General features: G+C 44.0%; 1 protein-coding gene across 1 annotated transcript; it reads left to right on the forward strand.

Moving 5' to 3' along the window:
- Positions 1-5,699: 5,699 nt before the first annotated feature.
- Positions 5,700-56,964, forward strand: MAP3K3 (mitogen-activated protein kinase kinase kinase 3). The gene is made up of 17 exons (XM_037886775.2): positions 5,700-6,029; positions 15,196-15,323; positions 15,733-15,822; positions 21,313-21,353; positions 28,215-28,314; positions 30,061-30,174; positions 35,304-35,424; positions 39,453-39,586; positions 40,407-40,480; positions 41,832-41,899; positions 42,186-42,278; positions 43,337-43,528; positions 45,484-45,632; positions 47,512-47,643; positions 50,098-50,227; positions 53,080-53,257; positions 55,593-56,964. The coding sequence occupies exons 1-17, from the start codon at positions 6,026-6,028 to the stop codon at positions 55,819-55,821; spliced, it is 1,977 nt and encodes a 658-aa protein (XP_037742703.1). The 5' UTR covers positions 5,700-6,025; the 3' UTR covers positions 55,822-56,964.
- Positions 56,965-57,217: the final 253 nt, after the last annotated feature.

Consider the following 57,217-nt stretch of genomic DNA (forward strand, 5'->3'; position numbering starts at 1 on the left):
TGGATTCTCTCTTCATTCACGATTTTGGCCTTCATTAAATGGCACTTTCAATGCACAATAATAATTCACCAGTACCTGTCTATAGTGATCAAAATAAAGGGTGGCAGTTGGCTTATTTTTAGTTCAAATGATGACTTGATCCCTGAGGTTTTGATCAGTTGTAAATTTAGGACAAAATCATCCTTCAGTCTAATTGTGGAAAGCTCTGTTCATTAACTACTCAGTTCCTCCAGTTTTATTGGCTTCTGAGAGGCATCCTGCCTTCTCAGATTGAACCAGATTTTCTATAATACTGATGGAGAGGTCAGTTGATGCCTGAATTGGAAGTGCCACTTTACTTCATAAGAGCTCAGTAAAATAGTTATGTACGGACATTAAATAAAAGAACAGGAGGACTTGTGGCACCTTAGAGACTAACCAATTTATTTGAGCATAAGCTTTTGTGAGCTACAGCCCACTTCATCGGATGCATTCACCTTGCCTGATCACTCTCGTTACAGTGTGTATGGTAACACCCATTGTTTCATGTTCTCTATGTATATAAATCTCCCCACTGTATTTTTCCACTGCATGCATCCAATGAAGTGAGCTATAGCTCACGAAAGCTTATGCTCAAATAAATGTGTTAGTCTCTAAGGTGCCACAAGTCCTCCTTTTCTTTTTGCGGATACAGACTAACACAGCTGCTACTCTGAAACCTGACATTAAATAATTAGCTCTCATATGCAAATAAATGCATTGGTTGCAATTCTATAAACTATCAGTCTATTGTCCATGAAAATAATCTGGTTTCTGGATCTCTATCTGCCTCTCGTTCTTAGAATTTTGGCCCTGAAGAAAGGAGTTACCTCTGAAGACGCTTAGCATACTCGTAGCAAAACATAGACTTCTTGTTCCAGTAATCAAGGTTTAGAGGAAAATAGTGACATTGGCCTTTTGCTTCTATTTGTCATAATATCATTCTGAAATGTGATTTGCCCTAGAAAGGTTTTTTACATCCCCATGGAGCTGCTTCCAGGATCTTCACTGTTCTCCAAAGAACCCTTTCCCAGTTGCCATCCACTTAGTTATTGCTGTCTCCACTGATTTCTCCTTGCTGCTGTCTCTGGTGGAGTGCCCTATTGGTCGGTATGCCAGGGTGTAGCAAGTAAGCCATTTTCTGCTTAGGACAAATACACTTGTCTGACATTTTTAACTCATCCTCACTTGCCTTGTATAGCTTCATGCTCTGGGGTATGTGAAATCCAGCAAAGTCTGGATAAATGGCTGTTCTCAGAGGACTGGCTTGTGCATCCAGACACCTGGTGAGAGGAGTATTTGTCACCTCGATCGCCTTTCCCGTTCCCTGTGAGCCCCAACGTTAGGTTTCAGTGGGCACTCATTATGGGCCTATTTCCACACTTGGCATCAGCACACAACTCCCACTGCTACCTTTGCTTTCCATGGGCAGAATTCACTTCTTGGCACATACGTACTCCAGTGAGAGGTGCTGTAGAAATCTACCCAGATGGAATGTTTCATCCTTTTTCTAATTCAAATTGATCTATTGATTGGAAACTTTGCATGTGGTTTGCCTGCCTTCCTCTTATTTAGGCCAGTAGTTGTTTGAACATGATGGAGAAGGTGTGTTGTCTGGCACACTGAATCCCAACTGTGGAGAGCTGGCTGGTTGTGTTAGGCCTTGGCTACACTTGCACTTTATACTTCAATAAAGCCACCCAGAGCGGTCTACCTTACTCCCCCTCCACACTGGCAAGGCACGTAGAGCTCTCTGACTCCCTGGCTGGAGCGCTCCTGGTACTCCACCTCCACGAGAGGGATAACGGCTGTTGCGCATTGGCTGAGACACCCCAGGGTCAGTGTGAATGAGGAGTTAAGCTACTGGACTCTGATTGACCTCGGAAACATCCCATAATCCCCTTAAGCCAAGTGGTCGCTCTTCCCTTTGTAACTCGCTGCAGGAGTGCCTGAATGCTCTCAGCACTCCAAAAACCCATTCTCTCTCTCCCCCCCACATACACACAACACACTCTGCCCCACCCCCCTCATTTGAAAAGCACATTGCAGCCACTTGAATGCTGGGATAGCTGCCCATCATGCACCGCTGCAAATGTGGCCACGCCAGTGTGGACAGACTGTGGCGCTTTCCCTTGTGCAATCTACGAAGGCTGGTTTAACCCAAAGCGCTCTACAGCTGCAAGTGCAGCCATAGCCTTAGTCATTGTGGCTAACTCTTAATTCTAGTGATATTCTAGGAGCCTCACAAAGTCTGTGTTCAGGTGCTCAGGCTCCCTATCCAATGAATGAGGAGAGAGCAGCACATGAGAATGGAATTCTTGAAAGCCAGCATCCTGGGTGGGGAGCTGCTTAAGTTAGCCAATGGAAGATGCTGAAGAGAGGAGTGTGTCCGAAGTCCCATCCCAGAGTTTGGTGCTCTCTCTGCATGGGATTCTCGGCTGTGAACCCCCTGGTGGAGTCAGGTGTCTAAGGCAGTTCTTGCAAGGGAAGAAAAGAGGACACCCCTCAGACTTGTAGCCCACTGGCTCTGGTACTCACCTGGGATGTGGAAGTTACTCACCCCAGTTGAAGTTCCCCCTTTGCCTGAGGAGAAGGGATTTGAAAGTGGATCTGCCACGTGTCAGATGAGTGCCCTAACTTCTGGGCTATGGGATAGTCTGATATGGGGTGCCCTGAATATCTCCTGTTTAAACTGTGGATAAATAATTAGTCATTGGACCAGAGAGTGTGAGAAGGACTCTATAGCCTCTGAGGTAGGGCACTCGGGAGGTAGAAGATACAGGATCTGGCCCCCCTGTGCGGATGACTGTTTGTTTAGCGAAGTTAGAATAGTTTTAATAGGAGATTGCGAGAGCCCCGTATCGGAGTATCCCATAGCCCAGTGGTTAAAGCAGAGGGGGACTTGAACCCCGGGGCCTTCTACATCCCAGGTAAGTACCTAACCACTGGGCTAAAAGTTGAGACAGAGTATCATCCTTCTTTTTCCCAGTGTCTTCTGTGTGGAGCTTGGCAGCTTCTGTTTAACGTACTACTTAGTTACTATTGGAATGGAAAACATTTCATCATATGATGTGAAATATATCATTCGGCTTTTTCCCAAATACAAAACAAATATTTATTGAACATTTCTGCCTTTCTGCATTACTATTGACAACCACCTCCTTATCATCCTTAACTCTCCTGGCCAGAGATTTCTCCTTGTAGAAAATTGATAAGGGAAGCAAAAAGACAATACCTACTAATAAATATAAATTAGAAACTATCAGCTTCCCATTTTTTTCCATTTGCTATATATTGGGTTTTTATTGCTGCTTTCACTTCCCATCTGTCCGGCTGTTTTTAACCAAAGTAGCTGACTTTTGTAACTGTGGGAATGTGGGTTTTGGGCATCTAGTAAAATATCCTTAAACAGTTCCCAATTATCATTCATATTTCTTTTGTTTCAATTTTTCCTCCCAGGTGATTTAGCTAACTCTTATTTTCAGCTTTGTGAAATTGGCCCTTTTAAGGTCCCAAGTATATATTACTGGTTGGGGCCTCAGTTCTCTTCACGTCTAACGCACGTAATCAAGTCATGGTCACTTGTGTTTAAGCAACCACCAATTTTCAGTTCAAAGATCAGTTTGTATCTGTCAAGATGAGGCCTGAGCCAGAGTTCCATGTTGGATGCAATGCTCTTTGTGTTGGGAAATTGTCAACTATCGTTTTTAGAAATTCCAAGGAGGTTTTCCTACTGTCAGCATGAGACCTCCACCATATGGCACCCAGAGTGAAGTCCTCGGTGATCAGTTATATTCTACACATAGATAAGTGTTCATCCTGTTCTGTAGCGTGATTTGGTCATCTATAGCAGATACCAACTAGTACCCCATCTTGTACTATATATATTAGGGTTGATCAATAAGCATTCTAGATCATTTGCTTCTGAACTGTCAGTGTCTCTGAAACAGGTAATGCCATTTTTGACAGTGCCATCCCTTTTGCCTACTTGAGCCTTCCTAAATAGGAGGGTACAGCTCCTAATTCTTTAAATAAACTGGCTAAGAGTCCCCTCTACTGGCCTGATAGAGAACTGCTAATCATATTTGCAGATGGTCTGTCTTTCAGCTATTGAGCAGCTCTGGTATTTGTGATATTGGCCAACATCATTGCTGATAGGTGCCATCAGAGCAGAGCTTGGCCCCAGGTGGAACCAGCAGAGAAGGGGGCAGGTGTCCTAATGGCTCCTTGGGGAAGGAGGCAGCCCCCAGTGTATCTCTAAGGGTTGGTTGGTGTGGGGGTGATTCTCTTTTGCTTCAGAGGAGTGTCTGGTGCCTTTTGGTAGGAATGAGGCCAGGCTACACCCATCCTGCCACACTGGACACTGCCCTGCAATTGGATTCTTAGCTATCGATCATTGCCCTATGTGGTCCTATTGCCAGTATTCAGTCAGTTTTATATCCATTTTATCTAGGTCTCCTTCACTTTGGGTTTAGGCCTAGGGGTGGCACAGACTGCAGAACTATGGATAATCAGCTCTAGAGGTGAAGGGAATCCGCAGCTACCTGGCTTGTGTAAAGGAAAATCATGCCTCTGCTAGAATTTTTTGAGCATCTCAAAAAAGTAGCGGATAAAAGAGAACAGGTTCACATATTTTTGGATTTTCAAAAGAATTTCAGAGTCTTTCACATAAAGTTGTTAAGGAAACACAGTCAGGAGGTGGGTGGTAAAGGAGTGCCATTACCACCTTAAAGGAGTGCCTAAGACTGAAACCACATTAGGAATAAATGGTCTATTTTTATCATGGCAAAAAATTAGCTATAAGGGTGCCAACTCGAAGTCCCAACTCTTGGAGTCATGTGAGAATCGTAGTCTTCGTTTATCGTATTTTTTTTTTTAAATGAAGTGTTTCTGGCCTTCCTGGTGGTTCAGAAAATGTGAATTCTAAGAGCTCAACAACAAACATAGCAAAAAAGCTGAGTTTGTCTCCAGATTTTTTAAGCTAACCTGACTTTTTTAAGGCAGGGGCCTGACACTCCTGTAACTGTGAGGTGCCCTAGGTCTAGCATTTAATGATCTAGCAAATGCAGATGACCCACAATTTATAGAGGTTAGCTAAAGAATCTAACCCAAGTAGGTGCATGGGCTGCAGAAGGGCCGCTGAAGCACAAGGATGACTGCAGCCAAGTAGTGGATACTGGAGGGAACTATCTGAACTCCTCTTTGCCCCATTACTTCAATTACATTTAAATAAACAGCCCTGCCCATCATCGTTCCCTGGGCAAACCTGGGCACACCCACAATGCAGGGCAAGGTACAGGCTCCCACTCACCCAGCCCCAGCTGTAACCTCAGCAGCTGGCTCTGCAACCTGAGCAAATAGACTCTGGGGGGCGGGTCCCAGCACCTAGACAGACATCCATCAAGGTGATTGGCAGGCTTAGGGGTGGGGCTGAGCTGATACCGCCCCGTGTCGAGAGAGGGGCGGGGCCATACGTCTGATTGACGGGGGGCGGTGCAGCCGTTCTTCCCCTGTGATTGGCATGGAAGGGGGTCGACCTCCGTGATTGGGAGGGAGGGGCGGGCGGGCTCGCCGCCTCTGATTGGCAGGCGGCAACGTCGGGTGGGTGGCTCGGCCCGTGTGATTGGCAGACAAGCGACGGGCCGGCCCCTGTTATTGGCAGGCGGCGGCGCCGGCGGCGGGTGCGTGCGTGCGCGCGCGGCGGCCGCTGAGCGGTTTGTTTTGCTGACGGTCCGTGCGCCCCGCGGAGGCGGTGAAGGGGAGAGCCCGGGCCCCCCCCGCCCCATCCCGGTCCCGCCGCGGGGAGGAGCCGGAGAGGGGCCGCTGCAAGGAGACGTTGGCGGCAGTGGCCCGGGCCTGGGAATGCGGCGGCGGCGGCTCTGAGCCCTCCCCCCCGGATCCCGGCCGCCATGGAGCCGCGGCCGTGACAGCCTGGGGCCGGAGACAGCGCGCCGGAGAGCCGCCAAGCCCCTCGCCCCGCCTGGGCGCGGGCCCGGCCGCCGCCGAGATGGGTAGGGGTCCGGCTGGGGGGGGCGAGTCTGAGGCGGGACTGTCGCTCCGGTGGGGGGGAGGGGCTGGTTGCGGCCGTTGGCGGGGGGGGGAGTGTGACGGGGGGAACTGCGCGCGCCCGGGCCCCACTGTGAGGGGGACATGGGAGCATCTGGGGCCGCCCGGTCTGTGGGGTTCGGCTGCCTTTTGGTCTCCCCAGTAGGAGCCCCGCTCAGAGCCCCCCCCCCCCCCAGGTCCACGTGCCTGCCCCCGAGGTTGCAGGCTGGACTCCCCCCACTCTCCTGCCACTGGGGTGCCACCCGCACCCCGGGGTGCGGCAACGGCTGGGGCTCGCCCGGGCCAGGGGCGCCGGCCGTGCTTTACCCTGCGGTGTGCCTAGGGGGGTCCTAGCAGGGGTTGCCCCCACGCGCCTCGGGGAGACGCGCCTCTTTCCTCGCATGAGCCCCTGACACTAAGGCCTCTGGTGGGCTGCTGGGCACAGCCTGGGCTAAAGCCCTGTCCGCCCTGGTGTGCAGAGCCCCCCTAGGGAGGTGTTGACTCCAGATCAGTTCAGGGCATAAGTGCTGTGCTGAATCCAACAATGAGGGCAGAGGCAAAAACTCTGCCAGGGTTAGTTATGTAGTAACTTTCTCCACCCCCACTAGGTAGTTGTCTTACGCCCTTAAATGTGAGGTTGTGTCCCTTTATAATCTTTTTTTTCTTGTCTGCTGTAACAGTGGATGTTATCGTTAGAGACTTCTAGGAATAATCTTTCTTTGTCTTGTGGCAGCGAGTTCCATTGGTTAATTAGGAGTTGTGTGAAAAAGTATTCCCTGTGCTCATTTTAATATTTTGTGACTTTCAGTTTCATTCTTGTATTATGAGAAGGTAAATACCAGCACCCCTGGTATTATGTTGTATTATACCTTTGTCACATGCCCTTTTTACCTCACCCTGAAACTAAATCCTGCTTGAAAACCATTCTTGAACATGGCTGGAACTAACATAGTTTCTTGCTCCAGTGTCAGGGGGGCTCATATTTTGAAGAACTTACGGTGATTCTGTTATTGCCTGATGGTATGTGACAATTAGTGATATTTGAGGAATGTAAACATTTTGTAAATTTTTTTAAAACCAATATTGATTTTTGATTGGTAATGTAAAATACTTTTACTATAAGTTTGATCAGGAGCTTGGAGGGTATTTCAGTAAAATTCTAAAAATATAGGGCGACATTTACAAACTCTGATGTTTAAAGTTAGACACTTTTGGAAGGTAAATGAGCATCCACAGCTCCTCTGACTTTGACTGAAATTGTGAAGTTTAGCACCTCTAAGATTCAGGTCACGTATTTTGAAATACGGATGTAGCTGCTTCACTGTAGCAACCCAAATGTGAAAATTTTGGCCATAGCACTATTTGTGACTTGGAATTCTATCAAAATCTTCAGTCTCAAGTATGAAGCTTCCATTCAATCCTCATTTGTTTTACTAAATTCAGACAATAGCATTTTTAGACAAGTTATGGAGCTGAAGAGCTGTTAAGTTGCCACCACAGGCTGTCCTAATTCAATCTGAACTATTGGAGTTAATGTTTTCGGAAGACATGAACTGTAGAGGGAAGTGCCTTGCAAGGTTTTCTGAGTTCACCTGGTTTCTTGTTTAGTCCAAAATTCAGTCTATTGTAAACCAAGAGAAAAGTTTAATTTATGTAAAATAGAGCTTACACTTGGCCATATTTGTATGCTGGCAAAGTAAGTACTGTTATTAACCTAACTGCAGAGTTATGTAGTTGCACTGTTTTGGGAGTTGAAACTTCGATTTTTTTTCTGAAGTTATCTGGTTTGCTAAAACTCTGCTTTGTTGTTTAGTCTCCTGCATATAATGTTAAACATAACATAGTCTCTTATGTTAAAATATAAATCCATGCAGCATCGCTAACAGTGCTTAAAACAAATATATATAATTTGGTTTAATTGTAAATTCAGATGTTGATGCATTAAGCTTCATGGCTAGATCATGCTTAGAAACACAGGCAGAATAGTCTGGTGGTTGCTCTGTAGCAACAGACCTGAAGGTCTTTAAACACACAATACTTGAGAAAATGAAAGTCTGCCTTCCACTAAAATGCTTACTAATCACAATCATATAGCTAATATTTGTGTGTGCGCTCATGAATTGCAAAATGAAAAGGGGTGATTTCACTGGCTGTTAAACTAATGAATGCCATCCTGCTTTGTACAATACCTCTTAAATTAAATAATCATTGTATAGCCATGATTATTTAGAGGTCTTTGACGATAGAAAATTAGATTGGATAATTTATTTAGATAATGGAGGGAATTTTCAACCTGATAGACCTCTGGAGACAATGAGCCAGTTTTGGATAGATGTTTGGATAGTCTAGGTTATACCGTATTATTCTTTACATTGTTTCATTTAGCTTTCTACTTTTCTTCATAAATTACCCTAAAAAACTTAGTTAATATACTGAGTAGTTAAAGGGATATTAGTGTTGCAATTTGAGGTAACTCCATTAACAGTGCTGAAATGCATTAAAGTTGATCTTTTGCACTTTATAGGAAGTTACCACTAAATTTAATTTCTGTACAGGGCTTTTCAGCAGTGTGGGAGAAGCTGATACTGCTTTTGTTAAAGAGAAACATGTGCATATATTTGAGAAACAGTGGGGAGAGCTGTGTTGAGATTGAAGGGCTTGTGCTAGACCTAGACTGAAATACTCATTGCAGGCCCAGCTGCAGTTGAGTCTTTCCCTCAATCTGCTTTTTTCCTGCCTGTGTCATTTCCTTCCCTTGGCTCACACACTTACCCGTAAGCAGAGCTTTTAGGCTTTGCTGCATTGACAGCCACTGTTGCATTATGGGGGAGGGGGAAGGAATAAGTCTGCCATTTACAGCCAGTTTTCAATTTTTAACCGTTTTGTTAGAATTTAAAATAGGGAGTCCCAGTTTTTTCTATGCCTTGCAGTCACATAGAGGAGCTCTGGCTTTTGACATTTGTAAGGCAAGTGAGTTGCAAATTTTGAAGACACTGGCAATTGTGAAGACATAAGCCTCTGATAGTGAGATTAACGAATTACCATAGAACTTCTCTAATGCTGTGTTGTACTATTAGTAGCATTACAATAGCGCCCAGAGGTCTGAATCAGGGGATTGAGGCCTTTATGCTACTTGCTGTACAGACATGTTGTAAAAACAGACCCTGAACATGGAGTGAAATTTTGTATCATTAATACTTTACTTCTACAAAATACCCTAGGGTACACTGACCCATGTGCACTGAAGGACTGCAAATTACACTTGTTCAATGAAAAAAAGCTTTAGGCTGTATTTTGGTATTTCTAATTTGTAAAATTCATTGATTGACGTGAGTTTCCCAGTCATTGGATCAAACTAACCAGGTGCCTCTGTGTTAAAAAGTGTGCTTCTTTCTTACAAATAAACAACAGACACTACTCTGTCACCATCCCTCCTGTTCTCATACCATGCAAACTTGTTTATAGGGGTTTACAGGCTTCCTGTTTTTAACCAACGTGCAGATGCTTCTATGCTTTGTTTGTTGAACTTTGTGATTTTGTTTTAAACTATTTCCATCCCTGCCATAGCAAATTCGCTGACTTGGTTTATTACGCAGGTCTGAGTGAATTTTAACTGAAATAAATGCTTTACACAAGGAATAACTTTCCTTGTAAGTAGTAATTCCCCTTTATCAATGTTATAACATCCTGGAGTGTAGTTTTTAAAACATGAAAAGCATTTCCTGGACAACATCTTTCCCGTACAAAGCAGAACTGTGTTTCCCAGACCTGCTGGAGACCTAGCAAAACAGGGTGTCTCAGTGCTCTTCCAAAGTTGCTTAGATTTCATTTGTATTAACTTCTGCATTGTGCCATAAAACTGATAGTGCTGCAAATATTACTTTTTTTTTAAAGCTGAGGCTGTAAAATCTTGATCATAAAGTACCTGTTGACCTATATAAAAGAAACAGTCTTTCAGATTTGTATTTCCATTGCCATACAGACCTTAACTGAAGCCACACTTTGATATAAAATGAGTTAAAATCCAAATATTTAATATTCAGTTTGCTGTAAAAATGGAGATTGATGTGAAAAATGAAGATCAGACGCCACCAATATGAACTTAAAAAAACAAAAACAGTCTATCATGTATTATAGCACTAGGGAGCATTCAGCCAACCAAATTGCCTACTTGGCTGAACGTTTTCAGCAGTCTCACTTATTTGACTTTGGGGTCATTATGTGTCTGTGAAGGATATCAAAATAAACAGTCTACTGTTAAAACTGCAGTACAGCATTGTATCTGAACTTGAAAGGGGCTGAGTGCTCTGGACTGGTTTCAAATTTGCAGGATTGGACTTGAATTTGTCAGAATATTGACTAGATCACATTTAACACTTTTGTTATAAAGGCAATGGACAAATTCAAGACACGAAATTTCCTTTCCCAGCCCAGTTCTCTAGTATTCTTTAAAAAGACCACCAGGTTGGAGACCACTTGAAACATAAATCATTTATGTGGCTGTGTTTATGGGTGATACCATGATATCCACAGTCAGTGTTGGTATAACAGTATTACTATGCAGGCACGCACTGCAAACTCTGATACTAGATCTTAGCACTTGTATCCCTGTGGGCCCTAGCCACCTCTGTGCGGTTGGCTGTACTTTCAGGTAGTATCCCAGTCCCATAGGTTTTCTTGTGGTTTTACAATCACATTTTTCTAGTTTTAAACTTTCTCCTCTTTGTTGGTGTGTGAAACACCTGTGCTAACAGGGGTAAAGTGATTGATTGTATAAGGGAAGCAGTAAAATTAACTGTACACAAAGTGCTGTCAAATGCAAAACGTAAACCCTTATTTTTCAATATGGAAGAAAGGAGATCCACTTAGGCAGCAGGAAACAGTTATGGTTTAATTTCATTACATTTGATACTTGATTCTCAACTTTAAGGGTGCATTAATTTTAAATTATTGCATAGACTGTAAGGTTTTAGTCTTAGACTATATTGAGGTACACCATGGGCTAGTCTACATGGTGGCGGCTGGAGTAATGCACTCTGGGGGGGCTGGGGGGAGAACATAAGAGTAGCCATAGTGGGTCAGACCAGTGGTCCATCTAGCCCAGTATCCTGTCATCCTACAGTGGCTGGTGCCAGATGCTTCAGAGGGAGTAAATAGAACAGCAGCTTGAGTGATCCAACACCTGTTGTCCAGTCTGAGTTTCTGGCAGTTGGAGGTTTAGGGATACCCAGAGCATGGGATTTTGTCCCTGACTATCTTGGTTAATAACCATTGATAGTCTTATCCTCCATGAACTTATCTAATTCTCTTTGAACCCAGTTATACTTTTGGCCTTCACAACATCCCCTGGCAATGAGTTCTACATGTTGACTGCGTTGTGTCAAGTACTTCCTTTAGTTTGCTTTAAACCTGCTGCTGCCTATTATTTTCATTGGTTGACTTCTAGATCTCATATTATATGAAGGGGTAAACTCTTCCCTGTTCACTTTCTCTATACCATTCATGATTTTATAGACCTCTATTATAACTCTCCCTTAGTCGTCTCTTCTAAGATGAACAGTCCCAGTCTCTTTAATCTGTCCTCCATACCCCCTAATCATTTTTGTTGCCCCCTCTATACTTTTTCCAATTCTAATATATCTTGTTTGGGATGGGGCCATTCAAGGTGTGGGTGTACCATGAATTTATATAGTGGCATTATGATATTTTCTGTCTTAGCTATCTCTTTCCTAGGGGTTCCTAACATTGGCTTAACTGTTCTTGCTGAAGTCTGTAGAAGCTTTACCAGTAACATGAATTGGAGCAGAGTTAGGTCAATGCTGAGTGTTGTTGGAAATCCCAGGGCAGGAACTGTGTGACCCTGATTGGGGCTTTTGTATGCTGCTTTGTTACAAATACATAAATTTCCCTCTTTTGCTTTGGACTCATAATGGTTTACATTAAATTTTGGAAAAGTCTGATATATTCACTCCACATACACCTCCTTTGGGCATAATAATCTAACTTGTTCATTTTGTTATTAGTAAGTCAATTAGTGACCCCTCTTTTTATAAGTAGTAACCTAAATTCAGGAATAAATATTTGTGATCAAGTGTGTAACATGAAATGAGGAATAAATGTGCGCCCTTGCTTCATCAAATAAGTTGTTGGTTTTTTTACAAATGTATATACATGAGAAACATACTGTAATGTTCAGAAATGTCTCATGTTCCCATTGATTCTAAGACTTTGTTAGGCTTGTACTTATGTAAATCAATATCCTAGAGCAACAACATGCATCCAGAGTGGGATTTAAAAAAAAAAACAAAACCTGACTTTCTTTAACTGGGTTTTTTATTTTTAACTCTGGTTTTGTTAAAATATTAGCCCCAGAGAGCTGTAAATTTTAATTTAACCACATTATAAACTGATAGCTGTAAGTACTTTGGGAAGGAGGGGAAATTGCATATCAAGGTCTGCATATCTAGGTAACTAATCTCAGGTTTATGACAGATCTTAAAATAGTACAGCCTAAAATTAGATAGAAAAGCTTGATAACCTTGTCTGTTATGTTAAAAGAAAAGGAGTACTTGTGGCACCTTAAAGACTAACCAGTTTATTTAGTATTTCTTATAACACTGCCAAACGTGAAACCTACATGAGTAGGTTTCTCTTCGTCCAGCTCTCTCTCCTGCTATCCCCTCCCCAATTTTCTGCAAGACTCCATAGAGGACAACACATTCTTTTCAGTTTGTTCAAAGTAGAGTTTATATTTGGCTCAGATTTTATAATGAGGTTACACTCCTATTAGAGGAGATTTAACTGGATACAGTGTCTAAAGAAACAAACACTATAGAGTTTTGATAAGGTATACATACAACAGTCCAAGAATATAGTATGTACACATGTGCCAATGACAGGATTGTGTAACTGATAACATCCGATGCTTTGTTGCTCAGAATACATAGTGCTTCAGAAATGAAGTCAATAAGCCAGTAACTAGTTTGAGCAAAAGTTCACATGCCATCTACAACTCTTTCTCTACAATATTTAGTTGATATTGAAAGCAAGGGACTAATTTCAGTGAATGATTTGGCATAGACTAAGCAGGTGTCTAGCTAACTCCTGCAGTACCGCCTTGTATTCCAGTTTTATGCTTTCCACACAGCTCTGCCATTTCACCTCAGTCCTAAATTCAGACAGGCTCTGGAAGACTACATTTTATTGGTTACATGAGAACTTTTAACCCAAAAGGTCAATTTTTTTTCCTGACAGTTGTAATTAAGTGAAAATGGAATATAGCGGATATAGTTTAGCAGCCTCACTGTTTGCTTGACTGTACCTGAGTGGAGGGTGTTATGGTGTTATGGTTTATAAACGCATCATAACTTTTTTTTTATGCTCATCTATGCTACAAATATGACCGAGTTAGGTGATTGGTTGCAAACACCACAGTTAAAATTTGTGGTATCAGCAATGACTATATCCATGTAATTGGATTAAAGCCTGGGACAATCCCAGGTTTTTGCCTTGTTTAAGGGAAATAGTAAGGTCTTGTGCACACCATAAATTTAAACCAAGTTGTAACTAGGATAAGGACACCCAGGACCTTTGATTCAGTTGTATTTGTGGTTAAGCTGAGAATTGCATTAATCAACACTTCCACAGTTATAGCAAAGCATGAGGCCACTTGAGTACTGTCATATAGTTAGCAGGCAGCATGGATGATGAAAAATTTGCTGAGGTGAGATCTGAGACTGAAGTCAGCAGGCAGAGCCAATATATTGTTTTGTTAGTGGAAAAAAGGCAATGCAAGTCTTGCCACTCACTTCCACTTGAAAGCAGGGCCCCTGGTAGTTGTGACCGGCAACACTGAAGAGCCCAGTTTATTCATAAGATGCCTAATAAAATGCCAGAGTTATTTATGTTGTTGCTACATTTCTTGCTCTACCTGCTCAGCTTTGGAAATAGATGCCACTGATTTCTGATGAAGAAAAGGAGTACTTGCGGCACCTTAGAGACTAACAAATTTATTTGAGCATGAGCTTTCGTGAGCTATAGCTCACTTCATCGGATGCATTTCTCATGGTTAGCTCTTCAGGGCAGAGACCATACCTGCCTCGTTTGTGTGGTACCTAGCACAATGAACCCCAATCCTGATTAGAGCCTCCTCATACTACTCTAGTATAAATATAATTAGTTGCTGGCATCCCAGTCATGGGTTCCTACCATGTTCCTGAAGATGTTGACCTGCAGCTGCTATCTCTGCTCTGCAAGCAGTCAGTGCTCTTCTCACTGCTGCCCTGTTCTGACTTCCGTCCTGAAGGTGTTTTAGCTTCCTTAGGAGACAACCTTTGTTCGCAAAAGGAAAAGCAGGACTTGTGGCACCTTAAAGACTAACAAATTTATTAGAGCATAAGCTTTCGTGAGCTACAGCTCACTTCCTCGGATGCATCCGATGAAGTGAGCTGTAGCTTATGAAAGCTTATGCTCTAATAAATTTGTTAGTCTCTAAGGTGCCAAAAGTACTGCTTTTCCTTTTGCGAATACAGACTAACACGGCTGCTACTCTGACACCTTTGTTCTGTGAACCTTGTTTTGGGGATATAGGGAGATGTGCCCTTGACAATCAGCCTAAATGTTTGAGGCCTACTAATAATTCAGAATAATTGGTTGGCTGGTTCCTTTCCTGCTGTTGTGCAGGGCTAGCTCCATCATCAAGCAGTGAAGGTTCTCTGGGGTAGCAGAATGTAAGGTTGGAAGGGGACAGATGCTTGCTAGTTTTCCTGGGCAACAAAACACCTACAGCTGATTCCTCTAAGTGACCTAAATCACTCTTTAGCAAATTTTGCTGGGTGAATGGGACATTGTCCTGGGAAGCAGGAACTCCCATATTCTAATTCTAACTCTGACCAGACTTGCTTCATGACATTAGACAACTCTCTACCCTTCCATTTACCTGCCTCTGAAATTAGGCTAATGCATGTCTACTTCATACAGGTGTCATGGGGGTTAGTGGTTGTGAATGAAGATGTACTCTGTGCGCTTGGGAAAAAAAAAATCTGGTCTCTCAGCCAGAGGAACACTAGTTTGAATTCCTGAAAGTTCCCCAACTGATACTCACCAAAATAACTTCCCTCTTGTCAATTGCAGATGAGGAGGAGGAGGAGGCATTGAACTCCATCATGAAGGACTTGGTTGCACTCCAAATGGGCCGGCGTCACAGGCTGCCTGGCTTTGATACCATGAAGAATAAAGACACTGCTCATTCCAACAAACAGGTAAAGGATTGTTTAATGGAGATTGACAATTATGACCTGACACAAGGGATTAGACTAGAGTGGAAGTGGGTCCATTTTCTTCAACTGCAATAGGGCACCAGTATTTTATGCAAGTCCTGGCATTGCAGAGGGATGTGCCTACTTCGTGGGCTTTATACTCTCCTAATTTGGATTAGGTCATTGGTTTAGGTTCACTTTGGGTTATTTTATTCCTTCTATTGGACTAAAGCAGGCAATGTTTTGATGATTGGTCAGAGTAGCTCCATGATCTGCCTCCCCTAAGTGTATGTGGAAAGACATTATCTGGGTAGATTGGCTGAAAATTCTACCGAGTGGCTTTCTTGTTTTAGCTTGCACCGTCCACCTTTTATTTCTTTTTTTATAAACCAACAATAATTTTTCTTTTAAGAAAAAACATAATGCCAGCAGTCCAGCCCTCCTGAGCAACCCTACAATAACAAACCAGTGTGCCTGTGCAGTAGAAGAAAAAAAAATTCCGGTAAGAAAACTGGCTTCCATTTCAGTATTAGCAATTATAAATTAAGAGCATGTTCATGCTCAGTGACCTTTACAGAGCTCATTTAAGCAGGTATGGGAGGGTGGTGAAGTTTTTTTTTTCTATTGCCTTTGTCTTGTAGCTGTAGAGTGTACCTTCCCCAGGAGAGTGCTGGAAGTCCCATTAGTTGAATCATTTAAAAACTAATCTAGACAAAGCTCTGGAGATTTTGTAGGGAAGAATCCTGCACTGCCGGCTTAGCAGAAAGAGAGGAGGACAAGATAACCAAATAGGTCTTATCTGTCTCCGATAAGGTTGAATTCACTAGTCTTGAAGAACAAATTAACCTAGAAATTCCACCTGTATGGTGTGCTATTTGGGTGAACCTCATTTCAGTGCAAACTCCACAATACCCCCAGGCTTTTAATGTGCAAATATTTGCCAGCACTTTCAGAGAATTAATTCAAGACACCTGGGCTTAATGACAAATGGTCAAATGACTTTAGTGGAGTGGACCTGGTTTAAGCTTTGAGGCTGTTACTTATATCTAGTTAAATTCCTTCCTGCCCCTGACCTCTCAGTATTGGATGTATTGCCTCACTAATGTGGAGAAGGTCAAAAGAGTTCAACACTCATTATAGCTAAGTGTGGTTGACCCTGATGAAATGTATAATCAGATGTGGTTTACTACAATTAGAGATGAACAATGCTAGTGAGCCTCCCCAATTAGCGTTGAACTCTGTTGTCCTGCTGGTGTGGGATCAGAGTTCAGCACCTATTTACCAAAATGTAGTCAACACCCATTATTTCTTAGGCGGACACAGTCAGACTGGCTGTCATACTTGGGTCTCTGATATTTGGCAAATTCATTGGTCTGTTTTTCACGTAATTGTATTTCCCAAGCAAAGGATGCTCAGTGGGTAAGGGTTAGTTCGTGGTCATTTCTGCTATGGAGGCCAAGGATCAAATCCTGGCTTATTCAGGAAGTGGGAATGAACATGGTGTGGTTTCTTGACCTACACCTGATTTGTCCATCATACAAAACCTTCACCCCATTGTGCACAATTAGTGCTCTGCTCAGAAGAGATTTAGGATTGGGGATGTAAGTCGCAAGACTGTTTGTGAAGTGTCTTAATGAACTGTGCCTCTCTCAAGCTAGTGCTTAGTCCAGTGGCATTCAGCTTTTTGTCTGAGCCTCCCTTGTGATAGATGGAGTGACCCTTCCCAGAATCCCATTGTGCTTTGCCATATCACAGTGGTGACCATGTCCGTCTCTTCCTTTTTCCACTCCTTTGTCTCCATTCTGTCTCCCTGTGCATATTATCCTATTTTTGTTTTGTCTTTTCATTTCCCCCCCCCTCCCCATTCGCTCAGTCATCACAATGTTACATGCAGCATAGGATAGGGGGAGTCTATAGGAAGCTCTTTGTTGTGAGAGCATAGATGGTGTGAGCCAGTGAGTTGCTTCCTGAGCCTGTAGTCCTGTTCCCCTGTGGAATAGTCACTAGAACAGGGAGGATGGATTTCAAGAAACTAGCCAGTGCTTTGCCCATAGCAGTGTATTTTTTGCAGAGAGTCGGACTAGATTTGGGATCATGTTGCTTCACTCAACCTTGTGACTCTCCTCTGCTTGTGACACACACCTCCCTCCCACAATTTAATCTAGTATCTCTGTGGAGGCCCACAGGGTGAAGAAATATTGGCTTTGTTCATTGCCTGTATGAGCAGTAGATACAAGTTTCTTAACTAAGCTACTGTCCAAGCTATGTGTATTTCACAGTGAATGTTGTCTTGAGTGATAAGTCTATGGGTTTTCTGCCTGCGTATCCAGAAATCTACTGCTCTTTTAGGGTCATATTGCCAAGGATAGTAGGTAATTACCAGGAATCCAGCTCCCTTTTCCAGTATTTCCTGTACTGTCACTGATTGTCCATGGATCTGTAGTTCCTAAGTTTAGCTTCTAACAGACTTTCAGCGCCATATAGTTCTACTGAAACATAGATAAATTCTGAGATCTTGATCCCAACCTTAATGAGGAGTCAAGTGTGTCTGGAGAAGTCTTAAGTCACCCACAGCGCTCAGGAAGGTATTGAAGGGATAATACTGACATGCTGAGAAAGGATTAGTTCAGCCTGTGTGTCTGAGGAACACTTAAAAGGGAAGCCAGTAAAGCAATCCAATTCTTAAATGCCCTTTAGAGGTGTTCTTTATTTTCATGCACTTTTGTGCAGCATTACTGTTGACTGTCTATACAGCTACCATCCTTTCACCCCAGGGAGGCTACATTTCAGTAACCAGCATAAAATTTTCCCCGCCCTGGTTTATTAGTGGGGATCAAACCCTAGGACATTTAGTTCTCTTAAACGCCTATCCTTTAGAGCAGGGGTTCTCAAACGGTGGGTTTCTGCCCTCCTTTTCCTTGATTAGACAGCTGAACTGGAGTAAATACACAAAGTTCCCCTTTTGATGACCCTGTGCATAAAATTCATCCTTCCCAGCCATGGGTTGGTCTACTTACCATTGGATGGCACCGCCTCCCGGCAGCCCTGGGGATTAGATCAGTCAGGCCTACACTCCTTCCAGTGGTTACACCCAGTCAGTTTCTCCTCTGTAGCCACTTTCAGGAGCCACAGATGTCCTCTTCATGACTCCGCCCTTTGGCCAGGTCACTATTGTGATTTCCCCTTCCCGGGGTGGGGGGGGAGTGCGTCAAGGTTCCTGCTCTCCAACAGTCTCAAGCAGTCTTCTGCTTCACTGCCTCACAGTGCCACTCCCGCAATGGCTGGCAGGTGAACCTGGGCCCACCCTCTGCTCTGGGTTCCAGGTAAGAGGTCTTCTACACAGCAGCCAAGGTCTGTTCCCTGCACCTTGCTGCTTTTCCCTGAGCTGCTTCCATCTCTCCTATATCCCTCCCTACTCTTCTGGGTTTGCCAGTCTCTTCACTCCCTTCTCCATAGAGTAACTTTAGGCAACTTCTCTCCGCAACCTTCAAACACTCCTCCCTGTTCCCAAGGAGTGACTACAGCCTTTCCTAGTCACCCTCTCTACTTCCAGTTTCCTCTGTCTTGTAAAAGCCCCACCTGTCCCTTCCAGGTGAGCTTCTCTCTAATTAGTTGCCTCCAGCATAAAGCTCCCTGGTTTGCAGTCTATTTAGCTGATTGGGCCTACCTGGCCTAATTCAGCTCCTGTAGGGCCAGTGTGGGGAGCACACCCCTTGCACTCCTCCCATGCCTGAGCAGACTTTAGGAAAGTTATATATAAATTACTTTGGCTGCAGATCATTGTTCCTCTGGTCAGGAAGCCCATTTGTCATGAACTGTTATGCACCTACAGGACTTCTGCAAGAATACTGTGTACTGGCAGTGAATGTATGGGTCCCTTTGAACTGCCTTCTTGACCACTGGGTCTGCCAGATATTTCCTCTACCTTAAAGAGCATTTCCTACCCACTTTTTTTTTTCGGTTCCTAGATATGATTGCCTATTGTCTTTAAGGCTTTCACAGCTGGCTTCATCCACTCTAATCACTTAGGGTTGTGCAGGAGAAATTATAATACCTTATGAGAGCAGATTTCTTTTCCTTTTTAGTTTTTATCTTTGTGATCTAAATTGGAACTTGAACTTTGTTCTCTAGTGGTTAAATGTGCTGTACTTTCACTCCCTGTGCTGTCTAGCATCCTCTGAGTTTACAGCTTAGTGCACAGGTACCACGTTGGTGGGCACTTTAATAAAACCTTGGATAACATGAATGGGAAACCTTCTACACTGTTGCATCCGATGAAGTGATCTATAGCTCACGAAAGCTTATGCTCAAATAAATTGGTTAGTCTCTAAGGTGTCACAAATACTCCTTTCCTTCTACACTTTAAATGATTACATACTTGTATTATGAAAGTATTGGTTGTGACTTCATCATAGAGGCTATGTTTATCTTAAAGCAGGGATTTCATGTCTATTTACAAATAAAATGGCAAATCCTCCCCCATCTTATAGTATTCACTGGTTTCAGAGTAACAGCCGTGTTAGTCTGTATTCGCAAACAGAGAAGGAGTACTTGTGGCACCTTAGAGACTAACCAATTTATTTGAGCATGAGCTTTCGTGAGCTACAGCTCACTACTGTGACCTCTTACATCTGTCGCTGCTCTTTAAAAGTTCCACGGCCACATGCTAGCTCCATGCATCATCCGTGGGTAACTAGACAAAATGAGCACACTCTTCCCTTCTGGTGCATGGGGCCATCTCTCTGTTCCTTCACTCCCCACAGTCCCCACCCTTTCACATCCTTTGTCACCATCTCATGCTCTCTTTGCATGTGGCTGCTTCCCCACACTTACCTTAGCTCCTGTTGGTGCTCAAGTCCCCTGTCATCCCCCCTCTGTGCTCTCCGCACATACCTGCTCATGTTACACCTATGAAGTCCTCCTCTTATCTGCCCAGTCTTCCTGTGAGTGTTGATAGAAGAGGAAAAAATAGAATATGTATATCCTGATAACTATGCCAGTCACATATCAGTTTTGTGTCCTAGAAGTTTACTTGGCAAATTTGCCTATATATTTAAAAAAGAAAACCAAGCTACTATGTCAATTGAAAATTAAGAGTCAGATATGTTCCTGACTACTTTGTGTTGCTGTGGTGATACAAAACACCGTCAAATCCATCTTAACTGGCTTTTATGCATCAGATACACATCTCGTTTTACATAAGCCATCAGATAGTAAGTTTGAGATGTTACAAGATTAATGCTGCTTATAAATTCCTAGTCTGCAGGTGGTAATACTGGGAGAAAGACACTAGTTGAAGAGTAACAGCCATGTTAGTCTGTATTCACAAAAAGAAAAGGAGGACTTGTGGCACCTTAGAGACTAACCAATTTATTTGAGCATGAGCTTTCGTGAGCTACAGCTCACTTCATCGGATGCATACTGTAGAAATTGCAGAAGACATTATATACACAGACATAGACATATTTCATGGTGTCTGTGTATATAACGTCTTCTGCAATTTCCACAGTATGCATCCAATGAAGTGAGCTGTAGCTCACGAAAGCTCATGCTCAAATAAATTGGTTAGTCTCTAAGGTGCCACAAGTCCTCCTTTTCTTTTTACTAGTTGAAGAATGCTTCTGCTTGGGTGGAATAAGTTGGGAGGAAAGGGCCAACAAAAATAGTGCTTCAATGACCACACCTATTGTGGGGCAGAATAGACGGACAATCTGGTGGTTTCTGATGAATGCTGCCAGAAGCAAGGCTTCGTAATTTGACATCAAATAGGTGAGAACTTACGGTATAAGAAACGGCCTGGAAAATTAGGGCTTTTTCTGGGACTAAAGTGGGGAGAGGGTTGAAAATCATAACGTATTAAACACGAGTGAGAACAGAGAACAAATTCATATTTTGTCACACAGATCCTCATTGTACACATTGTTATAACTTTATGAAATAAGCCAAAGCATTTGATAATGGACTAATCTTCTGTTTCATCTCTCTTGGGCAGATTGATGTAAGGATAAAGTTTGAACATAATGGGGAAAGACGGTAAGTTTTTACCTTCAGTGTTCTCATATATAGTGTGTCTGATAAAGTACGCTAGTCAGACTAAATGGATGTGGATTTCACAGGAATTCCACATGATGCATGCCATTATGACTCTGATCTTACATGGGTTTCTGTCTAAAATGGCTTACTCTGACCTAAAGAGAATGCTTTACCCAGGGTGGGGCAAAGGGTGGTTCCTGCTGGGATTCTTGAGTTCTCCCTTTCTCTCCTCAATGCTCCCCCAACCCCGTATTTTTTTTTCCACTTTCACCTCCTTGAGGTCCTCTTTTTGCAGCCACAGTCCTAGTACCTTCTGGTTCTGTCAGTAGCGTTTATCTTGCTCAGAGGGGCTCCTTTGGAAGAAGGTATGGATATCCTCTCTGCCCCTCAACACACACTTGTAACTCGGGAAGCTTAACTTAGAAATCACTAGGTTGATTAGTGGTTGCCTGGGCAAACCAGAGTCAGGATACAGTGTTGCAAGTTCCCGTGTTTTGGAAGAGCAGCTGTAATACGCTTGCAGTGCCTCTGTTTCGGCATCATTGGCTGGGAAAAGGGACCCATGGATGCACAATATTGGCAAATCCTACAGTAGATGACATGGGTGAAAACCAAGTTCCAGTTGCCCCAGTGGAACTTGTCTGTGTATATTCTAGATTCACCCTCTCCTAGTTTGTTTTGGTCATAATTGGAAAACATGTTTAGAGGTTAATTCAATCTGTGAACCTGTATTAAAAACTTGTTAATTCAATCTTAAGGCGAATGCCTCACTGGGGTACTGCTGGGCATCCCTGTGTTAGGGACTGACAAGCCGGGTTGTACAGTGACTCAGCTTGAAAAATGGAGAGGAACTCTCCTCTCCTAGGCTCTGATTCAATAAGGTACTTAAGTACATGCACAGTCCCACTGAATCCAATAGGATTACTTATGCCCTTAGTTACACATGTTTTGAAGTACCTTACTGAATTGGGCCCGTGTGATGTGTTGTGATTTATATAACCACTGTTAAAGAAAATGGAGATTGCATGCATCACCCCTGTCTGTAACCCGCAACACTCTTATTTTGCTGAAGTGGCTTGCCTTTGGAAATAATAAAGAAGCAAAGGAATTCCACATAAGGGACTTTCTTCAGTCATGGTCTTGCAGCCTTTATTCGTGTAAGTAGGTTGGTTTCAACCTTTGAGTCAGTAAGGATGACTTAAGTAAAGGTTGCAGGACTGAGTTCTTTGTATGTAGCAGTATTTTGGAGGAGAACTCTCAAACCTCCTTAATCAGGATTCTGATTAAGAAAGTTAGGTTTCATGGGGATGTCATTACTCACATATTTGGACCCTTTTGCTTTCTCTAGAAAAATCATTCTTTTGATGTCAAGTTAAAAGTTATTGCATTATAGTAAAAACTAAAAACTTAATTTGATGTATCCTTTAAATATATATTTGAACCTCTTTTTAACAATTGGCTAGCTGTTTAGAGTAGGTTCAGGTTTCATACCTGCCTGGAGTTTCCCTGCCGAATTTTATGGCTGTGCAGTTATTTTTCTATTTTTAACTTTTTTTTTTTTCTCTTCCCTGTTGCTGCATGAAAGACTCTTACAAAAAGAAACTGACTATTCAGGGCAAGCAGTGAAATTGTCTATACACAAAGTACTGTCCATTGCACAAAAGAAACTTAAAATAGATTTTTTTCTCTATTCTTTTAGTTCTAGTCAATTTACATATTATAGTAACAAGAAAAAAATAAGTCATTCTAGCCTGAAGTGACTTCCAGTTGGCAGTCTCTATTTTTTCATTTGTTTGTGTTACTACTTGTTTTACTTAGCTCAGGATAGTGAAACTAGCTTGGTCAGTTTCACTTTTTCCAGTGCTTCACTTTCTGATGTCCATTATCACTGCACAGCGGTTTGTGAGTGGTAGACACCACAGGGGAAAGACTCTTTACTGACAAGTTTTCATTAACTTTTATTCTAATGCTGGATTTTGCAAGACTTACAAAACCCCAGAATTAATACTTTAAGGCATTTCCATGTGTACAGTATAACTTCCAGCAATTAAAACTTCGTGAAGTCCTGTAGTTCCTACTTTCTTGGGGCACAAGAATGTTTTGTTGGGATAAGTTACCTTGTACACAGACAACTTAAGCATTTTAAAATGTGTCTGATTCCATAGAGAGAGAGAGGAGTGTTATTGCAGTTTAAGAACAGTGTGCTAACATTTTTAAGATGTTGATAAATCTTGAAATTGTTTCAGTTTTGTTGTCCTAGGAGTACAGGAGAGAATACTGTTGCCCCTTTTCAATCCAAGCAGCTAGTCAAAGTTCAGGGCCCTGGGGATGTTCCTGCTGGAAGTAGAAACTAATAGTCTGGTTTCAGAGTAGTAGCCGTGTGAGTCTGTATCCGCAAAAAGAAAAGGAGTACTTGTGGCACCTTAGAGACTCACAAATTTATCTGAGCATGAGCTTTTGTGAGCTGTAGCTGTAGCTCACGAAAGCTTATGCTCAAATAAATTTGTTAGTCTCTAAGGTGCTACAAGTCCTCCTTTTCTTTTTGCTGATAGTCTAGTGTTTTCTTTGGAGCAATCTTGTTTATTTACAAGAAGTGTGCAAAGTCCTGTGTCTCTGAACACAGGAGGAATCAAATAGTAAGAAACAGCTTCTTTTGTTCACAGGACCAAGAGCACTCTTTTAGCTTGCACCTGTGACCCAAAAACCTCTTCTCAGGTTTCATCCAGGGTCAGCCACCATGCTCCTTCCGGCTGTCTGTCTTCCTATCTGACCTCAGTTTCTGTGTTCCTCCCACACCCCTACCCAAAACAGTACACAGCCAAAAGCCTCTGGGTATTGTCTTACATTTGGCTTATGCTTACAATTATGTTAATTGAAGGGTAAATTAAACCTACCAATCTCAGTGGAGGTTTAATATAACTCAGAATAAGATTTCACCCAATTGATAACACTACATCTAATTCCTTGACAATACACACAGTGGAGAAGATGGCAGGGAAGAGTCAACAATTTCATAAACTTTTTTTTTAAGCCATTGGATCATACCACTCTCAAAATTCACTGTATGCCTGAATTCCTGCAGACAACACACTAATCTTTTTGGTACACCAAGAGAAAATCCAAAAGTAGTCATAGTCATGATCTACTGCATTCCTAATAGAGAGCTGACATGAGTTGACTTCAAGTGTCACGCAGGAATGCTGTGGAGTACAACAGAGCTACTGTCCGACATGCCACAGTATTTTGCGATATACATTGTTGTGACAAGGGAACTTCGGAAGTGGAACCTCATCAACAGTGCTATTGTCTTTCACATCTCCTTCCCAAGCGCTTGTATTTAAGGTGGCACAGAGCTCAGGGAAGCAGAAAGTGGTTTTTTTAAGTAACATTGAAATGAAAAGCTTGATTGTGTGTTAGTCTAATTATGCAGTTACGCTTGCCCTAATTCCCCATTCCCAAAGTGGCATGCAGTTACAGACAGAAGGCTTGCGCTGAGAATGTAAGTGTGTGTGTTTCGTTTCAGAGAAGCTGCCAGATCTAACCACAAATATTTAAGGTGGTCAGGCAGGAATGGACTCCTGAAACCCTGAACTCCATGATTTTGTGTTAGTTTAAAAACTGTGCACTCCTCTAATAGAGCTGTTTTCGGGTGCCACAAATCTTGTGTGTTTTTCGTGCCGTGTGTGTAGAATAGAAGCCTTTATAAGGGGCTTCACTGCAGCTGGGAGCCAAGTTACATTTGCCCAGTGCCAAAGTACTATAATTTCATGGATTGGTTTCTTGGTAATATGCAGAAAATGTTATTGTGGGCTGCCTTTTTTAACAAGGGCTATTTCTAAATAGCTAAACGTTGTAGGTCTAGTAGCAAGGGGCTGAGGAAGCAGACTGAAGTTAGGAATTATTAAAACCTCTGCATACTTAAAGGGTATCTAGTGGTGGTGAAATCTGCTGGATTGATAGTGTTGGAGACCAGTATCACAGGGCGAGTAAGCACAAGCAGTGAAAACTGGAGCTTCCCAAGCAACATGTCTCTACCCTCATCTGAAGGGTATTGCCTCTAGGGATAGGACAGGAGCTCAGTGGCCTATTCAGTACTTTCCCTTGAAGGCTGACAGCAGGGTTGCCAATTAGTGCTAATAGTTGTGGTGGTTGTGATGTGGACTTCCATCCTCTAGGAGCTACACTAACTTGCTTCATGTAACAGCAGGAAGCTGAGCAGCCATCAGATTTGTATTAGACTAACTCTCAGAATGTGCTGGGTGCTGTCCAGACACATACAAGAGTCCCTGCACCTAAGAGCAAACCATCTAAACAAAGGGTGGGGGGAAGGGGTACAACATGTAAGCTAAGGGCATGTGTTTAGTTCTATGTTTGTTTATGGAGGAGGACCCTAGTGGGTTTCGGGTAGTGGTTCTCAATCTGTGGCCCGTAGGCCACTTGTGGCCCATCAAGAGGGTTGATCAGCTGACCTCCTCAGGGCCATACAGATGGTATTGGATGTGGCCCACTATGGTAAATAGGTTGAGAACCACTGGTTTGGGGAAACAAAGGAGTGTGGAGAGTGATGGGTGGAAGGAAAGGGAATAGAAAAGCTGGAGAGGAGTCTGGTGGGAGGCCCAGAAGCAGATGTAGTTGGAGAGGCAGGGGCAAACATACAGCCTGGCCCATGTGGAATGGAGAGGGCACGCTGCTGGGGACCCAGCATCCCTGGTGGATCCTCTGTGGGCTGGTTGGGTAGAGAGAAGGGCTGGTTAATTTGTACTCTTGCCAGTTGAACTCTCCACTTCCTTCCCCACTGCAGGTATGTCTTTATGCCTTCTTGTGCTGAATGACTCCTAAGTTATGTCTGGGAAACGCATTTGCCTCATGTGTCCTGACATTGCATTAAAATGGGTTGATGTTCTGTTGACACATGAATGTCCTGAGAATGCCAGTGAAGGGGTTAAATGTTTTAAGGGAGTTGAGAGAGCCATTCTTTAGGCCTTCACTTGACATGCACAGTTGCTTAGTGTTGATGTAAATAGAGCTAGAGTCCTGATGTAGCACAGAGCTTCACAACACTGATCCTTCCACTGGATAGAGGAAAAATAGCCCCTTAATGTAGTGTTGTTGGGATATATGACTTGCTGAGTACTTGACAACTTTCAACAGCAAGAACATTCCAACAAAAGAAACACTTTTATAGAATCAGCACTGAGGTTACCTGTTACCTTGCTGCCTGAAACCTTTCTAGTTCCTATTCAAAGCAAATGAAACAATAATACTCAACAAGGAAAGCTGTATTGCAGTCCTTGGAAGCACGACTATGCCACAGGGTCATGCACGGTCCCCCACAAGTAGCCACACCATTGACTGTTTTGGATTGCTTCTGGCTGTTTACGTAGTTTTGGGTTTTAAAATTCCTTTTCAAATGAGACTGAGGGCGAAATGGCTGAATGTTGTAACTAGGATCTTGGTATGGCAAGAGGGTTGTATTCAGGGAAAACTAAACAGATTAATATATATTCTTGTCATTTGTGTAGGTTACTAACAGGCTAAAACTATTTTGGTACTGGACTCCTAATATCCATGTTGATAGAGCTGTCCAGAGGCACGTTACCTATAGGCACACAAGGAAGGTGTTGGTGGTGCTCCTTTTAAATGTTTATTATTTATATTGGCTCTTGGGAGATTTGAGAGGATGTTTTCAGTGAGTGGAGTATGAGTCTGTCATATATTTTACAGTATTTTATTTGGAACATATGAGTATAAAACTTCCCATGCCAGTTCAGAGGTAACTGAACAAAATCCCACCATGTACCTGGCCAGTTGTGTAATATTTGACACAGTGAAATTAGGGGTGTCCTTCCTGTCCAGTGTGGTTGGCCACCTTTAAACTTTGAAGTATCTGGCTTGTTTAGCACAAAACTGAAAAAGTTTTGTTCTTTCTATACAGCTCCTAGCATAATGGCTTCCTGGTTCATGATGAGGGCTCCTAGGCACTACAACAATACAAATAATAATGGTCAACATTGTCCGGCCTCAGTTAAATCCAGCTATATTCATTGACAAAAACTTGGAGTATTGCAAGTGTTTGAGTAGCAGCAGCAAAGACTGCACAGCAGTTGCTGGTGCTGCAATTCAAGATCTTGGGACGTGGATGCTCTGGATGGCCAAAGCAGAGTGAAAAGCAATTTCTGTGAATCTGGGTTTTTCGCTTGAATCAAGTGTGCTCATGCCCTTCTCTGTTAGAGGCAAGAAAACACTTCCAGGGAACAAGCTTACTTGTGGGAATGTTTGTGGAAATGGCTAATTATAAGCAAATATTGGAAAATATCAGGAAGTAGGTCTTAAATTCATAAACTTGAGTATTTGCACCAGACACTGAGTCATTTCACTTTTAGCATCAATCTTGGCCTTCAGCAGGACTTGAACTTGTGACCTTCAGAACCAAATGTGAGTCTCTACTTGAGCTAAGGAGATAACTCATTTAGCTGGCAGCTATAGTAGACTCATCTTCTTACGTGGAGCAGCCTGTAGAGGGAGATACTCCACCAGTATAAGTTACATATTTATCTAATCAGGGAACAGAAACATACTGTGTCCTGTCAAACAGCTCTAACTTATAATATGTACTCTGAATGAACTGCTTGCAAGCAAGCTATGAGCCAAGAATCCCTTGCAAAAACAATTAAATGAATTTCAGCTAATAAATTTGAGAAAATCACTCCCTGTTAAGGATAATTTGTGACAGAAAAGTGCAACATTTGAATGAATTAATGTGTTGATGTTTTTGAATTGTTCACTTGGTTCTGACCACATCAGTTAGCCAGTGAATCTTTTTAGTTTGGACAATCAGTGACTGTCTTTTTTGCCCTCCAGAATTATTCCATTTGTCCGACCTGTGCGATATGAAGATGTACAGCAGAAAGTGAAAACAGCCTTTGGCCAACCACTGGATCTCCACTACATGAACAATGAGGTACAGACGCTTTCCAGGCAGTGTGAAAAGTACACAGGGGCTTCTCTAGAGACTGCGTTTGAATTTAACTTCCCAAATTTCATTTGAAATGAACAGTTACTGCACGAGTTAGCTCTTGAGGAAAAATGGCACTATAAGCAAAAATCACACTGATTTCTAACTGTTTGCTTTGGAAAAATTGACATCTTACTTTCTCCTGTACATGTTTTTTGGAGGGGATGTGGGTTTCAGGGGAAATAGAGGGAATTTGGAGTCATGTGACCATTGCGCTATCCATTCCAAATGCTGGTGCTGTTGAAATTCCTTGTTGTCTTCCACCTCTCGGAACATGTCACTGCCCTCCCCCTTTTTCCTTTTCCATACTACACCCTAAAGGATGGGATTTTTTTTATAATTTAAATCTGTTCCTTACCAACACAGTGCCACAAAAATTAACAGGAATAAGTGGATCCTCAGTGCTGGCATATGAACTGGCATTCTTGAAGTCAAATAGTTCTCCAGCACCTTCGTTGGGGCAAAGTTGCTGTGCTTTATAAATATGAAAGTGCAACATTCTGTAAATATTCAGGGCATGGTGATTGCTTATTAGCACCAATATGTTTGGTGCAGTTCAAGACACCCAATGAAGACAGTCTCTGTCCCCCAAAGAGTTTACAGTCTGACAGACACAGTAGACAAGATGCACTAGAGAGGAAAGAATAAGGGGTTTTTCGTTAGCTTGATTCATTTCTTGCATCTCTCCTCTGAGCCATTCACTTTCCCTTTTATCATACATACACTTTAGGTGGAGTTAAATGCAGGAAGCAAGGTGGAGAGTACTCCACGAAGGGGGTGCTGTGGCGAAAAGACAGTAGTAAGAGGAGGAGAAAAATGGGGCATTAGAGAGCAACCTGATAAGAGTTGGTATCAGATGTAGGCTGGGATGGAGCGGTGTAAGGCCTTGGAGGCAAGGACAAGAAGTCTGGGCAGTGAGGATCCAGGGAGGTGGATCTTATCAGGTGAAGATAATTTATTGGCTGGATTTTGGGATGTATGGAAGGGGGGTGATGAGGGCACTGGGGATGCCAGAGAGGAGGTGGTTGCAGTTACTATTTTGCTCTGTATGTATAAAGGAAATGCATGTGGGGTACATTCCAGAACTTCCCCAGTTGTCTGCCTGTCATTTCTCCTCCTAGTGAGGTACTCCTGAGCTAAACTGCAGAGAGCCTCTGGATTTAACCTCCTAGCTTTGTAGCAAGGTGCATATTCTCATTTTTATTATCTCCCACAGGAGCTCAATTCTGTCTAATGTGGCTAAAAACATTGTTGTTCCTCCTCCCTGCATTAGCCTATTACCTGAGGTCCACTTTCCACCTGCCCCCTTATTCCTGGATTCACAAGTATCCCTTGTGACACTGCTGCTGCATTGTGGAGTGAGGGACCTCACTCAGACCTTGGTTTGTTTGTTTTTTTGATCCCCAGAGCAAATTCAAGTAGAAATCTCAGCCTTTTTGCAGCTCACTCCCATGGGGAATCTTCTGTGAGGTCAGCCAGTATTGGGAAACGGGTGGGAGGAATTTCCCATTGCAAAAAGATGGCATCGTGAACAGTTTTCATGGAAGTCCAAAGAGAGATTCTAAACGCTTTGTTATCCTATCTTGTACTCTAAATCTTCCAGTGTTTGTTTAAACATCTGACTGGACAATGTGCAGTGTTAAGTTTAATGGCTCTGTTAATTAAGTTTCTTCCTTGTTCTACATTTTGCAGTTATCTATTCCCTTAAAAAATCAAGATGACCTGGATAAAGCAGTAGATATCTTGGACCGAAGCTCAAATGTGAAAAGCCTTAGAATATTACTGCTGTCCCAGGACAGAAACCATGTAAGTAATCAATTTTGTGACACTGCAACTAAGTGAAATGCTTGAGATTTTTCACCTTGAGATCCTTATGTCCCCTAGTTAAAGAGCCTTGCACTGCAGTGGTACTCCAGTAAGAGAAGCAATATAAAGTAGTAAGACTGCTATGCTCCACATTCAAATAACCTCTTTGCTTGGACTTTACTAGTAAGTATTGGCTTAATTTTTTTCCTGGTTCAGCAGACTTTTAAGAGTTAAAATTAGTATAAATAGAGCATCAGAAGCATCCCCTGGTAAACTAGGCCAGGTGATCTTAGTGGATTTGGTTCATAGAGAGTTGATTTTTGGTTTTGATTAGATAGCACGTGCTATGTGAATTTTATAACTTAATATTTGTTTGGCTGGGTTTTTGACAGTATTTTAATTAGAGTGGGCAGTGTCCCTATAAGAACAAGGTGGGGCACTTGCTAGTAGAGTGTTTGGAGGAAACTGAGTGCAACATGTGGGACATTTTGCCTGCGTGCCCAGAGAGCAGAAGGCCCTGTCCTTGTAAACTCCTTAAAGGTCAAAACTTGATTTTACCTCACCATTCCAGAAAGCAAGCCTTATTTTTGAAGGTATAATATTGCACTTCTTGGGGGACTGGATGCCTCATGATATTGCCTAATGAGCTACAGAGTCTTTCAGCTTGTAGGTCGCTAGTTTGAATCCAGCCTAATTCAGCCAAAAGCTGCTCCCATCTGATGGATGTTTACTTCTGCCTGTATGAGATGAGCTTGAAGGGTCTCAATTCCAGCTCCCACATCAGAAACTTGCTGTGCTTTGCACTGAGAGACCATGAAAACTGTGCTACCCTTGTTCCACCAGGAGAGTTTCCCCCCAAAACTTTCCATGTTAAGGCTAAGCCATACTGGCAGGACGGAGGCTTGTGCTGCTTGCTGCTATAGAGAAACAGAGGACACACACTGAGTCAACAGCCCTAGTGAATTATTTCCACCAGCATTCGATCCACACAACTTTTTTAAAGCTAAAGTTTATGGTTAAATGCAAATAGCTAATAACGTGCAGAGAATGGTACATGGAGCTGCACAAAAAGTTACTCTAAATGTAGCTGCGATCAAATCCTGAAAGTTCATTTCTATTAAATTCTGTAGGACTTCTCCATAAGGATGAGTGCTCAGCACACCTGTAATTCTTGGAGAGGTCAGATTTAAGGACTTAAAGGTACTTCAGCATCTCTCAAACATCATCATCCATGTTAGATAAAAGTACAATGACCTTCAGATATGGTTTAACACCACCACTGTGCGATCAGGAAATATTCTGTAAAAGAGAGCCTTAAATTTTTGGTATTGGAGAAGAAACAATCATGTTTTTACTGCCCTCTGTTAACTTGAATGTTTTCAGGCTACTACTCGGTGTAAGAGATTATCCAAACTTTACACAAGCCACCACTGACCACCTGCAGTAAAGAATGAATTCTTCTCCCCTCACCAACCATTAGTCAGTGCTGTGATGATGTCCTCTGTTAGTTGTTTTTTCCTCTTCTGCTGGAAGCAGAAGCAAATTGTTGCACAGCAAGGGCTTCAAGTGCCACTACTTCCCCTCTCCTCTGACTTCCTCTTCATCTCCAAGCTGCTTGACAAGAGAGCCCTGCATGTGATAAAGCAAAAGCCCATGAGCCTGAAGGAGGCTTCTTGGCTGCATGATCTCATCCGAGTGAGGCAGCGGGAAGCATTTTTTCCTGAAGTACAGGATGCAGATTTTGTTTTGGTTGGGCTCTTTTTTCTTTTTTTGGGATGGAAAGGTAATGCAGTGATTTTGGCACAAATATGTGTGTAAAACTAATCTAGTTTTACTGCACTGCCTGTGACTTTACTGGTGAGAGACTGAGTTTACGAGACTACTTACGTTAATTTTGATATTGTGCCTCTTGCCAGGGCATCTATGTACCTTATCCTTTTAAAAAGAAACTCTGCCTTTGATCCTTTCTAACAGTACAGATGCTGATGGTAGGCACTGCTATAGCCAATCAACTGAGCTTGTAGAGAAGATTGAGTAGTAGGGCTAGATCCTCATTGGATTTTGGTGTAACACCGTTGACTTCAGTGGAGTTACATCAATATAGAATAGCTGAGGATCTGGTCCATAGAAAAAAATCTCAAATAAAAAAATTGAGAGAGAGAGAGAGAGAACTTGAGACACTGTAATCGTTACCCCCACTCCAACCCCTGCCTCAAAAGTGTTGCCTTGGTGGAAAAAAATGAACGTAACTAGTCTTCCATTGTACCCTGCTGTTCAGCAAGCTCTGGCTTTGGGGTGCCACCAGGGGGTCCAGCCAGACAGGCGAGGGCTCTCAACAGAGATGGTCATGCAGTTAGTAAGGCTGGCCTAACCAATCTCAGCTGCTGCCGCAGCTGTCGGTGGGAAGGCAATGTTTGAGAGAATTTGATGTGTATGTTGCCAGCGATTAGTGATCTGCAGTGTCTGGTCAGCTGCAGGGAGGGGCAGGGTGAAGAGGAGAGCTGTTGGGGGGTTTAAATAAAAGATATCTACCCAATTTTTTGTAAACATCTGTCTTAGGGAATCCTATGGTAGACTGAAGACTAGGTCCTTATCTACTGGGTTAGATAAACGATATCCCAAACCCTTCATTAAAATAGAGCGTCCCTTTGTCACTGAAAGAATTAATGTTGGTAATTTATCTCTAGTTGCTTAGGCACCTCTATGAAGCAGTCAGAGGACAGTGGATTACACAATCTGCGTTAGTTTAACGGTAGCCACAGCTAGCATCTGCTTACTGGCTTAGCTTCCCTTCCATAGGAAACACCTTCATCAGATCTGAGAGAACTGGCATTGTGTCTGTATGTAACTACAGTCAGGTGTGTTGATGGCATTCTTAGTCGGGCTATCTGCTTCTGTTGAAGATTCATCCATGCCCTTCACTCTTGCTGCCCCTTTTGCCCCCAGAGACAGTGCTCTCCATGTTCCTTTAATAGCTGGGTAGATACATGGTGGGGTTGGCCTAACTCTGCTCCCATTGAAATAGTGTGTTTTACCATTATTTCACTGGGAGCAGAGTTAGGCTAACACTGAGTGCTTTTGGAAATCCTATTCATGGTGTCTAGCAGGGCTCTATATCACCTCAGTTCTCCTGCATATGTCCTTCAGACCCTGTGAGGCTCTGTTCAGCTGCACCACCTTATGATCTGAAAAAAACTGATTTGGGGGTAAGCTTAGTTCCCTCTTTCTTTTTGTTCACCTGAAAATCAAGCCATGACTTTTTAAATATTTTGCATGCTGTGTATAGTAATATAAGGTGCAGTGGCTGGGTAGTTAAGGCACTTGACTACAATTCTGAAGGTCGTGGGTTCCAGTCTCTCACTGACGTCCCATTCACCCAGATGCAAAACGGGTGTGTGATCTGTTGGGTTAAGGTGGTCAGATGTGATGTTGGCCTCATCACCCCCTGTGTACTATTGGCTGTGAAACGGACGTGCCTTAACCCTGTCAGCCCAATAAGCCATTGGCTCAGGGGCTTTGATTTTGTATAGTAATATCGTCAGATTTTATATACCAGTTACACACTGCAACATTCGTAGTCTTCTGATGTAAAATGAAGCACTCAAAAGGTTGCCTGTGAAAACGTAATTCAGCTCCCTTGTGCATATGCAGTACGAAACAGTCTTTAATTACATGGTCACATACTAGTTTTTTCCACAGAATCCCCGCCTCAGTCAGAGGATAGAAGGTTGTTCGTAGGACCCCTTCTTCATTTGTTGCAGAATTTGGAAGGTTTATATGAGGCAGGGGATTGCAAGAAGAGAAAGAATGGTCTCAGGTTTAAGAAAGCTGAACATTACCTTGGAGAACTGGATTCAATCGCTGCCTCTCCAGAAGAATTCCTGTATGATGCTAAGCAAGGCATTTTAACCCAGCTTCTCCTAGGTGGTCACTTCCATTGTGTTCTCATTTTGTAGATGCCCAACTTCAGACCCTGGGATCTAATCACCAGAAGTACTGATTACACTCGGCTGCAACCGAAGGCAATGGACATGTAAATTACTACGTAATGCTAAATACTCTGAAAAATCAGATCCTAGGTGTGTCAAAATGAGCACCCAAAATTAGTGAACAATTTTGACCTTAATTTTTCTGTGCCTCAGTTTCCCATTTATTAAACATGAATAATCCTCCAACTCCACATTGGTGAGGTGAAAATAAGATAATATTTATGAAGCACTCAGATACTATTGTGATAAGCACCATAGAAAAGACCACAAGGAAATTAAAATTCTGCCCTCAGCAGCATTTGAATAGTATGCTATAATAAGAGTGACACCACTGAACAATGAGGATAAAACAAAATATTGAATTATTCCATCTATTCCTTGACTCACTTAGAGATTGTGTGGAAATATGATCATGTAATTAAAGACTATCAGAGTTCATATGTGCAGGGGGGCTGGATTAAGGTTGCCCAGGCAATCTTAATTTTGTGATTTCCTAATTTGTGTGTTTGACTATATAATTTTAGTGTAGATTGTGTGCAATTTCCTAGCTTGTTAAAAACCAGAAGAAATAAATTCCATCATGTGGAATCACATTGACACTCAGGTGGCTTGTCAGCGTGATTGGGACCTTTAAATCCATAACTCAGTCTCTGACACTTGAGTTGATGGAGTAACTGATAACAGTAGTAGGTTGTCATCCTCTGTAGCTCCTAGAGGAGGACAAAACATAGTTTAAGGGATCTCCAGGTCATCCAGTCTCACCTGTATATCACACCCCACTAAAGGCCGCCCAACCACCCCCACACCAAGCTCATCAACCAGAACTAGATCAGTGTATTACAGCCCTCAGACATTTTGCCAGTGGGTTTCAGACGTTTGCTGACACCAAAGGAATGGTGAGCCTTGGGTTCCATTCCAGATTGTGAAGAGGAGTGTTTTCTAGTGGTCAGAACCTTCTCCACCTGTTTCATCCTGTAATTGGGAAGCTTGCCTTGCTGCTACCTGTATTGTTCCTGCTCTCTGCATGAAAAGGACTTCAGTCTTCAGGGCTGTCATTCATGCACCTTCTTGTTAGCAGTAAAATTCATATTTCTGAAAATGTGTCCGGGCTGCTCAATTTCTGCTTTCTCTTCTCTCCAGACTAGTTCTTCACCACATTCGGGGCTGCCAAAACAAGTCAGGATCAAAACTTCCCAATCTATGGGGGATGTGAACACAGCCTACCAGCCGCAAGAGCCCAGAAGTAGGCTCCTGTCTGTCAGTGAGTATTTCTCACCACTTCCCAACCATCTTCATATTCTTAGCCATGTGTATCCATTGGGCATTAGTGTTCATGCTGTCAGAGGACATAGTTGTGAGAAATCTATTGACTGATTGTAGGAATATTCCTAGGACAATTTCAGAGTAACAGCCGTCTTAGTCTGTATTCGCAAAAAGAAAAGGAGTACTTGTGGCACCTTAGAGACTAACCAATTTATTTGAGCATGAGCTTTCGTGAGCTACAGCTCCGATGAAGTGAGCTGTAGCTCACGAAAGCTTATGCTCAAATAAATTGGTTAGTCTCTAAGGTGCCGCAAGTACTCCTTTTCTTTTTCCTAGGACAATATAATTCCTTATCAAAATTTCTTATCCTTTATACGTTTGTGATATAATAGTAAGGAATATTGATGTAATCTGTTGAACAGCTAAAGAGTTACTAAGTGGGATGTCCCAGAAATTCATTGAGGTTAGAGGTTTGGAAAGGCCATATTTAGTCCATTAAACTTCTTTTATTTAGACTGGCATTTTAGTCCACAAAACTACAATGAAATAAATCTTGGGTTCTGGCATCTATCAGCCACCCTGATTAAAGTTTTACTAGGAATATAGGAGTTGCCATAGCAGATCAGACCAGAGACCCACATATTCTGATATCTCGGATAGTGGCTAGTATCAGATGATCAAACAAAGGGTGAATACGGTAGGTAGCTGGGGCCTGCCCCATTCAGAATAATAAGAAAATCAGAGTAAATAAATGTACCTTCCTTCCATTTCTCGAGCTATTCACAGCTGCTATTCTAATTAATTCATGTTCCAGTTGAAAGATCCTTTCAGGGCTGCTGACTGTAGCAGACATGCACTTTTCAGTAATGAGTTCCAAAGCAGCTGCATTTCGTTCAGCAGTAGAGCAGCCATAACAGAGCACTGAAGGTCACTTCCATAATGAAAACCTAATTCTTGTGAGCTGCTATCAACTCCCGTTCATTTCATTTGAAGTTCTGGGTGCTCAGTACTTCCCAGGAAGCTTTTGTGTGTACAGCTAAGGACCTGGCACACCATTCATTAAGGCAAGTTGTAGTGCCCTATTTAATATGTTGACCTAGAGCTACCATGAATGTATACATTTATCTTTGACCCCTGCTTGCAATGGCTTTGACTAGTTTGAGCTGCTTATCTGTAATATTCCCTTGCATAACTGTAAAGTATTTTTGAGATCTGTGGGTGAGAAGTGCTAAGAGCTGTTACTATTTTTAAAGGCTGTAAACTTTTAATGTGAAAACAGAGAAAACAGACTCTGAGACACCCCTTGAAAGCTCTTTGGGCAGAAATGCCATCCGCAAATGTGACTTACAAATAAGCTTCTTTTGTGTGTTAAATCTTGATGTGTAATTACAGAATCATAAAAATGTAGGGCTAGAAGCAACTTTGAGGTCATTTGAGTCCGTCCCACATTACTGAGGCAGGACCAAGTATACCTTCCAGGGGTTTTTGCAACAAATTTCTTGGTGGCCTCGAAGTGCGGCCTCTTGCTGGTGGCCGGTCTGACAATTTTTCTGAAAAACTTAATTAGCTTTAGGAAAAACAAATAAATATGCACATATACCTGTCCAAATCATTGTAATTTATGTAGGGTTTTTTTTAAACTTAGTAGCAATGTACAGTTGTCTCTATTTACTGGACCTAAACAGAATAGAAATACAAATAAGGTGTTTTGCATGTTCTTGTCTTTTTTGTTGTTTGTACGTTTTTTAATAGAATTGCTAGCTAGTAAGTCTGCCTCTGAAAAGTGATATTTGTATGTTTGTTAATATCACTTTGCATTGCCTCAGAGCTAGCTAACAAGTCTGCTGCTGTGAAAAGTGATATTAACAGACATACGAATATCACTTTTCACAGCAGATTTACTCAGCCCTGGCAAGCTGGGGGACAGATTAGGTGGCAGGCAGGCACCTCATTTGTAGCCCAAAAATAAACACTGATAAGCCTCCATTCCTGTCACTGATATGGTTGTACTCTAGCCTATAGATCAGTCTAGATCTCTGGAAGGTGGCTGCTCTTTCTCCCCCCCCCCCCCAATTTGGGATGAAGAATGTAACCCAATTTCCTGGAGGATTTCAAGCTCTGCTTTTATGCCAGATGTAGATGGGAGACTAATACAGAGCAGTGTTCTGTTGTGATGGTTTAGATGTGCAGAATACACCTGTGTAGATACCCATCATATAAAGCGGGCAGTCTGCCTAAAGCCTGCTATGCAATTGAGGTTTCTGGAGTAAAGATAAGTTTTATAAAAACAAAAAACAAAACTGAAAATGGTAAGTGCTGTCTAGCAGCACTTGTGTTTTTTTCCACTCACTTCCTTTGATATACATTGATTTAGAACCGACTTCCTTTTCCTGCCCAGTGATGGTGACCTTTCCACAATAGTGGCTGGCCTGGAGCCAGCGGGACTTGGGCTCCCTTCATCAAGCCATGGCATTGTATCAGAAAAAAGTGAAAGTATGCTCTCTTGACTCCGCCTAACAATACAGCATGCTCTCCTGTTTATCTTGGTTCTAATTGGTTACCAGTGTCATGTGACCCCTGTAGACTTGCTTGGAAAATCAGGCAGTAATTTTTTTAAAAGCAGATGTAAATTTTTGCACATGCTCGGGTGCCCGACGCATTCCAAGTTATCCCATAGCATGTACGTTGCCCTGATTTCAGTTCACTATCACAGGTGTAATAAACTGGGGGAAGAGCTGTATGAAATATTGTCATTAGGAAGGCGCTTACCAGTTTTCATGTGCCTATTGTAGCAGCTGGGCATATTGCATAGGTTAAAGACAGCATCATATAAGCGCACAAGTCTGGGAGTCTTATCTTCCCAGTTCTGCTGCTGACTCACTCTGTCACCTTGGGCAAGTCGCCTTGGTCCTAATATTTTTTTCTAAAGGTCCTGATCACTCACACCTTGAGTCAGAAGGAGCTGTAAGTGCTTAGCCTAGCCCTTCTGGTAATCAGGATCTTACCCTAGCTTTGCCTGTTTTCCCCCTTTGTGAAGTGTGTCAGTATCCTTATCCCCTCCTTTTATGAAGCACTCTGAGATGCACAGAAAGAAGAATGCTAGGGGTTAGGTTACCCTCAGTAAACAGCGTACACTCTAGTCAAGCAGATGCTTGACCAGAAACCTCTTGCAGTAAGTACCACAGTGCCCTAAGTTCAAGTAAAATGTGATGTGCTCTCAATTTTTCCCTAGAAATTGTTCTCCTGTCCTCTAGTCATTGACTCATTCAGGCTGGTTGAGACTAAACCATTAATCTTTGCAGTGCAGTCTTCAAGCTGTTTATGCAGTACCAATCTCACATGGCAAGGAGAAGATTGCTGGGTGTGCTTACTAATGAAACCCAGCACTGCTGCAGGTCTCCCATAATGTATATTTAATGAAACACTAAATGTTGGAATGGCTAGCGCACGTGATGCTAGTTAGGCGTCAGTGATGCTGCTGCTCAAACTAAATGGTGCTGTGTTTTGCATGTAGTAATTAATAATGGCTATCCTGACAGGAGCATTTTGTGTAGGCAGAAGCTGATCAGGAAGCAAGGGGATAATGTCTCCATTATGTGGTCAGGGTAGCAAGGAGGCCCTCTGCCTTTCAATGCTGCACTCTCCTGCCAGCACTGAGATATGGGAGACAGCACCTGGAGTGTCATGAGGTCGGTTTCAAAAAGGAGAAGAGGGCAGGATAGATAGCTGTGATCTGTTGGAACTCAGGGGCTTCACAGGTGACTCTTGCGTGGTATTTTAAACAGCAGTCCTTTTGTCAAATTATTCACTTGCCAGCAATGCAGCCATTGTATTGAGTAGCACCTCTGAGCTCAGTCTCTGCACATACCTGTTACGATAGCTCCAGAATTGCTCTCACCATCGTGAATGTTTGAGAGCTCCAGAATTCAAGCTGTTCCTGACTTTCTTTTTTGTCTTTATGTACATGCACACAATCTCTTCATTAAGCATCTGGATAATAAACCTCCCTCTGTATCTGTGGTCCAGGTTCTCAGAACACAGGCCGAAGTTCACCTCCCCCTGGGTATGTTCCAGAGAGGCAACAGCGAATTGCTCGCCAGGGGTCTTACACCAGCATAAACAGTGAAGGCGAGTTCATCCCAGAGACCAGTGAACAGTGTGTGAGTATAAACGTGTGGGGAACAAATCCAGTAAGCACCAACACTGCTGGCAGTCTTTCCTGTGCCTGCCTTCATCCTAGAATATTCACCAGCAAACAGCTGCTGCTTGCTCGTTCAGTTACACAACATTTATAGGTGCATAGTTTATGTACCACTCCAGTGCAGCCCTTGAAACCCTCTGCTGTACTGCCAGGAGCAATCCCCAGGCATAACCCATGCAGGCTCGCCACCTGTCAATGAGCTGCTCTGTGTACCCTTGACACGGATGCCTAGGGTCGCCACCCCCTGGCTCTGGGATCTTTCCCTGTCTGAGCAGAGGCTGCAGAGACTCAAACACACCAGGAACCGGGCCACAGTGCATCTTGTGAGTGGAGAGGTCGGTTAGGGAACGGAATCTCTGCTGCTGCTGGAGTCAAATGGGGCCCACAGATGAGAGCTGGGGCGTGACACTCATTGGCAAGGCTGGGGCGGTGGGACAGCTCTATACGTTGTGAGGCCGACTGTTCTCCAGTATGATGTATATTTCCTTCCTTAAATATACAAACACAGACTGTATGACTCCAACCATATCGTGCATGTCAGAGCTCTCCATTATCTAAAATAACATGGTGGCTCCGAACTGCTGCAACCATAATCCCATCTTTCACCCCCCAGAGGACTTGTTGGGATGTACTTTCTAAATAGTTCCCCTCCCTTTCTGGACTAATCCCAGTCACTCACTCTGGATGAGCAATGGTGACTGCTGCATCCTTCTATGCAGCGTCTTATGTGGTAACATCAACTCAGCTTACTATTGCAGTTTTATTACCTTGTTTTACAGATGTTGGACCCTCTAAGCAGTGCTGAAAATTCCATATCAGGAAGTTGTCAGTCCTTGGACAGATCAGCAGACAGGTACGGACAGACTGATAAGAGCTCTTATGTGATCATATTGTGATGAGGTTATGTAAAGGTCAGTTTATTTTGCACTTTAAATCATTTTACTTAGAGACAACAGAATCATAGTCCTACATAATTTCCCAATATACTTCCTAGAGAGAATTAATTGCATTTTAAGATTGTGGTTTTGCCAGAAAATAAAATAAACGAATCAAATGGGTCTTAAATAGCTTGTTTGTTTAAAATACAGCCTTTCAGTGTATGCAGATTGTGTGGGGTTAGACTGTCAGAGAACCTGTGGCTACAGGGCACTGAAATTTGACAAGACACTACTTTTAAAAAAAAACACACAAATTGTGATGTTACGGGGCATATCATTACACTAGATCCATGTGTTTTATAAAATGATGTAGTATTTATTCCAAAGGGAAATGAGGGATTTCTCTCCCTCCTCCTGCATGTTGTTAAATTCCCCCCTGCTGGCAACAGGGGGACTTGGCTGCTCCCTGGAGGGGGGCGGGGGTTGGCCAGGATCTAGGAAGGCTAAGTAAGACCTCTTATTAGGGAATCTGAAAGGTGGGTCAATCTCACTCCATCTAAACCTATTTAGGAGAAATGGATGTGAGAAGCCTGGTTTTGTGGTGAAAACTAGATTTGTGTAACCACACCTTAACCTCTTGGAAACCTTTGTCAAAGTCTCCTGCCACTGCTGCCAAGGAAGGGGCTATTCTTCAGCATGGTCAAAGAATTCCATGTGTTGGGGAGGAGCAGGAGAGAGAGAGACTCAAAAGATGCTGTGTTAGTCTGTATCCGCAAAAAGAAAAGGAGTACTTGTGGTACCTTAGAGACTAACAAATAATGCTCAGATAAATTTGTTAGTCTCTCAGATAAATTTGTTAGTCTCTAAGGTGCCACAAGTACTCCTTTTCTTTTTTCAAAAGATGCTGTTAACCATGTTCGTACTTTGGCAAGGTGGCTGCTTTTGGTCATGTATAGAGAGAAGTGTATGTTGACCTGAATAGTAGGGGAACTGTGTCAAACCCGTAACAGACTTTCTATCTCAGAGAGCAAATAGTCTAGGCGCACAAGCTGGATCAGCAGGGGTGATGGCAGGGGAGATTAAACCGAGCTAACTTGGGTTTAGCCGGGTTTTAACTTTTCACTTCCATAGCACAAAAGCAGGAAATAAATCACTGCAGCAGCAATCATATTGCTGTGTAGCATCTTATCTTTCTGTTGCTTCTGGGCCAGAGGTTTGAAAACTGCACTTACCCATGTGGAGCTGAATTAACTTCCTTTGAATTCATTGCAGTGTCCACTGCTGTAAATATCTGTCTGAAATGGCTTGTGCTCTTTTTTTAAATAGCCCTTCTTTTCGGAAATCACGGATGTCCAGAGCGCAAAGCTTCCCCGACAACAGACAGGAATTCTCAGGTATATCAGCACCCAGTATAAAAAGCATCTGTTATAGATATTAATACAGGTTCTGACTTTAGTGTAGCTAATTTATTATGTGCAGCTACTAGTCTCACTCCTTATATTTTCTGTTTTTTTGGTGATTATCCCCCCTTGTTTGCTGGGTACATTTGAGAACTTTTCAATCTAGCTATGAATTTACTGCCTTTTCCTATGAAGCCTGCTGATAGTGGAATGTGCTGCCATTAGAACTTGTGACCATTGCATAAGGAGTCTCCCTCTGCTTCTTCTTACCTGGTACCAGATCGTGAGAATCAAATCTATGACAAAGCAGGGAAAGGGGGGACATACCCTCGGCGCTACCATGTCTCCATGCAACACAAAGATTACAGTGACGGTGAGTATGTTGCAGCCCTTCGCCTCTTGGGTTGAAATTGGAGGGGAAGGAGGCAGCAGCTCTAGAGATGAGCCAGCACCTTTGGGTGGCTGTGGGAAACTCTTAACAACTAGGGCACAACTGTAACTCCTCTGTTTGGAGAGCCTCACCACACACAGCTTCCTTGTGTACACAGTTGGTGCCATGCATGATGGTGGTAGCTCAAGATGATTGCTGCCATGTGTGATACCAGGTTTCCCTACCGATGCAGGCTGGCCATCCTTTACTCCCTCTCTGCTCTCCCTCTCTGAGGGCATCCCTGCTGAACAGTGCCTTCCTTGGGATGATGAATAAGCACCTTGGCCACAGGCTGGAGACCATAACCTAAAGAGGCTTCTACCTTGGGGATCCCCTCTGCTATTTTTATCCGGCGTGGATCCTTGGCACCAGCTATACCTTGTCCGGCTCACTGTGCTCTCTTTAAAGAGTCTTTAAAGCTTCCTTTTAGTAAGACAGTAACGGATTTGAAGGAATAAGTGTGTTAGAGGACCTGCTGGCTGCTTGGGTAGTTTTAGAGATTAAGTTGGTCTTAGCCTGTGTACCCTACTTAACTACCCCTTGTGCTGTGTTATGTTTGTAAGCCTGGGGTGTTACCTGGCAAGCCAGTCTCTCAATCCTCTTACTGTAGCCTGTGTGGCCATTAGCAAGCCTCGGAGCTTGCATGGCAGCTTGCCCACTAAGGCTCCTCAATCTTTGCTTTAATTTAAGAGTAAGTTCCTGTTTGGAGCTTAGTGAGGCTGCTGAGGAGGTATGCCTCAGAGTGAGGGAAGTAAAGTGACTCCCCCTCCCGTCTCTCTTGGTTATGATCCAGGGTAAGTTGTCCTGCGCTCAAGTAGCATGCTCTCTGAATGTGCATGTTTCAGTGTGTGACCTGCACTGTGGTGGATTTCACATGTCTGGTTTCCCCTTCCCCCCAGGACTCAGGCTCTGGCCATGCTTTCTTGTTTGTGCCTAGGTTATTTGGCACACTTAACTTTCTTTGTCCTTCTCTCCCTCTTCCCCATTGTTAATATCTTCAGGCCGGAGGACATTCCCCCGGATACGGCGGCACCAAGGGAACCTATTCACGCTAGTGCCATCAAGCCGCTCCTTGAGCACCAATGGGGAGAATCTGGGCCTGGCATTGCAGTACCTGGACCCCCGTGGGCGCCTGCGGAGTGCTGACAGTGAGAATGCCCTTACTGTGCAGGAAAGGAACATCCCAACCAAATGTAAGTGTCAGGTGCCAAAGCAGCCAATCTGGGACAATAGGTGCTGAAGGGAGCCAGCATGGATGCGGGGAGAAGGCTCTTAATTTAGTGGACCTGGAGTTAGTGTCCATCTGTCCAAGAGCTTCACTAGGACAAACTGCTCCAAAGCCATGCAGCCTCAGGGCTGCGTTTGAACATGGCCATCTACTCTGGCTCCTCTGGTAGACTGGTCCTGATGCTTAGAAACAAATGGTCTCAGAGCTTGGTGCCCCTTCTGCTGGATAGCCTTTAGGTCCGACCTGTGGTGGGAGAAGCCAGTGAGAGTCCAGCTAGGAAACCATGTCCAGACTTAGAATATCAGGCTTGTTTTCTGCTTCCCAGTCTGTTCTGGTCACACACTGTTCAGCAATTCCCATTTTGGTACATTATGATCTGACTGTGTAAGAGAAATTCCAATAGCTGGCTATGCCTGAAATAGCTCTAGTGTCACTAAATAAGAACATGTGGATTTAAAAATACTTTGACAGCAGTCCCTAAAATAGCCAGCACTGTCCCTCACCATGATCCATACCAGCAGTGGGCTGTTTGCTGCAAGCTCACACTGAAAGAATGGGCTTTCCTATTACAGAGATTGGCAATTCTGCCACAAGGTAAAATCTGAAATCAGCTGAATCCAGGTGATGTCCAGGGTTTTAAAGCAGTTCTTAAAGAGTTTTTATTTAGTACAGTTTATCGTATGTAGAATGATGCTTGCAGACTACAGTATGTTACTAATTAAGAATTATTTTTGTTTTTGTGATTCCTGGTGGTAAGATTTATTTCCATGTTAATGGAACCCTAGACTTGTTTGGGAATGTTTCAGTTTGTAAAGAATAAAAATATCCAAGTTATTTCCTCATAAAAATAGGTATGAAAGGACAAAGTGTTAGAATGTAGAGAGCATCAAAGATAATCTTGTGCAGTAACTTCGAAAGTTAACCCCTAAATTTGAGTCACTAAACTTAACTGTTTAAAGCAAATTTAACTTGATCAAATGTATCTCTTTAAAACATTGACTCCCAATAACAAAGTCAATTATTTATGCCTCTTTGCATCCTCAAATTGTCCGGCTGGCTGCTTTCTGCTTTTTTTGTTTTTTATAATGAAAATGTTTTGTTTACAGGCTTTTCTTTGTAATTAGATGCAAAGTGGGGGTAAAACATGACCTCCCTGATTTAATGTTACTCCTGTTTCTCACTCTGTGCTGGTGTAAATGACTGCAAAATATGTAGTTTAGTGGAAAACTGAGCTCAGTTATTAGAATCTGACACCAGAGTTTCCTATTTATACAGAACAAAGGCTTTGTCCCCTCACAAAACACTCCTCTAGCCAGAATTCTGACAAGACCCCTGGAAATGGTGTCATCCTTCTTGTCATTTCCAGCAGGAAAGAAGTGATCTTAGCAAGACACCCAACTCCTTTTTATTCCCTACAGGGAGCAACTGCGGCAAGATTAGGGGTTTAATACTCGCCTCTCTCCCCCCTGAGGTAATAGCAACTTCTCTTGAGTGGATGCTGAGGGGGAGGAATTGCTGCATTTCAAAGCAATAGACCACTTACCTGGCCAGAAATGATTGCTGCATTCCAATGGATTTATCTCAGTGGAACCCCTGATGGCGGAGTGAAGCATCACTAAGTTCAGTGAAACAACTTGGGACATAATCTCCAAGTGGAACTTCACAACAGCATTTCGTTATGTTCCATGTGTTCATTTTAGCATGAGTGTGATTCAGTGATTAGAGCGGGGGTCTAGGAGTGCATGTTGGAGCCCTGAATTCTAGTCAGGGTTCTGCCACTGACTCACTGACCTCGGGAGAGTCACTTCCCATCTGTAAAATGGATATTGAAATCTCTTCGTAGTAGGAATTGATGTTTGTAAAGCACCTTGTGATCCTCAACTAGCACTGTAACAGGGCAAATTATTATTGTGTTTGCAGCTCCAAGTGCCCCAATAAACTGGCGACGAGGGAAACTTCTGGGACAGGGTGCCTTTGGTCGTGTGTACTTGTGCTACGATGTGGACACTGGCAGAGAGCTTGCAGCTAAACAGGTCCAGTTTGACCCAGACAGTCCTGAAACAAGCAAGGTATTTGAAAGAACTCCTCAAAGCTGCCGAACTTAACCATGCACACTGAGATTTTGTAATGTGCCTATGTCTCTCTCTGAAAGCTAACATCTTCCGCGGCCTGTGCTAGGGTTCCAGGCTTCAAGGTGTCATTTAAAAATCACTCTTCTGTTAGTGTTGAGAACAGCTTAAGCTTGAATCTGAAATCTATTTCCTCACTCTACTTTTGGCCCGCCATCCCCTACTGGCTTGTTTCCAAGTTCCTTTCGGGTGCTGAGTGACTACCATTAGGCCTTGTTAGACAGAAGTGCATGAGAAAAACCAACACTGAGACATTTGGGGGTTTGACATACAATTTTGTGTTTGCAAAGCCCCCTTAAGGGTAAAATGGTAAATCTTGTGTTGGGTTTGCTGACCCATTTCAGGAAGTTTCTAAAGATTTATTATTCTCTAAACAAACTGAACTTGGATATCTATCTTCTTGGCCAAAAGGAAGACTGTACATCCAGGGTGAGAACTTGGCTCTGATCAGTTTTAACTGGCATTCCTGTTGAAATGGGAGCAGGGGGCCATTGGGTGCGTGGCCTGCAGGAGTAATGGAGTAACTTGCTGGTGCCCGCACCGTGACTGTAGTGTGCATTACCATCAGGGGACTCCTTGCCAGTTTAACATGCCACCTTCCCAACATCTAGCGAGTTCACTGTGTGGCAGGAGAATTGATCCATGAAGAAGTAATTGTTCTAACTGAGCAATGGGGATTATGATCCCAATTTAAGTGAGGCCCTGACCATAGTGGGCTCTCATTTACACCGTATCTCTGCTGTAAATCAGACAGTGATGCTGGGCCAAGGGAGAACAGGCTGGAATATGTCTTGGAGGTGCTGGCACCCCAGACCTGATTCCATTTTTCTGTGTAGTGCCTAGTTCCTCCCTCTTGAAAAGATGCACCTTCTCCATAAATAGGAGAGAGGAATCTGGCAGCTTCCTATGGCAGAGGAGACTGTTGCAGGGTGTGGAGGACTGAATCAGTGGGAATGCTTTTGGGGGAGGAACATGCTGCTGTTCTACAAACCAGTTGTGGTCTGATACCTTTAATGATCAGCGTCTTCATTCTCTGGGAGAATCTGATGTGTCTCCTGTGCAGTCAGGATCCCTGATTCAGCCTGAAATTGTTGGATAGCCCTCCTGCCATTGTACTATGAAACCCTGTTACATCTGTGATGAGGATAAGGGAGAGCATCTTTGTGTGCAGTTGCAGATGCTTTAGATCCTACAAGATCAGCATCCCTTCCTAATCTTGAATTTGAGTAAAACTTACCAGCATAAATCTGGGCAGGAAACCCGTGATTGAAATTCTTAGGTTAAGGGTGCCTAAGAAATATCTTGGTATCTAAAGGGCTGGGGATACTACACACTCATTCCTAGCACATCTGCAGGGCTTTATATTCAATTACTGTTTTTACAAACAAACAAAAAACCTCAGCCCTCCAGTGTGGGAGGAAGGACTAGTCCCATGTTACAGCTCGCGAAATAGTTAATTTTTTGAATGACTTGGCCAAAGCTATGCAGTAAGACGTTGATAGTCAAGACTAGAAACCAGGCGTTCCTGGTACTCAGCCCACTGGACAGCAGTGTCTCTCTGCTAGACCTTATTACATGTGAAGCACCTGCAATCATACTTACAAACTTTTTACACAATAAACATTAACCTGATAGTGGCTAGAACATTAGCTTTTTCCAGGGTCTGCCTTAACTAATGCCATCCAGAGGATAGATTTACGCTGAGCCCACAGACACAAGGGGTCAAATTAGTGGCATTGTGGCAGTGTCATGGGCAAGGGTTGTTGAAATGGGGTGGTCCTTAGGCACTGTACCTAACCTGCTCTCTCAACATCTGTAGGAAGTGAGCGCTCTGGAGTGTGAGATCCAGCTGCTGAAGAATCTCCAGCATGACCGCATTGTTCAGTATTATGGCTGCCTCCGGGACCGAGCGGAGAAGACCTTGACCATTTTCATGGAGTATATGCCTGGGGTAAGAGCAAACACGTCAGTTAGAATTGTTGTCCTTGCCTGTTACTCTGACCAGGTCCCCCCACGCTTCAAATCTTCTCAGCTGGTTCCTCCTGAACATTTTAAGTTCAACCTTGATGGCCTGTCACAGCTCTGCCCCTCCCTACTTCCAGTCTCAACCACCAACTTGCCCATTTCTCCCACACCTTCTTCCTATATTTTGTGCATGGAACACTCCCCCTGAACTCCTCTCTAAGGCCATGCCTCTCTCTTCCTTTAAATGCCTCTTCCTACAAAGCCCTCAAGAAATTAGACAACCAATAAACAAACAGTTGGGGTGAACTGAGGATTTATTATACAACAAGAATATGTGATCATGAATTTTTAAACCTTTCTCTGCATCTGATTGGAAGCTCTTCAGAGGGCAGAGATTGTTTCTTCCTGTGTGTTTGGACAGCGCATACCATGTTGTGGGTGCCTCCAGAATACAGATAAGTTCACTGGTTGGAAAACATGCAGGGGCATGGGATGGCCCCTGTAGTTTCAGTGTTGAAACAATAGCTTCTAGCCTCTAACATCAGAAACAAACGTGCACATTATGTGGTGGTTAAAGGAGACTGTTTTGGAGGATCTGGGAAGTTATCAGATCAGAGACCATTGAAACTTGGGGGTCCAGTTTTATCTGCCTTGATCTTTATCTGTGAGATAATGTTTTGAGAAATTGGAGTTCTCACAGTGTTCAAGTCTCTATGCAGGTGGATCCCGTTCTTGGCGCGCATACACCCCATGCGCAGGAGATTGAGATCGCTTAACCAGTGATTGTCTGGTGGGATCATGCATGTGCTCTGCATGTTCATACTCCTCCTCCCAAGGCCAGAAAGGGTGGAATGACCCCAACCTCCACTCAGTTCCTTATCACTAAGGCTACGATTTAGTCATGGGCATTTTTAGTAAAAAATCGTGGACAGGTCACGAGCAATAAATAAAAGATCATGGGCCCGTGACCTGTCCATGACTTTTTTACTAAAAATACCCCTGACTAAATCTGGGGTGGGCAGGAGGGGGAAGCCACTGCTCAGGTGGGCGGGGGACCGGAGGGCTGCTGGTGGCAGGGGGTCGGTGCCAGAGGCACCAGCTGCTGGGGGTGGCCTGAGCAGCGGCTGCTCTGGCCACCCCCAGGATCGTTGCTCGGGCGGCCCCCGGGGCCAGGCGCACTGGCCGTTGCTCGGGCGGCCCCCGGGGCCAGGCGCACTGGCCGTTGCTCGGGCGGCCCCCGGGGCCAGGCGCACTGGCCGTTGCTCGGGCGGCCCCCGGGGCCAGGCGCACTGGCCGTTGCTCGGGCGGCCCCCGGGGCCAGGCGCACTGGCCGTTGCTCGGGCGGCCCCCGGGGCCAGGCGCACTGGCCGTTGCTCGGGCGGCCCCCGGGGCCAGGCGCACTGGCCGTTGCTCGGGCGGCCCCCGGGGCCAGGCGCACTGGCCGTTGCTCGGGCGGCCCCCGGGGCCAGGCGCACTGGCCGTTGCTCGGGCGGCCCCCGGGGCCAGGCGCACTGGCCGTTGCTCGGGCGGCCCCCGGGGCCAGGCGCACTGGCCGTTGCTCGGGCGGCCCCCGGGGCCAGGCGCACTGGCCGTTGCTCGGGCGGCCCCCGGGGCCAGGCGCACTGGCCGTTGCTCGGGCGGCCCCCGGGGCCAGGCGCACTGGCCGTTGCTCGGGCGGCCCCCGGGGCCAGGCGCACTGGCCGTTGCTCGGGCGGCCCCCGGGGCCAGGCGCACTGGCCGTTGCTCGGGCGGCCCCCGGGGCCAGGCGCACTGGCCAGTGTAGCTGTCCTGAGGGCCACCTAAGCAGCTGGCCCCAGGGGCCAGGCGCACTGGCCAGTGTAGCTGTCCTGAGGGCCACCTAAGCAGCTGGCCCCAGGGTCAGTCACACTGGCTGCTGTAGAAGTCACGGAGGTTGCAGAAAGTCATGGAATCCGTGACTTCTGCGACCTCTGTGACCGACATAAAGCCCTACTTATCACTGCCTGGGGCAGCGAGATGGAACCTGTGTCCTACTGAAGTCTCTCTTATTCCAAAGTTGTTAGTGTAGTTACTGTACTTGTTTTTTTAATTTTCATAACCTGTTGACAAAAAAAAGTTTGTCAGCTGCTAGTCCTGCATTGATCTGTGCAATATCCAAGCAGACCCCAGATATTGGGTCCCCTTGAAGGGATTAGAGTATTTTTACATTCCATCCTACCCCAGGATCATTATTTGTGACAGCCACCAAGGAGAAGTCAAGATGGTCTGATCCCTCTACCCCAGAGGACAAGGAGCTGAAGAGATTAGATCTTTTTGGTAGAAAAACATATTTTTTAGCTAGTTTGCAGCTCAGAATAGCTGACCATGCTGTGAGCACAAACTCTTGGGTAATGAATGGATTCTGCGGATCCTATGGCTTGTCATTTCCGAGCTAATCTTGTCCATTTGCTTTTTGATATAGGGTTCAGTGAAAGACCAGCTGAAGGCCTATGGTGCACTGACGGAAAACGTGACCCGGAAGTACACCCGCCAGATTCTTGAGGGCGTCTCCTACCTTCACAGCAACATGATCGTGCACAGGGACATAAAGGGTGAGAGCATCAGGCCGGTCTCGGATGAGGGCTGAGTGTTTATATAGGACACTGCATGTCATGTTTGGGGTCTGTTTAAAAACTAAACACACTCTTGGAAGCTTCCAGCTTGAGCTGTCGGTGTGACGTCTCCTTTGATTACCTTCTCAGTGCCCAGATCAGTCAGCAGTACATGTTAAGGACCTTTATCAGTAACCTATAGAAAGAGGAGAGCTGTACGCACTTGTGACAGGTTGGGTCACAGAAACCCCCTTAGGAATGCCACCTGATGTGCCTAGACTACTTCTGTTTTCCCTGCCAGTTTAGGAATTCAGTCCCTTGCCTGGTTTGAGCCAGACACACTTGCCTGTTGCAAACACAGATCCAAGTCTGAACCACGTCCCCCACAAGCTGCAGGCTTAACTGAAAACAGCTTAAGAAGTGCTCCTGTCTCCAACACTCAGATACCCAACTCCCAATGGGGGTCCAAACCCCAAATAAATCCATTTTACCCTGTATAAAGCTTATACAGGGTAAACTCATAAATAGTTCGCCCTCTATAACACTGATAGGCAGATATGCACATCTGTTTCCGCCCCCCACCTCTCCCAAGGTATTAATACATATTCTGGGGTTAATTAATAAATAAAAAGTGATTTTATTAAACACAAAAAGTAGGATTTAAGTGGTTCCAAGTAATAACAGACAGAACAAAGTAAATTACCAAGCAAAATAAAATAAAACACGCAAGTCTAAGCCCAATCCAGTAAGAAGCTGAATACAGATGAAATCTTACCCTCAGAAATGTTTCAATAAGCTTCTTTCACAGACTGGGCGCCTTCCTAGTCTGGGCCCAATCCTTTCCCTGGTATAGTCCTTGTTTCAGCTCAGGTGGTAGGTAGGGGATTTCTCATGACTGCAGCCCCCTTTGTTCTGTTCCACCCCCTTATATATCTTTTGCAAAAGGCGGGAGTCCTTTGTCCTTCTCTGGGTTCCCACCCTTCCTTCTAAATGGAAAAGCACCAGGTTAAAGATGGATTCCAGTTCAGATGACATGGTCACATGTCACTGTAAGACTTCATTACACACTTGCCAGCTCACAGGTATACAGGAAGACTTACAAGTAAATAGAGCCATCTACAGTCAATTGTCTAGCTGATGGGAGCCATCTAGATTCCAAACCACCATTAATGGCCCACACTTTGCATAATTACAATACGACCTCAGAGTTATAGTTCATATTTCTAGTTTCAGATACAAGAGTGTTACATTTATACAAATAGGATGACCACACTCAGTAAATTATAAGCTTTGTAATGATACCTTACAAAAGACCTTTTGCATGAAGCATATTCCAGTTACATTATATTCACACTCATTAACATATTTTCATAAAATCATACAGAGTGCAACGTCACAGCGCTGTTCTCCGCTTTGCAGCCTCTGGAAGAGCTGACATTTGGTGGTTCTAATAAGGATGGTATTGTGAGGAGATACAATGTTTAAAATCCCTCGTCTGCAACTGCTGATCCCTTTCTCTCTCATCCCAACAAAGCGAGGTTTTGTTCCTGGCTGATCCCCTCTCTCCCCACCTGCTGTCACCTACTTTGCTTCTTTTTCGGTTACCTCCTAGATTAGCCTGTGCCTAGCCAAACTGCTACCGCCTCATTGGTGGACAGGCAGGATGCCTTAAGAACACCACGTCTAGATCCAGCAACAGCTTCTGACAGCAGGGTTTCCTTCAGGCTGCTGTCCTGACCTATCTTACCTCCCCCTTGCCGAACATCTTCTCTGGCCTCCTACGCTAACGTCCTGTGTGACCCACAAAATCCTTAAACTGCCAGTTCCGAGTATTATCTTCTTAGGAGCCAGCCAGTCTCCTAAGGGTTAACAATAGTTGTCAGCACAGGTTCCTGTTATCCAGTGGAGGGCTGGTGGGGGAGCATTCTGGTGAAGGTGGAGTACCCTATAAGGTCTGTCAGTCCTCATCACATCATTACTAGGCTGATAAAGATGAGTGAGTCGTTGGTGCTAAAACCATCTTCGTGCTGGGTCTTGTACATATCTTAAAGCTATTCACATGAGCATTGTGCTCCCTGGCAGGTTACTCATTGGTACATCCCCATCCTCCATGCCAGATTTACACGCTTTCCTCCAGGAAACTGGGTGGACCCCTATAATACTCTGCATAGGGCCCTGCAAACCCAAGGCTGCCCTACAGAGGGCACTTGACATAAGGCAGAGCAGGTGTATGTAAGGTTTATCAGACAGCAACAGTGAGGGGCTCCAGATCCCACTGTGAGCTTGAAGGGAGTGAAAAAGGCCCTTCTTAGGCTCTAGCATACATCTATATAGCAAGCCACCATCTGCCAGTTCCCTTTGGCCAGGGTAAACAGGACCTCCAAGCAGGTAACATGGGCTAACTTGTTCATTGCAGGAGTTCAAAGTTATCTAATTAGTTCCATCTGCTAATCTTTGCTTTCTGGCAAGCAGAATATACACCAAACCTGCACTCAGACAAGAACCCTTTCAGCAGAGCTATGTACAGCCTCAGCCATTGACCAGAGGGGCCATTTATAGGTTGCCAGACCTGTTTGCAGACACTGCAACAATGAGAACACTGACTCAGCACTTCCCCCCCACCACCACCACCCCCCTTCACTTCCTTGTGTTTTTCCCTAAAGTGGCAGTTGTTGACAGATGGCTTGATTGCAGCCTGGAGAACAAAGATGGTGGCATAGCAGGTCACCAGAGCCTTAATTGGGAAAGATCCTATCCTGGACCCAGGTACATCTGGATCAGATGTAAACTCTACAGGTTGCAAATCCGACAGCAGGATTGTACAACAGCTGCCTGAATTCTTTTCCCTCCAGGAGCCAATATTCTCCGTGACTCTGCTGGGAATGTGAAGCTTGGGGACTTTGGGGCCAGCAAACGGCTGCAGACCATCTGCATGTCTGGAACAGGTATCCGCTCTGTCACCGGCACGCCATACTGGATGAGCCCAGAGGTGATCAGCGGAGAGGGTTATGGAAGGAAAGCGGATGTATGGTGAGGAATTGCTCAGAGCTTTATCTATATTCCATAGAGAGATTCACAGCTTTTCTTGAGACCTAGGTGATGTGGTCAGTTGTTAATGAATCAGCCCTGCCTCTGTAGATTTGGATTCAAACTTAGCCTGAATCAAAAATGAAAATGAGTTTGACACAATTTGGGCTAGTTGATCACAGCTTGAGACCCAGGGCTGCTGTGGACCGTATTGTGCAATTTCATCTTCAAAAATCCATTCTACAAGGCTGTGGTCCCTCTGTCTTATTACATCATCACGTGGAGGGAGGAGGGAAGATGCTATCAAGATGTCTGTGTTCAAGACTCTCTCTTATTGTACTTCCATCTTCCCATATCCCTTAACTGTGTCACATCTAGATTAGACAGAAAGTAACTTAGGAGAGAGTCCTGTTTTCAGTTTGTCTACAGTGCCATAAGCGTGCATGGCATGTTATAGACAAAAGTTAGGATTTTGGTGCATTGACAGAACTGTGGGGAGGGAATGCCTCAGACTGGAATAGCAGGGGAGCTGTAGGTCGGGATTGAGGTGAACTGGCAGACAGACGCATGGAAATTGTATACACATTAGGATTAGCACAAGTCAGGAAACAGTACTCACGCAATAGAGGAATTAACAGTCCCAAATCCCTGAAGTATTAGTTTTTAGAGACAGTGGGCTGGCCAGGGCTATAGTTAAGTTGTGCAGCTTTAAGAGTTACCAGTAAAAGCAGTGCTTATGTCTCCTTAATTAAATGAGGACTGCGTTATTTTTCATACAACTACTTAACAGAATTGTAACTGAAAATTTTTTGCCGTATACAGTGATCTCTCCCAACTAGGAATCTCTGGGAAAGAATGGAGCACATGTGCATCCTCCCGGGATTGATGCAGTTGTAAATTTCCTTTTGATGCTGACAGTGGTCCATTCCCATCAGAGAGGCGCTGCTGTTGGCTGAGCTCCAGGCTTTACAATCCTGATGGTTATTTTGGGGTCAGAATTTTCCAGTTCCATGTTAGTCTCTGAGTAGATGTGTATGGAGGAGACACAGAAACGTAACCGATCCAGCCACCTGGCAGTCAGCCATTGCTGTAGGCCTCTCCAGTTTTTTTCTTAAATAGCAAAATATGTGAGTTATTTGTTATTGCTGGAAAAACTTGACATGAAAAACATTCCTGCTGTTTGCTGAATATCTTAAAGAAACTGGATCTGCTTAAATGGTATAAATCAGTCTAAACAGTAAAATATCCCTGCTTGGTCTTGAGCAAACCCCAGCACATCAGCACACATGGTTTGCATTTTCTGTACTCTCGTACTAAGTCTTAGGCTGCGGGGAAAGCAGTGTTAACTTTTTTTGTTGGGTTTAAACCTTGTCAAGAAACTGGTACTTGTGCATGCATCAGATTTAATTCCTTTCCTCCCCTGCTTTGGTGGTTGATGGGAATCTGCCCTTGATGAAACATCTTATTCTTTGTAGCGCAGATCAGAAGAGTTTAGTTTTAAAGATGAATGGGGAATTTTTCCCTATTTAATAGCGGGAAGTGTGATCGGGAAGCCAGGAACTGCTCAGCTCTGTTGGTGATTCCCTCTTGGCCTTGAGCAGGTCACTTAATTCTTCTTGAGCAAAATTCACTGCCATCATACACAAGCACGTTTCCATTGGAGTCACCGGAGCTACGCATGCTTCAAATCACTGCTGAATTTGGCTCTCTGTAAAATGGGGGGTAAGACGAGCTTTCCTTCCACACAAGGATAGCAAGGCTCTTAGTGTCTTTCTACTCTGAAAAGTGATTTTGTCAAAACGGCCTTGTGGGATTACACATCTCTGATTTACTCAGTTTACAGATACAAAGATCTTTTCTATCTTGCAGCCCTGCAAACCTCCCCCTGGGATCTGAGAGTTCAGCTGGGTGTTATCCTACTCTGCACCGGCACCCGCGATACAAGTTCAGAAGGTCAAATGATGCTGTTAGTGGCATCTGTGTGGACCTGTTGCCTTCAGTGGGTAGCACAGGTGTTAACTGAGGACAGAGTTTGAGGACCTAGGGCTGCACAGGTGTAACTTAAAAAATTGTTGATGCTGTGTGAGCCACAATGGAACCCAGCTCCCTCTCCAGAGCTGCCGACTCTCAGCACAGTAGTAAAAAGTAGTGATGTCAGTTGTCAGCAGATCTGGCTTGGAATCCATGCAGAGAATAGATCTGAGTATGAGGCCATTTTTATAGTCCCTTTTCAGAGCAGAGCTGTACCTGACCACTTGCTGCTAGGAATTCCTATGTAAATGCTAAGCATTATTGTATGAAGCTCTGTCTCATATTTTTTTCCTGTCTGCTTCTCCAGGAGTCTTGGCTGCACTGTCGTTGAGATGCTGACCGAGAAACCACCCTGGGCAGAATATGAAGCCATGGCAGCCATTTTCAAAATTGCCACCCAGCCAACCAACCCCCAGCTCCCTTCTCACATATCAGAACATTGCCGGGACTTTCTAAAGCGAATCTTTGTGGAAGCCCGGCAGAGACCTTCAGCCGAAGAGCTGCTCAGACATCACTTTGCACAGCTCCTGTACTGAATTTACCTCCCGTGCCAGCCGTTCACTCTGGGCTTTCAATGCCCCTGTCTGGTGAAACCATGCAAGTGACCGTTGTGGAGCTGTGTCTTCAAAATGCTGTCTCAGCTGTCCTAGTCCTCTGGCAACTGATGCTGAGGAACCCGGGGTGTGGCCTTGTGTCCTGGTATGTTTTGCTGGACTGATGCTCATTCTGCCGATGGCTGTGCAACACAGAGCTGCATTTTGTCCTTGTTATCTTGTTGTGAGGTGGCAGTTGGCTGCATGTTTTCTGCAGGCACAAGCAGAGGGATCTAGGAAGCTTCTTGTTGAATGTACATAGGCAACAGAAATCTGGACCAAAGTGGGAACTGGAGGAGCTATGGTCAGAGTAGGAACATACGACAGCCACCCAAACCAGCTCTCCACAGGGGGCTTTACAGTGTGGATCGCTCTGTTTTCCAGACTGCTAGGTCTTTCCAGGCTTCTACAGTACAAGAATCCAGCAAAGCCATGTGTCATTGAGCATGCGCTCTATATATAATGATATATTTTTCTTCTTAAGTATTCAGCATCTGAAGGTGTTCAGAAAATATTGATTCAGAAAATATGTGAATAGTATTATTTTATAATGATCCCTGGGGTTCGGGGTGGGAGGGGGAGTTGTTTTGCTATCCAAATGTCAGGATAATTAGGAAGTTCCAGCAGAACACATGCTTTATAGGGCCTATGCTAAAGGGCTCTCCCAGCGAGGGTAGGGAGTCCATACTTGACTTTCAAGGCCAATGTTATCCTAGCGTCAGGACAAGGTGTCCTCACTGTACCTCCCTAAGACTTCTTGTTCCAAACAAAACTCTTCTGGAAGGGAGAGTTTGCAGGACAGCTTTCTGCTGCACCTGTCTTTCCAAGGGATAAACAATTTATACCAATCCCTTAAACCAAAGATGATTTCAATGCTGCCAGAGAACTTACTTCAGGGAAAGGTTAAATACTTGCATTAGGCCAGACTGGCAAAGCTACATGAAGAAAATGAGTTGCCCTTTCTTGCATAGGGAGGAGTTTGCTGGACACTAATTCACTGGGCGTTCTAGGGTGAAACCAAAGGTGATCTTTCCCCGCATGTTTCGGTATATGCGGAAATGTTCGTTTCAGGTTTCCACCATCTTTTAAAAAAAAAAAAAAAAAAAAAAAACCCAGAACAAATAAAAACCATGGTAGAGAAGCTTTTGTAACTGAGACATGTCAGTCAGTGAGGCAAAGGTAAAGAGCATTTGTTATGCCTGTCTGAAATCGATTGGAAAAATGGGATCGGTCCCCAAGAGAGAGGCATAACATACAGACTGTTTTGCTCTATTGCAGTGGTTCTCAAACTGTGGGTCAGGACCCCAAAATGGGTCGGGACCCTGTTTTAATGGGGTCA

Source organism: Chelonia mydas, chromosome 27 (assembly GCF_015237465.2).
Source record: "Chelonia mydas isolate rCheMyd1 chromosome 27, rCheMyd1.pri.v2, whole genome shotgun sequence".
NCBI classification, from domain to species: Eukaryota; Metazoa; Chordata; order Testudines; family Cheloniidae; genus Chelonia; species Chelonia mydas.

Coding starts and splice junctions, on each gene's coding strand:
- MAP3K3 (XM_037886775.2), top strand. Junction 15,324..15,732: donor CTGCTCATTCCAACAAACAG/GTAAAGGATTGT, acceptor TTTTCTTTTAAG/AAAAAACATAATGCCAGCAG. Junction 53,258..55,592: donor GGAAGGAAAGCGGATGTATG/GTGAGGAATTGC, acceptor CTGCTTCTCCAG/GAGTCTTGGCTGCACTGTCG.